The sequence below is a fragment of the Eptesicus fuscus genome, chromosome 8 (genome assembly GCF_027574615.1).
Source record: "Eptesicus fuscus isolate TK198812 chromosome 8, DD_ASM_mEF_20220401, whole genome shotgun sequence".
Taxonomy (NCBI): domain Eukaryota; kingdom Metazoa; phylum Chordata; class Mammalia; order Chiroptera; family Vespertilionidae; genus Eptesicus; species Eptesicus fuscus.
In genome coordinates, this window is record NC_072480.1 from 56,760,632 (window position 1) to 56,832,720 (window position 72,089).

The 72,089-nt window shown below is 39.0% G+C and overlaps 1 protein-coding gene and 1 non-coding gene across 2 annotated transcripts; one reads left to right on the forward strand and one right to left on the reverse strand.

Moving 5' to 3' along the window:
* Nucleotides 1-8,399: 8,399 nt before the first annotated feature.
* LOC114227739 (U6 spliceosomal RNA) lies at nucleotides 8,400-8,505 on the reverse strand. The gene has a single exon (XR_003613807.2). It is a non-coding gene; the product is annotated as a U6 spliceosomal RNA (small nuclear RNA).
* A 9,533-nt stretch (nucleotides 8,506-18,038) lies between these two features.
* LOC129149971 (eukaryotic translation initiation factor 1-like) lies at nucleotides 18,039-18,822 on the forward strand. Its single transcript, XM_054719931.1, has 2 exons — nucleotides 18,039-18,127; nucleotides 18,570-18,822. Exons 1-2 carry the CDS (start codon nucleotides 18,039-18,041, stop codon nucleotides 18,820-18,822), a joined length of 342 nt encoding a protein of 113 aa, XP_054575906.1.
* The last annotated feature ends 53,267 nt before the right edge of the window (nucleotides 18,823-72,089 follow it).

Below are 72,089 nucleotides of genomic sequence, written 5' to 3' on the forward strand. Positions count from 1 at the left end.
AAGGCGGGTGCCAGCGGGGCTCTCCTCCAATCACCCTGCTGGTCGCCCCACAGAGGGAGGTGACTGGCAGCAGCAGCAGCAGCAGTAGCAGGGGGCAGGGTCAGTAAGCGGGAGACTCCAGGCCAGCCAAGGTGAGTGCCAGCAGAGGCCCCTCCGATTGCCCCTCCAGTTGCCCCACAGATTGGCCCTGATGGCCAGCCAGGCCTAGGGATCCTACCCATGCATGGATTTCATGCATCAGGCCTCTAGTAATATTATAATCAGGATTGAGGCATATTAGATTTTATTCTTCACAGCTATGATAATTATGGACTGACTTGAGAGCCATCTGGTTCTTCACATACTAGTACAGTTGTAGCCAGGCTCTGTAGAAAACTAATCTGTGAATCAATGCTTTTCTGCAGTTTGGGATTTCAATTCAGTATTAGGTAGCCCCAGGTTTTCAGCATGATTACATTTATCTATATTTAAAGTACAAAGGAATCAACATACTGGAAAGTAATTGCTCTGTTGCCATAGGGAAAGAGATTAAGAAAACTGTCAGTTTAGGGAAGAAACTGCCTTGGTAGTAATCCTTTATATTATCTACTCTAAGCCATAAATGATTCCCTAACCTAATAGATAATTATTTCATGAACTGTTAGGTCAGAGGACATTAGCAAGATTATTAAAAAATACAACTCTTAGAAACTTTCTATATTCCTAAGGTCAGATTATTCCTTTTAAAAGTTTGTATTTGACAGCACTGAATGCAAGCAGATGCTAATGCACACAGCAGGGAGAACAATTACTAAAACCATTCATTTACTAGTGATCTCCAAGGCCCCTTCTAAATTTAAAATTCCATGTCTATGTCCAAATTAGAGTCATTTTTATTTAAATTGATAAAGCTAATCATATGTTTTAATTAAGAGACATTGCCTTGTTAAATGACTGTGTGTGAGATCAGGGAATTATGTTAATAGGAACCCCAAATTTGTCTGGAAAACCAGGGTCATGGAGCAGGCAAGACTTAGACAAGTGATAGGATCTCACAAAGCAAGTTTGCTGGCAGAGCCTACACTATGTCCTTTGTCAATTGGGCAGGGGAAATAGACAAATTTACAGAAAAGTCCAGGTGGGAACAAGAATCAGCAGAAGTAAACATGGTGTAAATAGATAAGACCAACTTAGGTTTCATGGAAAGGAAGACAAAGCAAGGTCTGCGGGTGTAAGTCTAATCTTATATTTTTCTATTAGGTGTCTCAGATTTTTCCACTTTGGTTTTGCTTCTAAGATGAGTTTCCTTAACATCCTATATAATAAAAGTCTAATATGCAAATTGTCCCCTCGGGAGGTCCTTGGACCAGGAGTTCAACTGCTTGCTATGATGTGCCCTGACCACCAGGGGGCGGCACAGAATATGGTAAGCATCAGTGACATGGCACTGGCAGCGGGAGGCAGTAGAGGTGCTGCTGGCCCCAATGGGCCCCAACGAGAGCGGGACCGTGGCGGGATGGTGGAGTAGGTGAGTGGGCAGCGCCAGGTCAAGGCAGGTGTGAGCTGGGGCCTGATCGCCCTGCTGATCACCCTGCAGAGGCGGGATGGTGGAGCAGGTGAGGGGGCGGCACCAGGCCATGGCGGGTGCCAGGCCGAGCTGTGGGGCTGCGAGGCTGGGGCCGCAAGCTGGGGCTGAGAGGTTGGGGGTGCGAGCTGGGGCCCCGATCTCCGCAGGCCACCCCGAGGGACCCCACCCGTGCACGAATTTGTGCACTGGGCCTCTAGTTATTTATGTTAGACTGTGAAAATGATTTTAGATCCATTTTGCTATTTCATAAATTCTTAATAATTGTGTATGTAAATAATTCTAGGTAATATGAACAAATTATAAACACATAATGAAAGCTGGATTTGGGGGTATGGTGAATGTTAAAATTCCCTGTGGAATGACTATAGTTGATAATAATGTAGTGACTTTCCTGTCTGCTTTATTATTATTTTCACTTCTAGGATCCAGACTCCACTCTGGGGCTAAGATAGAGTCCCAATAATTAGGTATTTGGCCAGAAATGAAAGAAAAATGATTAGCTTTAATGAGTAAATGATGAGTTTTATTCATTTTTTTGGGTTATCATATTTTCTCCTTACTTATAAAAGGCCACCATTTCTTAAATCCCACTTGTAATATAAAAAGCTCCAATGACCATTCCTGGTCAAGATAGCCTCCTATAACTCTTCATTCTGTGGTAGCAGAAAATAATTTTCTTTCCATCCTTCTAAATTCTTCTGGTATATATTATGCTAAGTGAAATAAATCAGTCAGAAAAAGCTAAGAACCATATGATTTCAGTCATATGTGGGATATAAAACTGAAACCCATGAACACAAACAACAGTGTGATGGTTGCCAGAGAGAAGGGGTTGAGGCATTCCTAGAGCATCCAGCTTAGGAGATCAAGAAGACTGCACCACTGGGTCCCCTAGGACACCCACTACAGATGGAAACCCCACCAAGACTTGGAGCCATATCAGTTCTAATACATAGGGAAAAAAAAAAAAAAACACCACAAGGAGACATAAAATTGGGATACAAAGAACCAATGAAAGAACAGGAGGAATCTCCAGAAAAAGAATTAAGTGAAATGAAGGCAAACAATTTATCTAAATAGAGTTTAAAGTAATAGTTATAAGGATATTCAACAGCATGAAAAAAGACATAGAAGCCATAAAATAAAGTTGGAAATGAAGAATACCATACATTAATAAAGAATACACTAGGAGGAATAAATAGTAGGTTGGATGAAGTAGAGGACTGAATCAGTGATTTAGTAGATAAGATATAAAAACCACCTAGTCAGAGCAACAAAAAGAGAAAATGATTTAAAAAGATGAGGATAGTTTAAGGGAATTTTGGACATCATAAAACAAAACAACATCCATATAATAGAGGTACCAGAAAGAGAAGAAACTGAGTAAGGGATAGAATACCTGTTTGAAGAAATAATGACAAAAGAAACAAACAAACAAAAAGAAAAAACTTCACTAAACTGGTAAAGGAAAGTCACACAAGTTTAGGAAGCACAGAGAGTCCTGATCAAGATGAACCCAAAGAGAATCACACCAAGACACATCATTATTAAAATGGCAAAGGTTAAGGACAAAGAGAATATTAAAGGCAGAAAGAGACAGTGTTACCTACAAGAGAGTTCCCACAAGGCTGTCAGCTGATTTCTCAACAGAAAAACTATAGTTCAGAAAGGAATAGCATGATGTATTCAGAGTAATAAAAAGCAAGGACCTGCATCCAAAACTACGCTATCCAGCAAGGCTATCATTACCACTAAAATAGCATTTCAAGAAATGTTAAAGGGACTACTGTAATAAGAATAAATAGAGAGAGGAGGGTGGGTGGAGATGGGCAAAGGAGGTGGAAAATGGAAACATCTGTAAAAGTGTCAACAATAAAATAAAGTTAAAAAATACTCAATGCTGGGAAGGATACAAGTAAAAAAAGAAAAGGAAGAAGAAAATACATATGCTGTGTCTATCTTCTCTACCTCTATTTGCGCAGTGCCTGGCAATGGCAGACGTTTAATAATTCATTAAAGAATGAATGAAAACAGATTAAACAAAATAATCATTGAAGACCTTCCCCAAATTGGGCTACTTTGACATGTCAATTATATTGAGCTGAAAGCAACTGAGACCCTGAGGGCACAAGAGAAACTTTTACCTTGCACTTAAGAATTTAAATTTGGGGTGTTGCCCATAATAAGAGTTGTCATAAAAAATAACGTTTTATGACCTATCTATATGGTAGGGAAAACTTCAGTGACTGAACATCATCCTGTGAATGACCCACTGCTCCCGTGAAGCTTCAAGGCATCTTACTTCATTCCTTAGCTCAGGATGTCATAGATACCCCATTTTACCTTTCTGTCTCTGAATCTCTCATGTATGTGTGGTTCTCGTATAATGCATGTCATTACATTTGATTATTTTCTCATGTTTCTAATAATTAAATTGGCATAGTCTTATGTCAATTTAACTATTAGAACACCTAAATGAACCTAGAAGAATTTATAATTTTCTTCTATTGCACGCAACACCAAATAGTATCCATTTGCTTTCATAGCATGAAAATTATTGGTGATTTACACAAAAGCAATTTCACTGTGGGAGTTGTACCGAGGCATAAAAGGCGAATAAAAGGAAAATAAATTAAATAGTTCACATATATTTCCAGGAAGTGGCTGATATTTTAGATGAGTTGGAAGGAGAAATTGTATCAATTGATTAAAATGAAAGTGCCCTCTGCTCATTGACAGTTACCCACTGGCTTGAATAATTAAAGGCTGGCATGCTTGCAACCTTGTAAACAATGAGATCAGCAAGAAGTACTGCAGTAATGTTTTGTTAAATTTCTTTGAAAACACCACGTATCAACCACAGATTTTTCTGATTCCCAGCTGGAGTAAAATGAGAATTATAAAATCATCATTTATAATAATAATGCATTTGATAATGCTCAAATAATTTCCTATAGTCCAAAAAATCACTGTGACACCCTAAGACATCAATATAAAGTAGTCATATTCAGATAAAAAATACCCAAGGTTTTCATCCCCAAAAGACACAGAACAATTTGACAGCCTCCCAGACAGCCAATACAATAAAGAAACTTTTGAAGGTTAAGTTTGACTTGCTTTTTTCCCCTAAGAAGCTCATATTCAAGGTAGCCCCAAGATTCCCCCAAGCTAATCCTGTCACAGGAGTCAAGGGAATAGCAAAAAGGTATAATTGATATTTCTTTTCAGTTACAATTCTTTCAAGTACAAAGAAAAGAAATCTTAAAAGTAGTTTGTGCAGTAAATATTGTTCTCTTTTAGAAAATAAATAAATAAATTCTTGCCCTGGCAATTGTGGCTCTGTTTCTCTCTCACATTTCTCTCTCTCTCTCACCTCTCTCTCTCTCTCTCTCTCTCTCTCTCTCTCTCTCTCTCAAAGAAAAAAAAAATTTTTTAAATTTTATTTGTATAACTTGTTCTTTCTCAAGTGAATTTTAATGCATAGATATTACCCTCTTTATTAGCATAAGTCACTTATAAGTGTAAAATCTAAATAGAATAAGGTAATTTAAAAATAAAATATTAATTCATTTTAAATTGTGTCTCTTTGTCTCTCTGTGGATCTGGACTAGATCGACAATACCTTTTAAGTATATCCAATCATATGATAGATGACCCTTTTACTTCTTTAAAAGTTTTTTTGAACAATAGATTAAAATAATATATTAAGGTATTTAAATTTTATTCAACATTCACTATCTCAAAGGAAGAATTAAAATGCAACAGATTACAAAGTACATTGGAATGAGCATAATAGCTTTACTCAGTAAAGAATCCATGGTTTGCATAATGAATATTTTTAACAATTTATTGAGTGAAAATAAAATGAATTGTGCTATCATTTAATAATGCATAAATGTGACAATGAGATTTCTACTTCTTATTTTTAACACTCAAAAGCTGAGGGCTGGAGCAAGGAGAAAGGGCCATTCAAAGACTTGGAAGTTCTGATGTTTAGGACACTCAATATTCAAGTTTGCCAATTGTATCTATCAGTTGTCTTTATACTTTGTCTCATTAAGATGTCTTTACTTTAATATACAACTGTGGATTAATATCTATTTTTATCAGTATGTATTTTAACCAACATACTAGATTCTTTAGTGGCTTCAGCCATGAAAAATTAGTTTTATTGAAAATTATGAGAATAATTTCACTAACTATAAGGATTCTTAACCTAAAAAGTGGGCAATATATGATTCTGTGTATGCTTATCATATGAAATAACTTTTGGAGATATTAAAAAAGAGATAAGAGGCCCACAGTGGAGTCACTTGTGCTAATCTCCAGTTCAGCAAACCAATCAATACCTAACCTAAATGCAGTTTTAGCCTCTCCCAGGAATGTAACCTTTAACCAGTCCAATCTGGAATTGCTTGGTCAGTGCTATGGAGGTCATCTGCCTGATAGACCCCTTGCTTCCCCCATAGAAGAGTGACCTTGTCTGAAACAATATACTGGTTCCTAGAAATTACGTTTTCCCACCCCATTCTGTCTGTAAAAGCCCTTCATTTTGTGCAGCTCTTGGGAGCTTCTTTCTGTTTGCTAAATGGGATGCTGCCAGATTCATGAATCATTGAATAAAGCCGATTTGATCTTTAAATTTACTTAGTTGAATTTTGTTTTTTAACAGCCCAATTTGCCAACCTGTAGAGAAAAAGAGTTCTTAGAAAAATTCTTTAGAGAATTTTTTTGGAATGGAAGAATTTTTTCCCCTATATAGTTTTAAAAATCAGTCTCTGGTTCTTTACTAGTATATCTGGTACAGAACAATTTTGTTAGGGAAAATATGCTGAGTCGAAGAAAAAAATGTTACTGTGAAGGTAATACATATAGAATAGATATAGTAGTCATCCAAAACCTATAGGGTTGTGCCTTAGTGTGTCATCAGTTTTCTCTCTCATGGCATATTTTTGTGGCTATCCATGTCTCTCTACCAACAACATTCTTTTACTTAAGAATAATATCTTTTCTGCATAACTGACATGAACACATTCCAGTATGTATTTTTAATTCTTTTTCTCATGACCATTCATCTGATAACCTTATATAATTTATTTTCTCAGATTTAATTAGTTCAAATTTTATTGAGAGTAATTTGTTTGTTAACCTTTTATTTAAAAAACACTTGACCAGGCCAGCTGGTATGACTCAGTGGATTGAGGGTTGTCTCATGCACTAAGAGGTGCCCTGGTTTGATTCCCAGTCGGGAAACATGCCTGGGTTGTGGGCCCGATTCCCAGTAGGCAGCACGCAGGAGGCAGCTGATCCATGTTTCTCTCTCTCTCCTCCTCCCTTCCTATATCGCTAAAATAAATAAAAACATATTAAAAAATAAAAATAAATTAAAAACACTTGACCAGATATGGGATTCATTGTCCTTGGGTAAAGTATTTGCTCTGGATTAATCAGCTGTATCTAAGGTGATGTAGGGAATAAGTGGTAAATAATATGGCCACCAAGTGAATTATACACAAGATAGACTAGCATGATTTTATGAATAGGCATCTGAATAAACTTATCTATTATAAGAAGAAGAAATGGACTTATCAGATACATTTTTGTTTGGATAAAATAAATGGCAATAGTAAAAAACCACACAAATGCTTTGAATGAATGAACTGTTTCTATTATAAAAGAACTCTGTATTATTTTCTTACTGTAATCAAATTTAAAATATTTAACATTTATATTTTGTATATAAAATTTTGAAGTATAAGTTACTTCAGTAACTCCATTACCCTTCGTTATTATGGAATAATGATAGTTTTACTAATTGTTTTTAATACTTTATAATCACAAAATGGATGCTAAAGGTTATTTTGGCACAGACAAAATCAAATGCAAACCCTTAATTAAAAACATTTTTAGATTTCACAAATGACACTTTAAGAAATATATAATCATATTTGGATGTAATAAGTGATTTTCTACAATAAAATAATGTATCCATTCTTATAATGTGTTTTTTGACATTTCTTTAATTGCAGATCACTTAAATATTAATATGAATTTTTGAACATATTGTTTTATATAGTATTTTATTACTCAAATGATTATGCTGCATATATTTTTTTCAAACTGGCATTCCAATATATTGTACATTTTTCTGATATTTCTAAAATTACCATTTTCCTTCTCACCTTTTCCTTTTACCTCAACACCTTTACAGTGCTGTTTTCTCAAAAGGAATTCTCAATCTTCAATAAACATCTAAGCATAAAAATTGTTTTAATTCATTATAAAATGTTGTATATAATTTTGTGTCACTAAATGTGGACATATATAGAAAAATTAGATGCAGTAGGTGAAAATAATTGAAGAGCAAAATAAGTTGTTATGATCAATGCATCCCTTATTTCACACTATAGATTACTATAATTTACTTGTAAAATGTATGGTGTTTTTGCAATATTAATATGTACTTTATCATCTCTAAATTTTTTTATTCCCTTAGAGTTGAAAATCTCTAGTAGAGCACAAATGAGTTGGTGGAGCATAAATAATATCCGAATACTACACTGTCATAGCATATTAAAATATAATTATTATTTTAAATCTACTTCATGAGAATAAAGCAAAATGCTGGGAATGTAGTGTTAATTCAGAAAACAATGTAGGCCACTTTTAGCACCTAAGACTTAAAATTTGAACTTTAAAAGTGACTTTGAAATTACAAACTCTAAAAATTTTTAACATATTTTTAGTAAAGTTGCCTATTATCCAGCATTGAATATCTTGCAGAAACTCTTTCAGATTTATAATGAAACAATTTTCAAGCCACATGATTTACAAAGTATACATAAGGTGCTTTAAAAATGTGTGTCATACTTTGAAAGGAACCAGCTAATCTTCTCTGACTCATTCCAATTTTTACATATATGTTACCATACAACCACAACTTTTAAATAAGTTTTTTTCTTTTTAGTTTCAGCCACCATTAGATACTTAATTGTATAACATATGTCATTTTATAGGCAACAATATCATTTAAGTCAATAGTAACATAATAATTACCATTTTACAGTAAATGTTTATTGTTTAAGCCACCCAGTCTACTGTATTTTAGTATAGCAGCCTGAACTAAGATAGGTTTTGGTACTGAGAAGCAGGACACCACTGTTACAAAAACATATAAACGTGGAAGTGGCTTTAGAAATGTGTAATAGAGACTGGGAGAGTTTTGAGGAACACGATACAAAAAGTCTATGAACTGTTAAAAGTGATCTTGGTGAGAGTTCAGTAACAAAAGGTAACTTACAGAAACAAACAGTAACAAAAGGTAACTTTCAGTAACAAAAGGTAACTTTCATCTTCAGAGCGAATACATAAATAATCATGTATAGAATTTGGTGAAAATATGCATGATAAAGGCCATGCTCAGGAGGTTTCAGGATGAAATGAGGAATAGGTTATTGGACACTAGAGAAAAGGTGACGCTTGTTATAAAGTGACGAAGAACCCGGCTGAATTGTGTCCATGTTCTACTGTTTTGTGGAAGGTAGAACTTGGGAATTATAAAATTAGATATTTAGTTGAGAAGATTTCTAAACAAAGTGTTGAAGGAGTGGCTTATTTCCTCCTAACTGCTTATAAGTGAAGAAGAGAGAAATACATTGAAGAAAAAATTGGTAAGCAATAAGTAAAAAAGAAACTAGAACTTAAAGATTTAAAAAAATTCTCAGCCTATCCATATTGCAAAAAAATGAGAGCATGCTCTGAAGAGAACATGGAGGGTGTGACAGACCAAGCATTTTGATGAGGAGTTTGGAGTGGGTATAAACTGTGGACCTAATTAGCCATCTAATAGAAACCAGGAATGGAGATGAGATTAGACCAGCAGAAATACTGCCAGGTGGGCCTGAAGAGAGAAAATGGGATGGAATGAGGGAAGGCTGTTGGAAGGACTTCTTTGATTCTATAGGACACGAACATAAAATTGTTCTGCAGAATGTGTGTTATGCTTCTAGGAAAGGGGAGAATGGCCCTGACGGTGATTCAGATGTCATTAGGACCACCACATGAGGCCAGTGGGCCTGAGACTGAAGCATGGAAATGGAGATGCCTGTAGTCACGGGAATGCAACCCCCGCTCAGATGAATATTATCTTTTATATCAATATTGATAAGATATTATTTCCCTGGCAACAGTGTTCAAAATCTACTTTTTCACCTTTTCACATAGAATTACAGAATTAAGACTTACTTTATAAATATTAAATATTCCAAAACACTTTATATTATTGTGAAGAGAGGGATTACTCTAGGTCAGTGGTCGGCAAACTCATTAGTCAACAGAGCCAAATATCAACAGTACAACGATTGAAATTTCTTTTGAGAGCCAAATTTTTTAAACTTAAACTTCTTCTAACGCCACTTCTTCAAAATAGACTCGCCCAGGCCGTGGTATTTTGTGGAAGAGCCACACTCAAAGGGCCAAAGAGCCGCATGTGGCTCACGAGCCGCAGTTTGCCGACCACGGCTCTAAGTGAACAAAAACTTGGCAGAGAATGAAAATCTTTTTATTCTAGTTCTATCTTTATCATTAATTATCTATGTGATTTTCAGCTGAGCCCTGTCATTCTCTCTGTCTCACAATTTTTATGAGGACAATAATACTTAATTTCCATATTTCCCAGGGTTGTTGTGAGCAAAATAACTCTGGTAATGCAGTAATTTGGAAATATGGTGAATGACAAAATATAAGATCTATTATTGTTGGTGTAATTTTAGTAGTTAAAATAGATTTGATTATTTGAGTAATGATAGCCATACTTAAATATAGCTGCTTCTCTGCTGGATATGCAATTAAATTTGTTGTGAGTGCATTTTTGCCTTTTTGGTACTTTAGTGTTTGTTTAATGTCTTAAAAAATATTTAGAGCAGAAAATGTGTTTGAATTATGTAATAAGTTAAGTTCAAAGGTAAAGGTGTTTAGCCTCAGGAAAACCTACTTATAATTGTTTGTCTCCCACCTACTAATGTCACTTAAGGTGCAAAGAATGAGTTGTGAGTTTAATTTTACATTAATCACCTTGACATTTAAAGAGAAAGAAAACTTTTTATGGGATTGCAAATGAGCACTTAAGATATTGAAATATCTCCTTGAAAGGAAAAAAAAAAATGCTCTTCTTTGTCTTTTAAAAATGCCAACGTTTTTCTCCATAGTAATGTGTAAGAGTATCCTATCTGAATTTAGGGAAAAGAAGCCAGTTCTTGATTCTTAAATTATAACTGCTGTTTACCATAAACTAAGCCAATTTTTTATCTTGTGAGAGAGATACGTATGAAGTACTAGTAACTTTCAAAATGCGTGCTTTGGGAATGAGGAAATTATGCTTTGGCGAAAGAGTAGACAAATCAACCATTTTTAAAGTGGCATTTATTCATTTTCATAGGATTATTAATTTTGTGGGTGTCTGACAGATAGATCCTCTTCAAATAGTGGTTCATGTGTGAGCCATAGAGGAGGTTTGAGTAGGAGGATGACACTGATGTGAAGAGAGGTATTGAAAGAAGCCTGGAAACCATGTGTACAACTATAGACTGAATATCTCACTATTCCAGTGCACGCTGATTTGCTGATATATACACTCAAGCTTTTTGTCATTATCAATATTCTTAATCTGTTAGTAGTACAATTACAACTGCTATAAGTTGAATATCTACATATTTTTTTTAGAAAAGTTTAAGGACCGTTATATTAAACAATGAGGCTTTTAGCCTGAGGTGGCTCTAATGCTATGCCAGCCCCTGCAAGCAAACCAAAATCTAAGCCTGTAAATGCCTCAAGCTTACAAATTGAAGCCTAAGAACAACCAATTACAAACAGTCAATTAGGCTTTAAGCTATAGAGCCAATTAATAATTTTCTTACTTTGCTTCCACCTTTTCTTTATAAAGGTCTCTCTTCCATGTTTCTGTCAGTGGAGTACTCCTAACCACTTCCAGCTTGGTGGAACTAATGCTAATATGAAGAATTGAGAGGTTACAGAGCTTGGGGAGGGAATTGTCAATACAAATTTGCAAACAAAATACATTCAGATAAAATGATCATTCTTGGCACATATTAGGAAGGTTACTCACTTGAGTACCCAAATCAGTGTTATACATGCTTAGTTTTAAAAAGAGGAATCATTTACATATTTGATATGTTCATGTTATGCCCAGAGTTCAGGGTCCCCAATAATCAACCACCAGGGAGCCTTATCTCCGATGCAAAAGCAAAGAGTCTTTATTCAAACCCGGGTTTGGCTCCCGGCCTCTTTCTGGCATAGCAGTGAGACCAAAGAGAGCGAACCCCGGGAGAGCGATAGGTTATAAAGGGTTGGTCATTTGGGTGGGCTTAGGGAAGTGACGTGGGTTACAGAGATTGCCTAATTTGGACTGAGTCTACTCCTCTACATTCCTATTGGCAGGTTTATGCAACTGTTACATCATCGCGGTTTTCTAAGAAAAAGGAGTCATATACATAGTTACACAGGATGGAGGGTACAGTACATTTTGTGCTGTCCTGCTCTGCCCTTTCATTCACAGGTTTGATGATGAAACTGAAAGGAGTTTTAGGGATAAAATAGGCAGGTTTAGGGAGTTTTAGGAATAAAGAGGGTCCATGGGGGAGGAAGGCACAGGTGAGGGCTTGGAGCTGCCAAAAGGCATCCATTCACAGAGAAAAAAAAGGGGGGGGGGTTCTATAGGATAAGGGGAGACGATGACATCCATTCACAGAAGATAGGGAAAAGCCACATTGTATGGGGAGAAAGAGGAGACAAACTTTCACAGAGGAGAGAGAAATGCTGACAAATGGGAGAGAGAGGAAAACAGATTTTCACAGGAGATAGAGAATTCTACCACGTAAGGGGGAGAGAGCGTGGGGGGCACCACTTGGAGTTTAGGCTTCTGAGCTGATACTCTGCAAAAGAGTGACCAATAAGAAGAGAGCATCAAAAGACAAAGAACTGTGGCCTTTATAAACCTTAGAAAAAATGGGGCTTAGTGGGTTACCCCCTTGGGACCCCCTCTCCATGTGGGAGTCTGTATTTGCTTCCAATAAATTTCCATCCTTTTCTTCTACCACCTTTTGTCTATGGCTTCATTCTTCGAATCCATCTGTACAAGAACCCGGGAAAGAAATCACCCTTGCATCCTGCTCAGGAAACCCAAACCAGTATTATGAAGAGAAATTAGTATACTCTTTCCTTGTACAGGTCCACGTCCTGATCTTCTCCAGAGTCCTGAGGCATTCATCTGTGGGGAGGAGGAAAAAAGAGACCCAGAGGGTTGAAGGTCAGGGCATAAGGATTGTTGAAAGGAGTCTATTCTTTAACCTCTGTCATCCAAAGCAGGGCTTTAGAGTGTGCATCAGAAAAGTCCTTGAATACGAGACTTTGTGAAGAAAAACACATTTTTTTTTTCTGACTTCCTCAGGACATATCAAAAGGCAGCCCCCAGGGGAAAAAAACCATGGAGATGTTTCCCACTAGAGAAGATCTCTCTTCTGGCCCCGAATAGGCCATGCGGCAGCAGAAGGTGAAAGGTGGTGCGTGGGTAGACTAAATAGCCATCTCAGATGGTGGATAAAGAAAATGTGAAGCCGAAACCAGTTTGGCTCAGTGGATAGAGCGTCAGTCTGCAGACTGAAAGGTCCCAGGTTCCATTCCGGTCAAGGGCATCTACATTGGTTGTGGGCACATCCCCGGTAGGGGGTGTACAGGAGGCAGCTGGTCGATGTTTCTCTCTCATCGATGTTTCTAGCTCTCTATCCCTCTCCCTTCCTCTCTGTAAAAAATCAATAAAATATATTGGGGGAAAAAAAAGAAAAAGAAAATGAGAATTTATTTAAGGAAAGGGTATAGAGGGTGGGATATCCAAAAGGCTGCACAGAACCCAGCCAAGGGGACATTGGGGCGATGATGGCAGCACCCAGGAGCTGGAGTCACTTCCTTATATGCCATCAATGGCAGGAAACTCTTGTCATCAGTGGGTTTGGGGGCTGAGGTGCTGGGTTTGTAATGCGGATGGAATGCAGTTATGCGATCAGGTGTCTTTAGGACAGTTTCCATTCCTTGTATAGTCTGACTCCTGGCGTCCAGCAAGTTTTTCCTGGTCTTTTGTTTCCCTGCGGTGGGAAGCTTACAAATGGCCATTAAGGATTATATTGCCCTATAGTCCTAACAGGAGGTACATGAGAAAGTCCAGAAATGATGATGTTGGTCACACCCGCAAAGGACCTAGAATCCAATAGATAGCAGCTCTTCACACAAAAATGCCAATGAGACTCTGTCATACTTTAGTTTTCAGGAATCAGGACTCAGACCTGTTTAGCCATTACACTGCAGAAACCAGGGAAGACCCAAAGGATACCACAAGTATCTGAGGAATTATTTTCCACTTTGATAAAGAAACAGTAAGCCTTCATTACAAAGTCTTAGGCCAGTGAAAGCCTCTTTTGAGTAAGATTAGATTTTTTCCAGATAGCAGGTACCACATTTAACAGTATTTTGTATCACTATTTTAGGCCACTTCCACCATTGGTTTTGGTCTTATTCCTGATTATAGTGGTACTAGAGGCCCAGTACATGAAATTTGTTCATGGGGCGGGGAGGGGGGTCCCCTCAGCCCGGCCTGCACCATCTCCAATCTGGGACCCCTTGGGGGATGTCCGGCTGCCAGTTTAGGCCCAATCCCAAAGATCAGGCCTAAACAGGCAGTCAGACATCCCACTCACAATCCTGGACTGCTGGCTCCTAATTGCTCACCAGCCTGACTGCCTGGTCACCCCTAACTGCCCCTCCCCTGCTGGCCTGATCACCCCTACCTGTCCCCCCGGCCGGCCTGGTTGCCCCTCATGGCCCGCCCTTCTGGCCTGGTCACCCCATGAAGCCTGCTTGTTCAGTTGTTTGGTCGTCCCTCACTAACCCCCCTGTCAACCTGGTCGTAGGCAGCCATCTTGTGAGGGCATGAGGATTAATTTGCATATTACCTCTTTATTATATAGGATTGTATCATAATGAAACCAAACGTGGGGTGTTTGAGTCTGAGTTCTTTGTCTTGTGAAATCGAAGAAAGAAGTTGTGGACAAAAACAATTAGGGAGAGCAAGGTTTATTGAGAGAAGCCAGTCCAGGAAATGTGCACCTGGGGTTTCAGGAGCAGGTCAGTGTCCAGAGCTTCCTTTCCATGTCACAGTCAAGAGTTATTCAGTATCTAAGTGAAGTAAAGTCTATTAGTCCATGTGTGGCGGTCCATATGGTCATAAGTCACATGGGTGCAGGGGGCACATATCCTGCCATCAACCTAAGAATCTAGCATGTCAGAGAGAGCAAGAAGAAATGCACTTTTTTAATTTAGGGAATGAAGACAGCCTTGTTAGCTCCTAATTGATCTTTTCAAAGAATTCTGCCTTAGCAACATCCTTGGATTGGTTTATATGCCTTACTGCCTCTGTCCTCGCAATATCCATACATTTTACAGTTCATGCCTCTCCCATGTGTCCTTCCTTCCCCACCCAGTTAGGGTGCCTTAGTATAACGACACCTAGCTGGGTTCTCCAATTTTATTTCTTCCTATGGTCCCAGTTCCTGACTACATAGCTTTCCTCTGTCTCCTCAATAATTAATATTTGCACTTATTAACATTCACCCAAAATTGCAATATCATAATGAGTTGATCAAAACATTTAAATTCAATGAAGTAATGATGGAAGGATAATTTTTAACTTTTCATATACCAACACTAATACTGAAACACTTTCTTACCTACTAAGTGCTATACTTAATTGTGGTACACAAGCTCTTTATTTTAATGAAAAGTTTCATTATCAGTTAATGTCTTGGTTATTTTACAATGTTTGCATACAAAGAAACACTGGAAAAATATGAGTCCTGATCAAATTAATGTCAGAGTTACTATATATAAAGTTTCATCTATCCAGAGGAGAACAAAAAAATGTGTCTCTAAAAGATGAATTCTCCCCATTTTATCAACAGCATGGACAGTAGAGTATGTTCTACCATACATTAATATCTGCTGATTACAGAGTTCTTAGCCTTCCGACTTGAGGGATGGACCTCATCTGCTCAAATGCAGGCTTTGATTAGAAGGAAGATAAGGGAAAACCATTTTCTTGGTTCTTTCTTGCCCATTCTTAACTGACATACTCATTTAAATTCCATTCATTTTTCTCTCTTAAGTGCTTATACCTTCCATCCCCACAACATATTGTCACCTTTCTTTCAGTCTCTGCAGTAACTCAGACCCAGTGAAAAGAATGCACGAAAGCATTGTTTCAAAACTAATTAGAAAAAGATAAAAAGCAAAAAGGTTTCATGGAAGAATAAGCCAGAAAGGACTTGGGTAAGAGAGAGGGCTCAGGGGAGTCCTGATTGGAAAAGCTGGGGAAGGGTGGAAACAGCCTGCTCTATTTTAGCATATGAAAAAGTTCTCGACTGATGGGAGAGCCCAGAGATTTTTGAATCAGAATTCGTGAGTTTTCATTCCAGCTCTGACACTTAGCTGTGTGTCACCTCCACTGGACTTGTGACCTCTCATTAAGGAGAGATAATGTTTATCTTTTAGGTTTGAGGATTACCTCAGATAATTAGTATAATAGAAATTTATGTTTTTGTAAGTTATCATTAAGTTAGAAAAATAATGGCTCAATATTTTTATTAGATGCTAATTTACTCAGGTCAGTACTTTTGGGAATAATTATGCAATTGGCCACTGTTTCATTTTATTCCAGATAAATGTTTTCCTATATCTGTTCTTCTCCCCTGAGTTCATGAAAAACGATGACTATTTAAGTCAGTTCACTTAACGTTAGTTACTGAGTGCATTGAGCTAAGAAATTTGAATGCATTATTTTCCTTTGCAATGCTTACAATAACCTTATAAGGATGTTATTTTCTCTACATAGGAAATTATGACCTAGAGAAGTGAATCAGGGTAATAGGTTTATACATTATACTAGTTTGTTTTCCTCCATATATTTCTTGTCCCTCATTCAACTGTAGCTAGAGTATTTTATGCCCAGTGTTCCAGGAACAGTAAGATACCACTGAACTTTACAATTTTTGATAACAAATTCCAATTTCTTTCTCAAACTATAGTCCAATGAGTAACTAATAGTAGTTAATTTTATTTTAATTTCTTACTATACAACAGAAAGTTTGAAAATATCTTACATTATTTCATCTAATCCTCTGAAAAATACTAGGAGATACGTGTTATGCATATACACATTTTATAGATCCTTACACAGATCTGAAATAAGGTATTTTTCCCAGGACACATCAATATTAAGAAGGAGAATGAGGCTTCAAAGCTCTCTAAGCTTCACCCCAAGGGAAGACTACAGGAATTCTTTTGCTTTATACTGTTCTGCCTTTTAGATGACCTCAATTAAAGAGGAAGTGTTTTTTAGAAAAGTAGTAGGTTTGAAAATCCAAGGATATAATGCACCTGGGACTTAAAAATGGGGTTAGACACTGGAGAAATTGCAAGGGCCCAGAGTTCCCCTAAGCCCACCACCATCAAACCAGAGTAGAAAGAGCTGTTAATGTGGTACATCTAGAGCAGCAATTTTCAACTGTTTGCCAAAGTAATTACTAAAATTCTGCAGCACACCAAAAAAAATATATATTTTTTGCCGATCTGACAAAAAACAGGCATACTTTTTAAATCATTAAAACTGAATGGCTATTGCTGTGCTGGATCTTGTCATTTTTTAATTTGATAATCTAAGGAAAAAGAGGTCAGTGCCCCTGACTAAATAGTCAGGTGTTGCATGTTTTAAAACGCTTGCAGCACACTGGTTAAAAATCGTTGATCTAGACAAATGGCCAAAATGCAGCTTGTTAATCTAATGCCATATCCGTGTGCCCAAGCATTACCGGTAAAGTCAGATGATTTTTCTTGGTCCATAGAAAAGCACAGAGATGGAGCATTAACAACCCTGCTGAATTTCTCAGAGCTCCAGATCTCAAAATCAGCCCGATTTTCTCAGGGCCTCTAAGGTGGGGAGGAAGGGAAGAGGAAATAATGGAACTATCCAAGAGCTGACCAAACCTAAGATTCCCCCCAGCAGTGATTATATGGACAGAAATCAGAGAACACAGTGGGATATCCATAAAGATGTTTTTGTGTGTTTTTTTCATGAAAGTATCGTAGGTTAAGGTTCAGGGCTCCTAATTTGTGTGAGTTCCTCCAAGGACATGGAATGTGTTGAAATTGCCATATTAGATTCCAATATTCTATTTAATTGAAGATAAATTATAAAAAGCATAATGTAGCCCCAGTGACTGAGCCGCCGCCAAAGACTCAGCAACCTCCCCTTGGAGGCCGCCTTGCTTCCTGATGCTCTGGCCCCCTGCCCACCTTCTCCTACCACAGCCTTCCACAGGCCGTTTCCACCGAGAAAAAGGAATCGTATTATATGTCCTCTATCCAGAACCCCCACTCTTTCAACCCCTTTGCTGATGCAAGAAAGGGTGATGATTTACTTCCCACTGGCACTGAGGATTATCCTATCTAATAAAGAGGGAATATGCTAATTAACCCTCATGCCGTTGCAAAGATGGCGGTGCCCACAGCCAATAAGGAGGGAATATACTAATTGACTGCCCTGCCCTCAAAGATGGCAGTGCCCACAGCCACATGATGGTGGTGCCCAGTCCCCTCAGCCCCACTGCGCACCTGCCTCCGGAGTCCCCAAGTCCCCTCAGCTCCCCAGTCGCCCAGGGCCAGCCCAAGGTGCAGGCAAGCCTCGGATGGTGGCTGCCCAGCCACCCAGGGCCGCCCGAGGCTCAGGTAATCAGGGCCAGCCAAGGCTTGCGCTGCCGACAGTGGCAGCAGCTGAGGTGTGATGGGGCGTCACCTTTCCCTGATCGCCAGGTCACCTCCCACCCCTGAGGGCTCCCGGACTGTGAGAGGGGGCAGGCCAGGCTGAGGTGCACCGGGCCTCTAGTATCCATATAAGAATTCAACAGAGAAACAGCAGGAAGACCCTTACCACTGTCCAAGGGATCGCCGATGTTTACGATAAAAAGAAACTATTGAAGGCCTTTAAGAAGAAATTTGCCTGCAATGGTAGTGTAATTGAGCATCCGGAATGTGGAGAAGTAATTCAGCCGCAGGGTGACCAGTGCAAGAACATATGCCAGTTCCTCGTACAGATTGGACTGTCTAAGGACGACCAGCTGAAGGTTCGTGGGTGTTAAGTGCTTTTGGCTCACTGAAGTTTAAGTGAGGATTTCTTTGCAATGAGTAGAATTTCTCTTCTGTCCCTTGTCACAAGTTTAAAAGCCTCACAGCTTGTATAATGTAACCACTTGGGGTCTGCTTTTAACTTGACTAGTATAACTCCTTCATGCAATAAACTGAAAAGAGCCATGCTGTCTAGTCTTGAAGTCCCTCATTTAAACAGAGGTCAAGCAGTGGGCGCCTGGCAGTGTCCAGCCTGAAACAGAGCAATAACGTGATGTTTTCAGCCAAGCCCATGTCTGGCCAGAAGCTCCTCAAAAGAGTCCCCTGCCCTCCAAGAATGTCACAACCTGAATAGCCTTCCCTGAAGCTGAGAGGAGAGGGGTAAGGCAGCAGTGGCATGTGTACCACTAGAGGGAGCCTTCTGTAGTCAAAGACCTACAGCCTGCCAGGTGGATGGAGCTTAGAGCAGCCTGCCACCTTCCCTCCAGGGAGGTGTAAGGGCTTCGGGCTTGCCACCAAGGTCTTTTTGACCAGACACATCTTAGCTAATTGTTGTCCAGACACCATAATTTGAGGCCAACCTTCTATCAGAGTTAAATTTTTGACAAGGGATCAAATTTCAAACTGAAGTGTCAGTCATGTAGCTAGCTATAGAGCTTGCAATTTACTGGCAACAGCTGCCCAATGCCATGTGAAGTAAAAAAAAAAAAAAAAAAAAAAAAGATTTTTGGTGTGTTTTTTTCCTCACCTTCAGTTTTAATGTTATGTTATGTCTTTAAACCTTTATTTAAATAAAACTTGTTTTAAGGGAAAAAAGCATAATGTACACATTTAACGTATAGAGTTCAATGAATTTTAATAAATTTATAACCTCATGTAACCACCAATCATATCAAGATATAGAACATTTCCATCACCCCAGAAAGTTCTCTTGTGCCCCTATTGTTTATATCCTACACTCAAGATGCATACATAGCTCAAGAAAAAGTAAAGGGTCTGGGAGGGAGTTTGTATGCAAGTTTGGCCCAGATTTATTACTTCTTTTATGTTATTTTTTCCAGTACATTTTTTATTGAGGTATAATTGGTACAACATTGTATTAGTTTCAAATATATAACATAATGATTCAATATTTGTATATTTTGAAATGATCACCATAATAATTCTAGTTAACATCTGTCCCCTTATGTCATTATGAAATGTTATTTTTCCTTGTGATGAGAATTTTTAAGATTTACTGTCTTAGCAACTTTCAAATATGCAATACAGTATTATTAACTACTAGAGGCCCATGCACAGGTGGGGCCCCTTGGCATGGTCTGCGGGGATCGGCCGAAATCAGCAGTCCTAGATCCCTCAAGGGATGTAGTCGTGCTGAAGCAGCAGGCATCAGGGGAGGAGCCCGAGCCCGGGCCCTGCACTGCTCCAGCTCATCCCAGCCCTGCTGCGCCTACTGCCTCCACCGCTCAGTAGGCTCACTGCCGCTCTGCTGCAGTCTCTGTGTGCCCGCCCTAGGGCGATACTGTCATGCCCATGACCGAGAAGCAGCCAAGGGCTTGTGCCCAGTCAGTCCCAATGCCTATCCGGGTCCCAATCCTGTCCAGGTCCAAATGGGGGAGGGGCGCGCAGGGGGAGTGTCCGGGGGAGAGGCTGGCATGCCACAGCAGTGCTCCCCAGCCATGAGCCCGGCATCTGGCACCCATTGGTCAGCTGAGTGGCACTCCCACTGTGGGAGCACACTGACCACCAGGGGGAAGCTTCTGCATTTAACATCTGCCCCCAGGTGGTCAGTGCATGTCATAGCTACTGGTTGACAGGTTGCTTAGGCTTTTATATATATAGATAGTTACCATGCTGTATATTACAACTCCAGGACTCTTTTATTTTATAACTGGAAGTTCGTAGGTTTTGACTCTCTTCACGCACTTCCTCCACCTCCAGATCCCCCTGTTCTGGCAACCAACTACCAATCCTTTCAGAAATTCAAGTATAAGTGAGAATAGCAATAGCTTGAAAGCTGAGAGAACTGAGTAGAGATATTGATAGATACTGAGTATTAAGGAGACAAAATCACATGGTATTTGTCTTTCTCGTCAGACTTATGTCACTTAGTATAATAGCCTCAAGGTTCATCCATCACTAATGGCAAGATTTCATTATTTTATAGCCGAAAATGTCAGTAAAGTAATACTTTGCTGACATTTTCTTAGTTTTGCCCAATGGCCTCTTCTGTTCCAAAATCCCATCTAGGATGATGCATTACATTAGTCATTATATTCTTAGAATCCCGTTGGCTGTGACCATTTCTCATATTTTCCTTGGTTTTTATAATCTTAATAGTTTTGAGGGCAATTGGTTAGGCATTTTATAGAATGTCTTACAATTAGAATTTGATGATTTTTCTCATGATTAGGTTGATATTATGGGTTTTGAGGGTCCAGAAAAACCACAGAGGTAAACTTGCATTTTTATCACTTTATGTCAGTGCAATTGCTATCAAGATGACTTATTACTGTTAAGGTTGATCATCACCTAATCAAGGTAAGTGTTTTCAGGTTTCTCCACTGTAAAGCTATCCTTTCCCCCTACTCCGACCCCATTGAAGGAAGTCACTATACAGAGCCCACTCTAGGTATAAAGAACAATGTTCCACATCCTTGAGGGAAAAGTATCTTCAGAAACTATTTTGAGCTCTGCCTGTGATATTTGTATCTTAGAATCTACTTTTTAAAATTTACTTAGTGATTTATTTATATCCATGGACATTTATTTTATACTGTAGCTTTAATCCAATAGTTTATTTATTTATTTATTTATTTATTGTTCAAGTTGTTCTAGGTTTGACCATTGGAAGGTCTTTCAGTTAGCTCCTGTGTCTCTTTGACATACCCCATTCCCACATTAAAAACCAGAAGATATTCTGTGAAAGTTTCTAGTCACCTCTATCAGCACCTTGTAACTCTGGGAATGTACTCAATGGTATAGTGTATATAATTATTAATGTCATAATAAAGATAGAGGGATAAGAAACACACCTTTTGGAATTTATCAGAACCCCTTTTTTTTTTTTAATAGGTCACAGCCCTTTAGTAAAACTATAAAAAGTGACTTTGTATTCATGTGAAATCATATATTCTTATCTCAATTATCAATAGTAAATAACAACACTCAATCAAGAGGGAAACAAATTAACTCATTTCCTCTCCAATAATTATATTTTAAAAAATATTGTGTCATTTGAAGAGGGAATTAAAATGTAGCCAAAATTTTAGACCAAAAAAAAAAAAGGATTATAAAAGTATGAGTTATTATTTCTGTGGAGTTTGATAGTTATAGTGTTGATCTGCTTTTTGTTGTAAATTTCTGCAATGTATTTTCTTATTTGAATTAGATATTTGCTTTTGTACCTACTTTTGTATTATTTCCATTAAATCTTTTCCACCCACTATCAAATGTATAACTTTCAGTAGATATAAAACCTGGCTCCACTTTTGGGTAACTGCTCAGTCTGTGTGCATAGCTGATAGCTGGAGACCATCTCTCCCCGGCCCCTTAGGAAGATACCACATAGGCCTCCTGTGATCAGGTGCAATTGTAGAGCAAAGGTGGCAAAGAACTTGAACTAACACAGGAATATATATTTCTATTTTTGCTTCTAACATCTCATGGAATGAATCTTGTAAGAGAAATGAAGTGCAGCTACAGGTAATTAAACATACACTTATTGTTTGGCCTGAGATAAGTACTCACTATGGAGGTTACATACATTCCTTCAGCCCACAAATCTGGTAAACAGTGGAGCCAGATTTTCAATGGGCCTTTCGGGTTTAAAATAGAACCTTAAATATGTAAATGATAAAAGTGTGCCAGCATCATTAGAAATGTCTGTGTATCCATAAAGGCCCTTTGAGTATAAGGGTATATACATATGAGCATTAGGAGTCCTGTGAGTGAAGATACTTTTGAGAAATAATGAAGCGATATCCTTGATCTCATCAAGCTTCTTTTTTGTTTGATGTAACAAATACTTACGTGATGCTTACTCTACTCAAGTTACCATCCGCAGGTTTTTACAAATGTTAGTGACATAGCCTCCATTGCAATCTGATGAGATGAGGATTATTTTATTCCCCTTACAGTGTGTCAGGGGCTGTGAAGGGTTGGAAGATTTTACCTTGTTTCCTAGCTAATTAGTTATCCTACAACAGTTTCATAGATGCAGACAGAAAACACAACACAGGTTAGAGACAGAGGACTTCATATCTAATGGTATAGCAGCAGCATGAACTTCATGTGCACATCAGTTTCCCTTACCCCCCAATTCCCATGGGAGAGATGCTCAAACAGGACCAGGTTTGTGCACACAGTGGGTTTGTGTTACAAGTAAGAAACTCCAAGCTTCGTAAAACTTCACTCTATAAAGCGGACTGCTCACAAACCTGCCCAACTTCTGACTTGGAGCCAGTCATTATCTATACTTACTCTAACAGGAAACAAATCTGCCTCTGTTCTTTCAAGACTCTTCGCAACCCAAACACCCTTGAAAAGTTAGGCCAGGAGAAAATCTGTTACCAGAAATGTGGAAGCTTCATGGAAAATTGTCCCCCAACATCCACATGAACAACTCGGGGTTCAGTCATTTGTCCATCATCACTCTGTATTTGTAATTTGTAATTACAAAGCTGACAAGTCAGGGTCTAGAGTCATGTTTTTAATCACTACTGGATTTTACTTCTCTGTATTACTTCTCTAAGTGTGGAGAGAAACATCTCTAAATGTTAGCTGATTAGTAAACTTCTGTCTCTCTGTTAGGTTTTAGGCAATATAGGGCTGCTTCTGTTCCGAGCGGGTGGTAAACTGAATCTCCTTTGTAAATCCTTAGGAATCTCTTCCCTAAACACCTCTAGAATACTTTTTAAGTTATTACTATTCCTTTAGGCCCCATCAGGAATGGCAGCATCAGACTTACCTTCCCCTCTACCTAGGAGCACAGTCTCTCTGAGTCTTTCTCACACAAATAATGCTGGTTCTGCAAATAACACAAAGTGACAGAATCATCAGATGTTCCACTGAAAGGGAACTCTTGTGTAATTTTACAAATTACTAATGGGGAACATAGGGCCAAAATAGTTAAATGAAACCCCCTATAGTCATACATTTAGGTAGGAAAGCCAGCATGAGACAACATCCGCTTTCGGATTTCCATTCTGTGTGCGTTCCGCCATGTCCTGTGCTAGGATGAACCTCACACTTCCGATTTTGTGCTAGAGTTCTCTGTCCCCGGGTTGTAATTTCACTAGTCTTCTTGTGGAGCACTAAGGAGATCCGCAAGCAGAAATGGACACTTGATAGACTTGTTTGTAACATAAGGACAATGATTATAAAAGTCCAAATGTAAGGCACATACATTTTTTTAATTCCTAATTTTCAACTGGACTCAAATTACTCATCAAGACAAAGAACATTTCCCAGGACCAGTAAAGCAATTACAGAAACAAATACTTTCCTATTCAGTAAAATGAAAATAGACCCAGGTAGAAGACCTATTTATATCTATCTCCCCTGAGGCTTTTAAAATTTTTTTCTGGAATGACTTTCAAGCAGAAATGAAATTTGGGGACTGGATGACTCAATTATGTAAATGCATTAATTGTAAATGGAACAGATTCTATTTTATATGTTTTCTTTTTCTTTGTGCTTTCCCTTATGACTAGGAGAATTGCTTTTTAGATACATGTGTTTTCCAGGGTTCTGAGAAGGTAAATGCTCTATAAATGTGCAACACTTGGAAATACAGTTTGATTTACTGTGTCCTCTATCGCTCCTCCAGGTCTGGTTATTTTGTAATGGGAAATGCAATTTTAGTATCAGTGAGATGCATTACTGAAAGTGTCCACAGGCCTTTCATCTAATGTGAAAGCACTACATTATGACGGCCTCATAAGCAGGTAATTAGGCTTAAGCTGAGGCTGGAGGAAGTTTAAAAGCTGATATCCTTCCTCTGCAGGACTACAACCAATACTGTTTTTGTGGGTTTTTTTTAAACCAAGTGTGCTCTTTTTTAAAACCAAGTGTGTTGGTAAAATAATATTATTTGCACTATCACTTTTTAATTAAGATACTTTCATATAATGTATATGGATAAAATAAGGTAGAACAATAATGCTACTGTACGATTATTTTGAGGTTATATTGTTTATACAAAAAAATAAAGGACTAGAAAAGTGCTTCTGAAATTCAGAAAATTTGAAAAAAAACACAAAAACTTGGACTCATTTCAAACATGATAGTCAAGTAGAGAAAATAGGTATATGCGGATGTCCATCTTCCTGCTTTGCTCTTCATTCAATGAGCCAGGTTCTCATTTCTCTGTTCCTAAATGGAAATGTCCTCTCAGATTCTTAATCGATTGTAATGATATAGCCAATTCCAATTCAAGACTAGCCATTGTAGGACATTTTTATTTTAAAGGAGGAATAAAATTTTTAAATCGAATGGATTAAGGTTCAATATTTGACAGTCCAGCAAGCCAATATTTGAAGAAACTTGGGAGATTTTTATTTTTTTTATTTTTAGTATCTCAAAAACCCTGATATATCTATCCATGTGAAGTTAAAAGCTTTCACTCACAACACCCCCCCAAAAGACTGATAATGTTGGAAATTTAACATTTTTACTTCAATTTTTTATATACTGTCAATACCCTGTAAAAATACAGTGTTAGTGTATTTTTGACAGTTGTTTGTTTGTTGTTACCTTTAGTACCATCAGTTCTCAGAAGCTGTCAACCACAGTTCTCACCTTAGCACCATCAGTTCTCAGAAGCTGTCATACATTTCCTGTACTGCTTAGGGCTATTTGTTAAGGCGAGAAGCCAATGAGAGATTTATAAGGTGGAAGTAAAGCAGAAGCCGGATTTTCAGAGCAGTGGGCCTGCCACTGGTGGGGCAGGTGACCCGAGCACTTCTTACCATGAGTTTGCAGCCTTCCCGAGATGCGGGGCTTCCTTCCCCCACTCCAGGACTTCATGTGATGCTGGTGGTATCTGATTCCTAGCGGTCGCCATTCTAATCCTCATAACTTCAGCTCCTTCACATTGGTGGAAACCCGAATTTCTACATGAAACTCCTAATTCTCATGATGGTTGTAGTAGTTTGGTGTTCCCAAACAAACCTAGCCTGATGCAGCTTTCAGAGAAAAAAATTTAACGTTCTTTTTAGTACAGAAAACTCCTTTTATACTCATAGGGGATAGTGAAGAATGAGGCATATTTTCCTCAAAGCATAAGTAATTTTCCAAACGTAATTAGTTTTCCATGCGATTTTGATTTGTTATATGGGGCAAAATTTATAGCTCTCATATTTAGATGTTTAATTTTATTTTTCATTAACATCTAAAACTGAGGGGGATTAGATATGTTAAAATCCTATCTAATAAAAGAGTAATGCAAATTGACCGTCACTGCAACATACAAGATGGCTGCCCCCATGTGGACACAAGATGGCCACCACAAGATGGCCAGCAGGGGAGGGCAGTTGGGAGGGACCAGGCCTGAAAGGGAGGGCAGTTGGGGGCGATCAAGCCTGCAGGGGAGGGCAGTTAAGGGTGACCAGGCTGGCAGAGGAGGGAAGTTGGGGGTGACCGGGCTGGCAGGGAAGGGCAGTTTAGGGGTGACCAGGCCTGCAGGGGAGAGCAGTTGTGGGGGGACCAGGCCTGCAGGGGAGGGCATTTAGGGGTGACCAGGCCTGCAGAGGAGGGCAGTTAGGGGTGACCAGGCCTGCAGGGGAGGGCAGTTAGGGGCAATCAGGCTGGCAGGGGAACAGTTAGCCATCAATCAGGCTGGCAGGGGAGTTGGTTAGGGGCAATCAGGAAGGCAGGCACGTGAGCAGTTGGGAGCCAGCAGTCCTGGATTGTGAGAAGGATGTCCGGCTGCCCGTTTAGGCCCGATCCTACTGGGATCGGGCCTAAACGGGCAGCCAGACATCCCTCGAGGGGTCCCAGATTGGAGAGGGTGAAGGCTGGGCTGAGGGACACACCCCCCATGCACGAATTTCATGCACCAGGCCTCTAGTATATAGATAATTCCATAAGTATTGTAGGTTGTGTTTTTTTTTTTTAATTTCACAGAGCATTAGGATTTTATTTTAGATTTTAATCTATAAAATTTGATTAGTTCTATAAACACTTCACATAAAAAGTTGTTCTAATTTATTTGCATGATTTTTAGATGTTTTCTAATATATTTCCATAGAAAATACAGAATAGAAGATATTTACCTAATTCCTAAGTATTTCCTAATGCAGTTCTATATATTACATAAAGATTATTGAATATACCAATATCTTCTATTTCTTATGAAGCCATCCTTACCTCACTAAATGCTCTCAAACAAGAATTCTAATTTTAAACAAGATCTTCTCTTTTCATTGTGCTGGAAGTCAATGGTACATAAAGAAATCGTTAAATCAGTGACTAATACTATTCTCATCGGTCAGGTTGAAGAGAAGCATGACCAAGAGAAAGCTAAATATGCTTATTTACTTGATCAAATGCTAATTTCAAAGTTTTCTCACACAAATTTTATACTTTTAAAATGTTACCATACCTCACAGTACATATGAAAATAAAACAAGTTGAGAACTGCATTTTTTGAAACCTGAGATTTTATCACAGAAAGCTGTGCCATTTTCAAAGGCCATTTCATAGTACATTTATATGAAACAAACCACGTATCAAGGATTTTCCTGATATAGCAATAACATGTGTCAAGCTAATGCTTCAAAAAGGAAGTCAGTGTTGTATTCAACCTGACCTTCCTTTTGTTTCAATAAAGAATCATAACGCATTGTTCAATAACTCAATCCCCTGTGCTACAACTCACCATGAAGCACACTAAATAAGTTGTCCTGGTGGGATGGCACATTATAAAAGTTTAGGACATAAAATTCAGAGCATCTGCATGGTGTTGAGAACTAAGAGCTCTGACATCAAACAACTCTTTGTGATCTTTATCTAAAACTTCTTTACACAACAGTGGTTTACTAATAGAGGGTTTGCTGAAAGGGAAGTGTATGCATCTTAAAATAAATCAATGTATTCTTTAGCATGTACATTTAAAAAAACCTTCTGTGATAAAGAATAAATTTAAAGACTTTATCAAAAACTTTAAAGTTCAATTTTACTTTTTAAAGTTTTAGGAGTCAAATTTTAAAAGTTCAAGGAATTACATTGTTAACACTCTAAGCTACCAGTTACTCTTGCTAATTACTATGCCTTTGACACTTGCACGGTCAAATAGATACTTATTTGAAACTGGCTCTCTAGATATCACTATAACATATTTTATAGAAGAACATAATTCAGAAAAACTGTTTATCAATAACATGTTTTTAAAAATGCATACATGTTTCTTTCATTTGTACCTTGAGTTCTCAAAAGCAACTTGTTTTCAATTATTCAGAATATTTGGTGTTTCAGCAAAATCACTCAGTAAACTTGAATAAGTCTTTAACCTTCATAAACCCAACACTCTAAGGAATTGTCTTGTTTTAGGACAAGTTTACTCTTGTTAAAAAACAAATTTTACACTTACAGCATTTTAGGGAACCTGCTGTTATGAAGTTTGATTTGGGAAAACAAAATGTTGTTGATACCTCATTTACTTTAACGCTTTTTTTCATACTTTTTAGATTGGATGGGAGATGATTTATCATAGATGTCATAGATGTCATAATTGATTTTGGAGATTTTCCTCCTCAGGAAACTTTGAGGTAGCAAAGTTGGTTTTAATTTTATTTTATCTGCAAATGTGAGGAGAATTTTCAATATAACTTTTCTGGAAAGAAGCATTGTCTACATAGAAATAACAATTTGTAAGATAATTATAGTTTTAAAAAGCTATTCTTTTTAATTTTGAGTCATAGTATGATAAATAAATATCACTATTAAACTTTTATAAACATAATCTATACTAGAGGCCCAGTGCACTGGGGGTGGTGTCCCTCAGCCCAGCCTGCACCCTCTCTAATCTGGGATATCCCTCTCACAATCTGGGACTGCTGGCTCCCAACTGCTTGCCTGCCTGCCAGCCTGATCACCCCCTAACCACTCCCCTGATAGACTGATCAATGCCTAACTACTCCCCTGCTGGTCCAATTGCCCCCAACTGCCCTCCCCTGCAGGCCTGGGACCCCCCCAACTGCCCTTCCCTGCAGGACTGGTCGCCCCAATTGCCCTACGCTGCCAGCCCGGTCACCCCTAACTGCCCTCTCCTGCTGGCCTGATTGCCCACAACTACCCTCCCTGCCAGCCTTCTTTTGGTGGCTATTTTTGACCACATGGGGTCAGCCATCTTTGACCACTTGGGTGGTCATCTTGTGTGAGGGTGTGAGGCTCAATTTGCATATTACCTCTTTATTATATAGAATATATAAAACTCTAATATGCAAATAGACCTAACAGTGGAACAACCAAACAACTGAACAACCGGTCGTTATGACGTGAGCTAACCACCAGGGGGTTCATGCGGAACATGGCGGACATCGTCAGCGGCGGGATGGTGGAGCAGGTGAATGGGGGCACCAGACCAAGGCAGGGCACCGGTCCCTGTCATCGAGGCTAGCCTCTGGTGGTTACTGAAAATTCTTTGCTCTCACACGTCGTGGTCCCAACTGGTGCTCACACCTTCTGCCGATGCCGGCCCTGCTCACACCTGCAGCCGGCGCCCGGGACCAGCCCCAATCACTTGGTGCCATCAGTGGGTGCGAGTGGTGGCTGCTGCCCTGATCACCCCTCAGGAGCAAGAGGAGGTGGAGAAGCCCTGAGGGGCAATCGAGGCTGGCAGCTGTCACTCACACCTGCTGATGGTACAGGCCCTGCTTGCACCCACTGCTGGTGCCAGCCCCAATCACTCCACACTGTCAGCAGGTGTGAGTGGGGCTGGCACTGTCAACGTGTGGGAGCGGCAGTGGTGGGAGTGGGGCTGCTGAGAGACAGGGGACCAGGGGCTGCAGTGGGAGGGGCTGGGCAGGGGTACAGAGGATGGCCTGAGACCCGCCCCTATGCCCACCATAACCTCACGGCCCACAGTTCCTTTCAAGGTGCACAAACCCTAGTTCATGCACTGGACCCTAGTTTTGCATAAAAAAGGATATGATGTTCACATAAATTACTTAGCTAACATATTGACTTTTGATATTCATATTAGCTGCCAATCTATTTCACTATTAAAATATTTGAAAGTTCTTTAAGATGGCTTTATTATTATAGCTTATCACTATAATAACCAGCATTAAATATTGTACTATGTTACTCATAATATGCCCTTTTCTTGCTTTTTCAAACAAAAAGTACATAAGTTAATTTTTCACAACAAGTTATATCTGTAATTCTTACCTTTTTTAAAAGTCAATATTTTGCTCTTCAGGCCATGATCTTATAACCGATGTTGTGCTACTGATGACATATGACAGTAGTCTTTGTGCTAACATAATATTGATCACATACAAGTTCAGAGATGTCAGAAAAGACAATGAAGTTGGTATTTCCCTAGTTTCTCTTTGAGAGGTAATGGGTAGAATAGCAGATAAATGATAAATATTGCTGATGACCTTGGCCAGAATCAAACGTGGGGCAGTTATTAATTCATATAACCCTTTCACAAGTGATCATAGGTTTTGCTTCCATCTATGCAAAAGATACAATGGTAAACAAAACACTCAACATGTGTCCTCACTCTGGGCCTGGGGAAGGAGAGGTAAGCAATAAATATTGAAAAAGGAAATACATAAGTTGGTCATATAGTAATAAAAGCTGCTAAGAGAGGTAAAGGAAGGGGCCCTATTTTAAAAACCATAGTCAGGAATAGCTCTGAGGAAATAACCATTAATAGACACATCTTTCTTCATCAGCAATTCATCACTGTGTCTCCCCTGTACCTCAGCCTTAGTTTTGCTGAAGAATGTCTAACTATATCTTTGGGAAAATCCCTGAAAGCTTCCAAAGAGATTTTTATGTACCTACCCTCAAAAATTCAATGAAAATTAGTCCAGCCATTTCATATGAAACTAGAGGGCTAGTGCATGAAATTTGTGATGGGGGAGAGGCTGTCTCTCAGCCCAGCCTACACCCTCTCCAATCTGGGATCCCTCTCAAATCCAGGACTGCTGGCTCCCAACTGCCCTCCCCTGCAGGCCTGGTCCCCCTCAAGTGCCCTCCCCTGCAGGGCTGGTTTGCCCCCAACTGTCCTCTACTGCAGACCTGGTACCCCCCCCCCAACTGCTCTCCACTGCAGGCCTGGTCCCCCTCAACTGCCCTCCACTGTAGGCATGGTTCCAAAAACCCCAAACTGCCCTCCTCTGCAGGCCTGGTCCCCCCAACTGCTCTCCCCTGCAGGCCTGGTCTCCCCCCAACTTCCCACTCCTTCTGACCTGCTCTCCCCCAACTGCCCTCCTCTGCTGGCCTGATCACTCCTAACTGCCCTCCCTACTGGCCTGATCAATCACAACTGTCCTCCCTTACAGGCCTGGTCCCTCCAAACTGCCCTCCACTGCAGTCCTGGTCCTCCCCAACTGCCCACTCCTTCTGACCTGCTCTCCCCCAACTGCCCTCCCTGATGGTCTGATCAATCACAACTGTCCTCCCTTGCAGGCCTGCTTCTCTCCCCTGCAGGCCTGGATCCCCCCCCCAACTGCCCTACCCTGCAGTCCTGGTCCCCCACAACTGCCCTCTCCTTCTGACCTGGTCTCCCCCAACTGCCCTCCTCTCCTGGCCCTGTCACCCCTAACTGCCCTTCCTGCTGGCCTGATCGCCCACAACTGCCCTCCCTTGCTGGATGGTCCCCCCCTAACTGCCCTCCCTGCTGGCCTGGTCCCCCACAACTGCCCTCCTCTGCTGGCCTGGTCCCCCCCAACTGCCCTCCTCTGCTGGCCCGGTCACCCCTAACTGCCCTCCCTGCTGACCTGATTGCCCACAACTGCTCTCCCTTGCAGGCCTGGTCCCCTCCCAACTGCCCTCCCCTGCAGTCCTGGTCTCCCCCAACTGCCCTCCCCTGCTGGCCTGCCCCCCCCCCAAGTGTCCTCCACTCCAGGCCTGGTCCCCCCCACCCCCCACAACTGCCCTCCCCTGCAGTCCTGCTACCCTCAACTTCCCTCCCCTGCTGACCTGTTCTCCCCAAACTTCCCTCCTCTGCCGGCCTGGTCACCCCTAACTGCCCTCCCAGCTTGACTGATCACCCACAAATGCCCTCCCCTGCAGGCCTGGTCCCCCCCAACTGTCCTCCGCTACAGGCCTGGGTCCTCCACAACTGCCCTCCCTTGCTGGCCTGATATCCCCCAACTGCCTTCCTCTGCCGGCCTGGTCACCCCTAACTTCCCACAACTGCCCTCCCCTGCAGGCCATCTTGTGGCAGCCATCTTATGGTGGCCATCTTGTATCCACATGGGGGCAACCATCTTTGACCACATGGGGGCAGCCATCTTGTGTCTTGGTTTGACGGTCAATTTGAATATTACTCTTTTATTAGATAGGATGTAGTAACAGACTATGTTTATGGATTTTTAAGGCTGATTAATTAACTATTTTCTATATTGTGTTTTACATGTCCATTTAAGTGATCAAACTATTGACTTTTTGTATGTTTGAATCTTCCACTTAGGCAACTTTATTAATCTAAGGAAGCAAGTTACAACCTGTCCATTTAAACAATAATTATTATGGTGTAACTATTTGGGCTTTTAAGGGAATAGAATTATTGTGAAAATATTGGTAATGATGCTGCATTTCCTCCCATTCCATAAAAAGCTTATGCAGTGTTGGGTTAAAACTGGACTAGCAATGCATTTCATTGACTGTGGACAGAAGAGGGTTTCCAGATTTCCAAAATCATGAAAAGAGTTGATATTCCTTCTGTATTTCCAATATCCTTTCCCTCATAGAGTCCTCCTCTAACTTGATCTTCTTCTACCAACTCCACATTCAATCCATCAACAAGTCCAGTTATCTTACTCCAAAACACATCATAAATCATTCCAGCTCCATTATAATTCACCTGAGTTTGAGCCACCATCACCTCTCTCCTGGACTTCTAAAATACTATAATGAGTAGATGGTGACTTATTTTCTTTAGTTGGGACTTGTGGGATTCAAGGCTAAGTTTGTAAATCAAGGAAGTCTGGAAGATATACTCAGAAGACCAGTGTGTAACAAGTGTAACCGTTCCTCTTATTACACTCCTTCTGTCATCACACCTATAGCCCAGGCTGGACTTCGTGTGGTCTGGTGAGTTGAGGGCCTATGGCGTGGAGAGAGCACACACCCACAGAAGAACCAGCAGTTGATTTTGGAGGCCTGTGTGTTCTAGAATAGCAGCAGCAGCTCTGAAGAAGGTCAGCAATTATTTGGACAGGTTTGTAAAGGCATGCAAGCATTGTTCACTAACGTGTTTAAATTTGGGGGAAAAACCAATAGAACATACTCTAGTCTTCATATTATTTGAAAAGTTGAAACTCTCAGACTGATTGGAAATTAAATTGTTTATTTCTGTAGTTGAAGACTACTGAAATTGGGCACAGATTCATTATGCAATATTCTGAATTTAACATCACTTTTAAGAGCATTCTGGGGATATTTACACACTTCTAGTTATTGATAGAAATAGGCCACAATGAGAAATATTTATTTAAATGGCAGACTAAAGAAATTAGAGTGGTCTATCAGTGCATCTTCAATCTCCACCATGAGTCTTTTTCTTTAACAATTATGTCCCAGATGAAATGCCACCAGGCTCATTTTGGAGCCCTCTTGATTAAGCTAAGATATAAGTCAGAAAGGCACTTGGATTGACTTCTTTAATACCACTGAGCTGAATAGCTTCAATTGGTCTCTTAGAGACCTATCAGCTAAATGAACTGCCTTAGCATCCTTGTCATGGGGCAACAGAGTCTAAAGTTTAAACTCAATTACAGAAGTTAGGCTTCAGATATATATAAAATCCTAAAGAATTGAATACTTTTTTTCTTTTAGATATTTAAGAAATTTGATTTGATTGTTTTAGTTTGGTCTATGATTTATGGTTAAATTCACTCCAGAAAAGTAATGCTCACTTAAAAACAAAAAACAGAAAACCCCACTATGTTAGCATTTAACTGGAACACTTAATTAGAGGGGAAAATAATAAACAATAGTTACCTCTGCTATAGATTTTCAACTAGGATGAAAATCACAGTTTTAAAGATTGTAAAGTTAAATTTCAGTTGGTGAGTAAGCACTTCTCTTCAGACAATTATGTCAATGACTCACTGTTTTATAACCCTGAAATAGGAATATCTTCTTTAACTTCATAAAACAGAAAACATTTCTATCTTTTATAAGGTACATGAAAGTAATAGGATTTGCTTTTAAGTAAGCCATTTGTATTAGATAGCACTGGTGCAATAAATGATCTCATTTGATAAACACGTAGTCATTTTCTTCCCTATGAACTCAAAAAAGTCTTCAAAGCCAGGCCAAAGCATTCAATATTTAAAGTTTATGTTTAAAGAATCCATACTTAAATTATCTTTGAAGCTCAGGTATATAGAATTTTTAGTAGGACAAGATGTTATAAATTACCTAGTAAAGATTTTATGTGCTTATAATAACATTACTTCAATCTTGTGAAAAGCTGAATCTCACCTTTAATGAAAGGAAAATCAGGCTGTATGTAAAAAGTTCTACTTCATTTTAACTAAAGGGAAAAAGGAGCCATGCAAGTTTAGAAAAAAACAATCCCTCAATATCTTCATCTATTCTAAATTAGGCAATCTGATTTTGTAGTAAAACAATAAAAAACAACAACAACAAAGAAAACCAGATGAAGAGTAGCAAAGCTTCTCAAAGCCTTTTCAGAGACTGTTGTCTAGTAAAAAAAATTATTGCTGGAACAGCTGCAGGAAAGTCTGGCACAAAGATGGGGCTATGGTTATAATATGCTCTATTGCTTACTAAAACAGAAGGAATCACAGTGGCACAAATGTACGAAGGATAAGAGGGTAAAGCGCCTACACAACAGTCAATAACATAAAATGTCAATTCTTAACTCTATTCAAACAACCATGCATGATTTCTCCTGAAATTACTACTCCAGGCTTGATGGTTTCTTCATTTGATTTCTTATTGCCACCTCTACCCGGTGTTAAACCAGGGGTGAAAAATGGTTGCCTTGGAGCATCATAAAGCGGAACCCCTTGCTAACAGTCTCTGTAACTACAGAGCGAGAACACTGATTAGCTGTGCAGTGTTACTGCCAGGGAACTCAACTGACAAACAATTTCTCTTCTATTATCCCAGGTGATTAGAGGAAGCAAAAAGCAATGTAATTCTCAGAGTGATTTGTTATTTGAAATATACATAAAACTTAGTGTGGCCTTAAAGTTTATGGAAATATAAATACTCTTTTGGGAAGCAAACACAAGATAGTCTTTAACAGAAAAACCAAGATTTATTTTGACCTTTAGCTAAAAGCTATTTCCCAAAAGCAATATTTTTGGAATGGAAAAGAAAATAATGATGATACTCTTGAGTATTAGTTTTTACTTCTGTTTAACTCTACTATAATATCTACCGCTGTGTAAAAAGTTACCCCAAAACTTCAAGGTTTAAAACAACAAACATTTTTTTTAAAATCTTATGGTTTTTGTGTTGGGAATCTGGACAGTATGTCTGGGTTCCTTTGGCTCAGGGTCACTCAGGAGGTTTCAGTCAAGCTGTTCGGTGGGAGAGTAGGTGCCTCAGGGTTAGTCTGCAGCTGAATAATATTCTTCCAAGCTCAGGCACATGATTCATGGTAGGCCTTGACTGCTTACCACATAAGCCTATCCACAGGCTGCCTGAGAGGTCTCACAACATAGTGGCTAGTGATGAGAGAGAGAGTGAGAGAAATAGAGACAGGGACAGAGAGAGAAAGAAAGACAAGAGAAGAGAGAGAGAGAGAGAGAGAGAGAGAGAGAGAGAGAGAGAGAGAGAGCCAGGTACAAAACACTCCTGACAAAAGCCAAGTCTTTTGAAAACCTAATCTTGACAGTGAAATTCCTTCACTTGTGCTGTGTTCTGTTAGAAGTTTGTCAATAAGTTCAGTTGCACTCAAAGAGAGGGAACTGTACAAGGGTAAGAACACCAAGAGACCAGGATGTTTGGAAGCCATCATAGAAACTGTTTACATCTATGCTTCTTTGCTTTTTCTCTTTTCACATTTACTACTTTTATTTTAGAAAGAAGCAAGTCTTATTAAATCTAATGACAAACATTTAAACAAAATCTTCTATTAAAAAATATGTTTTATTGATTTCAGATCAAGGGAGAGAGATAGAAATATCAATGATAAGAGAGATTCCTTTATCAGCTGCCTCCTGCACTCCCCCTACTGGGGATGGAGTCCACAACCTGAGCATCTATCCCAGGATATAAAGTACAGTATAGGGAATATAGTCAATAATATTGTATTAACTATGTACAGTTTCAGGTGGGTACTTGAAATATTGGGGGGGGGGATTCATTTTGAAAAGTATATGATTGTCTAATCACTATGCTGTAAACCTGAAACTAATCTATACTAATAAAAGAGTGATATGCTAATTAGACCAGGAGACCTTCCGGAGACCTTCCAGATGTCCTTCTGGAGGGGCAGTTGGGGGCGAGCAGGCCGGCAGGGGGGGCTCAGGTGGGGGTGAGCAGGCCGGCAGAGGTGGGCAGTTGAGAGTGAGCAGGCTGGTGGGGGGGGGCAGGGGGGGTGAGCAGGATGGCAGAGGGACGAATGTCGTGCACTGAGCCTCTAGTATTTAATATAAACTTTAATTTAAAAAATGACAGTAAAAATTATGCCATTATGCATAGCTTGGTATATCTCTGCTATCTATATATATATAAAAGCCAAATGATCAGAACGCCCAGAGCAACCAGTGTGTGCTATGACACACACTGCAGCCAGCCAACAAGCCCGATGGAAGTGGGGCTGGCCAGCCTACCTCCCGCGGCCTCTCCCCCCAGCCAGCCAGGTCCCAAATTGGCTCCCCAAACCCCAATTGGGGGCAGGGTCGGCCAGCTGGCCAACCTCCCATCACCCTACCCCCCGGCTGGCCCCTATTGGCCCCAATTGGTGCAGACCAGCTGGACCCCACCAGTGCACAAATTCGTCCACTGGACTTCCAGTTAAAAATATGATTCTTTGTTATAAATGATAATGCATATGCATGCATGCAAAACTGTATTATTTGTTCAAGTGCTATAAATTTAATGAATGGGGTGGGCAAAGAAGCTTTACAGTTGTGAATAGATGAAATACTCTTTATTCCTGTATTATTATTTATTAACTCGAGGCCCAGTGCACAAAATTCATGCACAGGTAGCGTCCCTAGGCCTTCCTTCAGAGCCGATTAGGACCTTCCTTCCGCCGGCTGCTGGCTGATGGCCGGAGCCTACCTTCATTCTGCACTGCCCCCTGCTGGTCAGCGCACATCATAGCAAGCAGTCGAACTCCTGTTCAGTTGTACTCCTGAGGGGACAATTTGCATATTAGCCTTTTATTATATAGGACTAGAGACCCAGTGCATGATTGAATCATGCATGTGTAGGGTCCCCTACATGCTTTCACTTTCGATCGTGGGGGAGCTGGGTGCCTGTCCGCTGGTGCACCAGGCCTTTCAGAAGCCTCCGGCTCTGGTGCCGGAGCAGACAGGCACCCAGCTCCCCCGCTTTTGATGGTCCGTGGTGGGACGTGAGCTCGCTGCCCCAGAGGCCCCTTCTGTGCCGCAGCACAGCCATGGCGCAGACACTGAGCTCACGCCGCCTCTGGCAACGCGAGCTCAGCATCCCGCTGGCCCAATCAGCTACCCCGGCCACCCTGAGTCCCACCCCCTGCGCCTCTCGCTGGCCCAATCGTGGGCATAGTGGAGTGATGGTAATTTACATATTACCATTTTATTGGGTAGGAGGATTATTGTATTATTTATTTGTATTACAACTGTAAACTTACTTTTGCTACCCCTGTATGTGAAATAATTTAGCCTTATTCTTTAAGTTAATTTGTTCTAGCCTTTGTAATTCTCTTTTTCTCAATTATTTGTTATACATTTTAAATAATATTTTCTAAGAGTAAATGATTTAAAACCTCATTGCAATTAGGGAAAAACATATTGTCTTCTCAAGTTACAGATAACTGTTCCATATGCTCTAAGAAGATTTTTTACAGACTGTACCTCCCAGTTTATGATTAAAAGATCTTAATCTACAAGCTTGCCATCTATTATCTATCTCAAATATTAAGACCTCTTTACATTTACATGCCAGTTGGTTTTCCAGAGCTAGTTTCTGCTTTTCTTGAAGAAAGGATTAAAATAAAATTTCAGTGTACATTTTGATAAATATACAAATTGTGATGCAGTGTTATTTATTGGTTCCTCCATGAGGAAGTAGTATGCCTCTATATCCAAACAAACTTTATCCTTACAGTCAAACCTCATTTCTCAAAAAATCTCCTATCTCAAACAATTCAGTTCTCAACCAAGTTGTTCACAGAAAAAATATCTTGGATGTCAACCAATCTTAGGTTTTCCAACCTGACAACCCTTTCATGCAGATACCTCAGCATGACTAAGAGTGTCTCTTGGGCAACAAACAAAGGAGAGAATGCTTGTGTTGCTGGTGAAATCAATGATTAGCACAATTTTAAAACATAAAGAGGCCATCAAGAGTGCTAATGTTGCTAAGGGTATGAAAGCAGCAATGATCACAGGCAACTGAAGAGGTAGAAACACTGTTGATGATTTGGATAAAGAAAAAGCAGTGAGTCAGTGACAGCATTTTGGAGGCAGTGATATATGAACAAGGGAAGATGCTGCATATTGATCTGAAAGACACCCTTAGAGCGAATGCTGAAAATGATTCCTTTAAGGCTAGTAGGGGGCGGGTCCATAAATTTAAGAAAATAAGTAATTATTTATAGATTAAGTAATATATTAGACATATTCCATAAAAAATAAAGGTTAAATCAGGGAATCATTTTGGGGTCTGGAATTGATTAATTCAATTTATATTATTTCTAATGGGGAAAATTGATTCTGTTTTTTAACAAATAGCTTCTTGAACAGCCTTCTGGGATGAATTAAGTTTGAGGTCCCACTGTATCTGTTTCCTAAAGCAAATAAATCCTGCCACAACCAATAATTCAGACTACTTGCACTATAAGTTATCAAGTATAGATAAAATCATAACCTCTACTATTCAGTTTCTATTATAAAGGTTTTGGAAAGATGTCAAGTTTGCTGAACATTGTCTGAAGGGTATGCAGTGTGGAATCCCTTGTCACGTCCCGCGCGATTCAGGGTTCCGGTTCAGGTCCTGTTTCTGGAGAAGGCCGCAATCAAAATGAAGAGAAGCTAGAAAAGAATCAATTTGGGAAAATGGGGGGCCAGGCGGGAGTCCACCTCTAGGGGGAGGACTGCTCACTGCTCTGGCCTTTGCCATCCCTTTTATTGGGGTTCTGAGATACACCCACATCCTTTAAGCAGGAAATTCCAATAATAGACAAATCAGCAAAAATTTACATATGATTAACAGGTGAGAGTTGCTTTAACTACCAATGTCTCAACTAAACAATGAGAGACTAGCTCTGACCATTCAGAGCGATTAAGGTTGACCAAAGCATTCCGGATTCCCTTTTCACATTTAACTTCCAATGTCTCAATGTTCGGTTTCTGGCAATGCAGACTCTATTATTACCTTTATTCTTACATTTTGAACTATCAGGTTAAGACATTATAACCCATCTCCTAACACTGCCACCACCACTCTCTTAATCTACACTAATAAAAGAGAAACATGCAAATTGACTGTCACTTTGCAACTCCTACCAGCCAATCATGAGTGAGTATGCAAATTAACCTGAAAAAGATGGTAGGGTCCCTCCCCTCAGCTGCTCCGGGCCTCTGGGTAGCACTCATGCAGGTGTGGAGTAGCCGGGTGGGACGAGACACCTGCTATGAGGGGGAGGGCGAAGGCCTGGGTCCCAGGTGCCAGAGGAAAACCAGTGCTGGAATCCAGGGGAAGGAAGGCCTATTACACGAATCTCTTCATGCAACGAGCCTCTAGTAAATATATACATATATACATACATATATACATATGTATGTATATATGTATGTGTATATATATATATATAATGAAACTGAAAACCATGAGCAAATAACTGCTGCTTTTCATGACTTCAACCCAGCCTTACTCTTCTAAATACTACAAGTATTCTACTAATCATACTGCCTCCCAGGTCAAGCTAAACAATGCTTTATTTAGAAACATAAGAGTTCATAAGAACTATACACAATGCTGCATTAGGTTAGCTCTTTGTAAATAATAATCTAGTCATGAGCATCGTCATTATCTTCATCTTTATAAATTACTTTAGACTCCTATTGATAAAAGGAAATCATGTTTACTGAATGCTGCATTACCTACACTTTCCTAAGCAGAGACAAGTTTGGAGCACCACTAGGAAAAAAATATTCAGACACCACTTACTTGAAACAAGCTGTACATTTAAGCTAAAATGTAAAGAATAACTCAGAAAATGTAAATTCAAAAATATGTAGTTGCACAATGTTGAAGTTTGTTTATAAAGTTTATCATAGAATCATGGAATCCCATGTATAAGGGACCTTATGTGACATGTCATATAAACACACTTAATTTATATGAATGAGTTTTGATAAATATATAGTAAAGAGATAACACGAGGATGAAAGAATAAGAGTATCAGCATATCAGGAATAGCAAGAAAGATGAATAGGCACGAGTTCATTTTCTTGTAATAGTGCTGTAAAACATTACATTTTATAGATTTTGGTTAATTGAGTGAAAAAATTTACCAATCTGGTGAGAACAGATGAAATTAGAAGCATCATTTACTATCAGAAATCTCAGAATTTATGGATAGTCACCAACTGGTTTAGGATTGACTTTCCCAAATGTTTTCTATTTCATTTTATTGAGTGGTTTAATAATAAAAAATAAATCTCCATAATATTTTTCTGGAATTAATGCAAAATATATATACATATCCACCAATTGTGTTATGTTAGTTTTAAAGAGAGACCTAAAATAAATGGAGTGGTAAAAAGAATATGGCCCCATATTAGAGACAAGATACCAAAAGCCCCTTATTAAAAACAGGCAAAGCGGGGCTAAAAGATATATCCTGCATAAAGACTTGGTCAATCCTATACAATAAAAGCCTAATATGCTAAGTGTCTGGTCGACCAATTGGTCATTCAACCAATCAAAGCGTAATATGCTAATGATATGCTAAGGCCTCTCAACCTCTCACTATAATGTGCACTGACCACCAGGGGACAGACAGTCGACCAGCCGACCAGTCGCTATGACATGCACTGACCACCAGGAGGCAGAAGCTCCAACTGGTAGGTTAGCTTGCTGCTGGGGTCTGGCCAATCAGGATTGAGCAAGACGGGCCAGGCATGCTCCAGAGCCCTCCCACGGTACCTCCCCTGCTGGCCAACCTCCTGCATCCCTACATGGCCCTGATCATGCACCAGTGGGATCCCTCAGCCTGGCCTGCACCCTCTCACAATCTGGGACGTCTTGAGGAATATTGGAGAATGGGTTTCAGCCGAATCCCACAGGCCAGGCTGAGGTACCCCCACTGGTGCACAAATTCATGCACCAGGCCTCTAGTATCATGATAAACTTGCACAGTAAAACACTGTTTTGCTTTAACAACTTAGAATATTTCTACTGATCAATATACTCCTTTTAATATATTAATAATAATGTGAGTTGGTTAGGGAATTACATCTGATTTCAAAGTCAGGGCATTATATCTATATTCAAAAACATGAGATTTACCCATTAACTAGATCACTGGCATGGTGCACAAACATTTCTTTCTCATCATTAAATTATTTAAATTGGTGGATTGTCCTCTTAGTACCTGAGTTCTCATGAACAAGTTAATTTTAACTATTATTTCAAATGATTCATTCCATAGCACCTTAATAGCAAAATTTATGTCTACTTTTCTCATTTTAAAAAATTGAGTCTGGTCATTTTCATATTTTAATAGTTTTATTGTGTTCAGATTTAATTTATTTTAAGAGAAATTTTGCAAGTCAACAGAGAATAAAAAATGCTGGTCCTCTATGTTCAAGTACTTTGAATATCTGTGTTTGGTAACTTATTTACTGCTTTTACATATATATTTACTTGTTTTATTTCCCAGATAAGGACTGAATTCTTCAAAGAGCTGAATGTAGGACAAAAGGTCATTTCATTCTTCTCCCTCCTATTAACCCAGCTAAAATTTTCCATATTCCCCTAAACTGTAAATCAAAATCCAAACAAGGTTCTCTATCAGAAACTAAACACTGCATTTTTATTAGGTTGCCAAATACTTGTCAAATCTATGAGTTCCTAAACCACTTTCCCTGATTCACTATCATTTATAAAGGGAAAAATATGCGCTGTTTTCCTGAATATCTTTGAAAATACATTGTTGCTTGAGGAAGAGTATTTTTTATATGCTGACATTTATTTCTTCTTTTGCCATTTTGTATTTATAACTTGTCTCCTCTTATTTTTATCGTCTCACTAATCTTTTCCTTTAGCAGATCCTTTGTATTTTATTAGAAATACCTAGCTTTTTTAGAGAAGTACTTTTTTATATATCTCTGTGGAACAAAATTGGCCCCCATTGTCCTTTCAACATCTCAGCTTTTAGGGGACGAAATGGAGGCCTTGTAAGAATTTACCTGGCTATTCCTGAAGAAGCCTTGCTTTCCCACCTGTATCTCATTTTGTCTTTTTTTCCTCCATCTCTACACGTTAAAATGATACTTATTTTCAGGTACAGCTCAAATCCCACTTTATGAAAAGCCTTTTTTGATCCATGTTATCAGAATCAATTTCCCCGTATGTTGAACACCATAGAACCCTGAATCTTTCTTTCCTAAGAGGTATTATGCTTGTTTATAGTAAGGCTAGCTAATTATTATTAGATGTTGATTAGTTTCCATACATGATTCTTTATTCATTTTTTAATCTTCTATAACCTTTAAAAATTGCCAAAAAAGGAGAAAAGTATTTTAAAGATGAGGAAACTGAGTCGCAGAGCATTTGCAAATAGTAGAACTTGGGTTCCAATCCAGGAAAACAGATTCCAGAGCCTTTGCTGTTAACTTTATGTTGAACATCCCATCTAATAAAATAGTAATATGCAAATTAACCACCACTGAGCGAGCAGCCGCAGCCATCTTGGCTGGAGTTAATTTGCATAACTTCTCCTGATTGGCTGGTGGGTGTGGCTTGTGGGCGTGGCTGGTGGATGTAGGGGAGTGATGGTTATTACTAACAGGAGAAAGCAGTTATATAAGTAGAAGAGGCACCCTCTAAGTGAGGGAGTAGCTCAATTGTTCCTCCCTTATTCATAGATCAAAGTGAAAGCTTGTGACACCTCAGACTTCTCTGTATGGTGCTGGCCTGAGACCACACATAGTACCAAAATGGTAGGCAGAAGTGATTGTAAAAGACAGGAGAAGAAATGGATAACAGAGAGTATGACAACATTATCAGTTACATTCTTGAGATGTGTAGCCCTATTAAAATTCATTGGATATCACCCAGGCGGACAGATATCATCCAGACATAAGATAAGGGCTGCATTGCTCATACTGACTCTAGCCTGGCTTTTTATCACCATCCTGAATGAATAATAAACTTTAATGCACCCATGATATTGAGCTCCAAGAATAAAAAATGACAACAAATACTCAAGAAATTGCCTTGGGAGATGTTACCAAATAAATACAAATAAATGCAACTCTATGAAGGGAGTAATATGAACTCATCCACATTCCCTTTATTAGTGAAAGGGAGATTTGGTTGTATGTACAAGAAACCCCAAAATAACTAGTAAATTACCTGGCAATCATCAGGAAACATGTGACTCCTTCCAACTCACTTCTCTGCCATTCCAAAGGTGGTAGCCCCTGATCTCATGATTTCAAGACCACACCCAGTAATAACAAAGACTATCTGCCTTCTGAGCTTCCATAGCAAAATACCATAACAATGCCATGGCTTAAACAACAGAAATTTATTTCACATGGTTCTGGGAGGCTGAAAGGCTGAGGTCAGGAGGCCAACAAGGTCAGGACTTGCAGACAACCATCTTCTCACTGTGTTTTTATACGTGGAAAGAAAGTGAGAGCAAGCTTTCTGGTGCTTACTCTTATATGGACAGTAATCCCATCATGAATACCCCACTCTTATGACCTCATTAAAATATAATTATCTCCCAAAGGCCCTTATCTCCAAATATTAACACATTGGGGATTAGGGATTAAACATATGAAATTCAGCCACAGCAGGAATGCAGTCCCTGAGTGACTACAGTTTTAGGGCAAAAATAATCAAGATATAGAGAATGGAGTATTGGAGGACATCCTAGAATCTCAGGAGCTGAAAAACGAGCCATACTGATTCTGGAAGCATTGGCTTCCAAACACCATATGGATGAAGTCCTAACGGTTACAACTATCTCCTATTCCAAGACTTTTTAATCTGGTATCAGTGTCCCTTAGCACAGGAATTAGCAAATGATGGCCTATGGCCAAATCTGGCACATTGCTTACTTTTATAAATATAGTTTTATTGGAATACAGTCATGCCCATTTGTTAGGTTATTGGCTGTGGCCACTTTTGTACTGTAGCAGTAGAGTTGAGTAGTGCAACTAAGACCCTATGACCCACAAAGCCAAGAATATTATCTGTTCCTTTAAAGAAGGATTTGCCTACCCATGCCCTAAAGCATCCATAAACATGTTTTATACATTTGTAATCTCTGTGAAATGGCCAACAGAATGAAATATGCATGGGTATTTACTGTGGAGTGGGGCCAAAATTTTTATCCACTTCTCAGCATATATGTGACCCTCTGAAAACGTTCATAACCTCTCTATAAATCTTGAGGGAAAATTGGGTAAGAGACTCACTTACTTGTTCTTACATGCTGATGCGTCCATAAAAAGACAACTTGTGTGGGAATTAACCAAGTGTTTGGAATCATGTAGACTAGTGCCATAAAAGTTACTTACAAAAAAATATCTACTTGCAATGCCATGTGAGACAGTAATAGACTTAATAGAGTCATTTTGCACCTTTGAAAAATTATTTATAAATATTGACATTTTGAGATTATTAACTAAACCTGCAAGAAAACTCATTAGCAGCTTTAATTCTGTAAGCATATTCAGTTGCTTTTGGGTCACTTCATTAGTTTAGGTAGCCTTTGAAAAAAGTACCTTGATATCATAAAACAGTACATTTCTTTGCAGTTACAATTATTGTATATAGTTCCTACCTAAGACTGTTGTCTATCCTCCATTCTTTTCTTTTAAAGAAAAAGATAAAGCCTTATTCACTGGACTTTTTGTTTGAATTTAGACAGATTCCTTTTTCTATCAGCTGGATTCATAAGGCTATTTTTTTCTTTACAGGTAGATTAAACTATGGAAATGAGAGCAGCCAATACTGCCACTTCTTAGAAAATTGTGTCCTGTATCCTGATTACTTCAAAATATCATCAATTGTCTTTGTTCTATGAAGGCATGTAGCATGAAACATTAAAGTTCAAGAAGAAAAGGAAAGGCAAGGTCAAGATTAAGTTTTTTCAATTACATAAGCCTTATTAAGTTTATTTTAGGCTAGCATGAAGAAAGGCATTAATGGGTCAGAAAGATTATATATTTTTCTGCTAAGCATCTAAAGATCATTTACATAAAACTTGCATTAAAATTTATCACTTCTGAGTTGGTAGCCCAATCTTTCATTTTTATACAACAATCTCTTAACACCTTGGATTTGCATATATTTTTAAAAATATTTTTAAATGGTTTTACATCTATTAAATCACAGCCACCCTATAAGCATGGCAACTTTCCTACTTTTATGGATTAAAAATTTGAGGTTAAGAGAAGTTAGGTCTCCTTGAAAGAGAAAACCTGACTTGAGGAATCAAAATCTGCAGTTCCACGCTCTTTTCCTAAATTGCACTCTTATCATAAAAAGCCTCTATTTTTTTATACAGAAAAACAAGGAATGCTCATATATTGAACATATACATACATTTATCAGCATTTGGAAACAGAAAATATAATTCTTGATCACTGGTTCAACCTATACTCAAAGAAAAAGTTTGATTCACTGAAAGAGAAGACATTGACTTTCAAGTTCCTTTCAAGTTAACATTAAATTGCTATAGCTTTTAAACAAACGTACCAGTGAATGGTTAAAGTCAGTGGTGCTTGGGCAAGCTAAATAACAATCTCAGGTAAATAAAGAAAAATTTAATTTATTTAAAAAATAAAAGGATGGGGATGGGGAGCACTGAGCCAAAGGGTATTGGGTCCATGATGGCAGAAAAAAACACAGGACCGTGAAACAAAGAAAGACATAGAAGAATCAACAGGAGAGCCTGGGCTGGGCTGCTTTGGCTCACTGAGAAGTCAGAGAAAGGAGGGCCTTGGAGACAGGTCCAGGGGGTTATCCTGGGACCAGCTGCCATTGCCCATTGCTCCCCTGGTTGCAAGTTTCATGGGGTCACTTATAGGGAAGAAAAGGAAAAGGACTGGTGCTCTGGGATGCTCCCCTGAGGGAGTGCGTGTGCTGGATCCTTTGTCCTGAGTGTACCTATCTCTGTCTTACTGGTAGAAATCTTAGAGGAGGTCTCAGGGGAGATTTTCAAAAGAATATTCACCAGCTTTCTTGGTTTGCTCTTTCAGGGTCCTGGTTTCCATTGATTGGTCAGCACCAGAGCAGGAGTCATTAGTCAATGTAGCTGGTCCTAAGGCAGCCATGGCATCACTTGTCTTGTTTGCTACTTTTTTGGGTCTGGAGCTGAAATACAACTGAGGCCTAGATGTTATCGTTCCCCCCTTTAGGGAGGAAAAGGTCAGGGAGTCTACACCACCTGACCAGTGATATGAAAGATCAGGGGTCCAAACTGCATGACCAGTGATATGCTAGGGGAGGACAGGTTGTTAGCCTGGGGGTGAGCTTCTTGTCTTTCCAGTTTTGTTCCTTGCTAGGCCTCTGGGGCTTTCTACCCTGGCCAGTTTCGCTACCCGGCCCCTCGCCCTTGCTCTGCTCATGTCTGTCTAACAACCAGTATATAGTATATTGGTCATTATTATTATATGAATATTTTGATGTTATGGACATTCTAAATTTAATATTTATTTCTTCTTAGCTTTTATTTACCTTTAGTGAGCATCTTACTTCATTCTATGTCTTCTGTCTTCCCAAGTATTACCATTGATGGTGAAAAGAATGAAGGAAAGAAGGTGAAAGCTGCCAAAAAAAAAAAGTTTCTGTCACAGAATCACAAGGATGAATATTTAAATCAGATCAATGTAAACAGAACATTTGCATTACAATGACTATCTTTATTTAAATTCTACTTTTCATTTAAATTTACTTTGTTTATATGGGACAGAGCACCAATATATGTAGTTGGACAATAAGGTCAATTATATAATTAAGAGCCTCTGAAGAGTAAAGAAACTAGATGCTGCTTTTAATAATATTAACAATTTCAGCTCAGTTTGAATATAAATCAACAATCATAACTAGTCAGCTTCATTCTATTTTCTCCTAGCATTTTAGTTTTTATAATCACTGTTTGTTCCTAGTAAGCCAATAAGCAAAAATAATTCAGCTATTTGGTTTTCTGAGCAATTCAAAGATGTGTCAACTAATTAAGCTATTTGAAAATACAATTGTAATTAAAACAATGTGTACTGAGGAGGTAATGTCTTAGTATTTATGGTTTATAGGACACCTGTAAAGTTACTGTAAATCCATAGCACAATAGGACTCAGCATAATAAAAATGTTAGAATTTATAGAATGTCATCAAAATCTGTGGTCCACTTCTATAGAAAAACATGAATAATTCACAATGCTATATATGGAATTAGATTTTGCTGCCCTGATTCCATTTAAATAAACGTGTTTATGAGTCACCAATTTCATTTTCTTCTACTTAAACATGGCAACCTTTCACTTATGAGCTGGAAAGCAATCAACTCTAGGTAGGAATGAGATAAAGGAAAATACATTTAAATATTTACTGTAAACATTTATGATGGCATGCCCATTAATGATTCCAAACACATTTTTGTTTAGAGAAAAAGGATGCATAAAGTCCATTCACTCCACAAATATTTATTGAGAAGTTGCCATGTGCCTATTCAAGCACATTAAATGGTTCCAATGAAAATTAAACAATAAAATATATGAACAACAGATGGGCAATAAAATATCTAATGCATTTCATTTTAATTTCTCATAATTTTAAAAAGATTCATTAAGTCAGATAATGATAATTGCCAATATGTAGTGATTCTTCCAAATTTCTACCTGTTATTTCTTATATAGTCCATATAGTTATCAGCAAATAGTCATTATGATGATTTGATGATACATATCTCAAATATGGAGAAGGTAACCATAAAAACAATGTTAAAAGCCAAAAAGAGATAGCTTGCTGCTGATTATATCTAACGTGTTTCCATTCTCATACTTTTTGATGTCATTTAAAATCCATCTCAATCACTTCCACCCCTAATTCCCTTGATATCTCAATTTATTCTGGGGCTTATATCAAGAGCACTCTACATAGAGCTCTGCACCGCACTTGTACATCTGTCATAGAATCCATATCACTTTGTCTTGTGTGTTTTCATGGCTATTGTCTTCCCTCGTGATGATATCAAAATATGCCTTTATCCCTTAGATTCTTACAGTGCTTGAGCAGTATTGAGTACATTATGAACGTTCAATAAATAACTGGGAAATGAGCCAGTCACACCATTCCGTTTACAAAACCTACGATGACTCTCCACTGCCAACTGCAACAGCCTGGCTCCAGACAAGCTCTCCAGCTTCTTCACAGTCACTCCACTTCACACTCTCTCAAATCCATTAACAGTGAACAGCTTAATTGTCTTGCACTTTTTCACTTTGCTTTGCTCAAGCTGTGTTAATCCATCCTAAATATATGCCCTCCTATAATTCAGTTGTCATCTCTTTTCTCTAACATGTCCCAAACATTTCTGTTCCTTTGTATCTGCATAGTACTTTATATTTATCTCTATCTTTTAAGATCAAATGGAATTTAGAATAATATCTGATTTGCTATGAGCACCATGGTTTCAGGGAAAGAGTTTACCTTTCTCTCCTAAATTAGGTTATTGATTGCAAAAGACCCATCATCTAAAGTAATTCTCAGGTCTAACATTTACATGTCTCTGCTCAGTCAAGCAGAGCAAAGAGCACAAGACTTTTATTCAGATGGTAACTTTCCTCACTAGTTTTGTGTGTGTGTTTTTTTAATGTGGTTTCCCCCCTTAATTGGTACATTTATGAAAAATATAGACTTAATGTGCTTAAATTTGTGTGGTTGTGTGCTGGCTTCCATAAAAACTAATCAGGAGTTGTGACTTGGATAAGTTGCATAATTTAACTTTCAGAGTTACCTCATTTGCAAATGGTCTATACACCACAGAGTTATGGTTAAAGTTGTATACCTTAAATATGTACAATTTTATTTGTCAATTATCTATATATATAAAAGGCTAATATGCTAGGTGTCCCTACCACAGTCTGACCAGTCACTATGACACACACTGACCACCAGGGAGAAGATGATCAATGCAGGAGCTTCCAAGCTGCAGTGACTTAACAACAGTGGTTCCTGGGTGATGCACCCCGAAACCAGAGAGGAGGGAGCCCAATTCCTCATGGGGACATGTGATTCCACCTTTGGCCGTGGGTTATGTTGTTGCTGGGGCACTGTCATCCCCGTATCTGGTTTACTTCACACTTGCATTTGCGTTCCACACTCTGTACCACAACAACTTTGCAGAGTGCCCTCTCACACTCCTGGACCCCTCAGGGGATGTCAGAGAGCCAGTTTGGCCCGATCCCTGCAAGCCAGGACGAGGGACCCCACCTGCCAGAGGGACCCTGCTCACTCTGCAGATGCCAAGGAGGGACCATGGAAAGTTGACTCCAGGGTGTGTCTGACCCATCTCGCCCAGTCCTGCCCCGCCCCACTGGCCACCTTCTAATTAATTTCCTTTCAATGTGCACGAATCTGTGCACCAGGTCACTAGTATTTTAATAAAACTGGAAAAAATAATGTCCTGACTTTAGTATTGATAATAATGAAGCAAGTATACAACACATTTTAGGTCTTATTACACAAAAAGTGATGCCTTTGGAGCTGCTACAGATCTCATCTCTCCTTTTCAGTGTATAATGGTAAACATGGTTAAGAGTCAGATTACCTAGGCATAGACCACAGTTCTGCCAATAAAGTTTTGGGCAATTTATTTAACTTATTTTGGCCTTAAAATTATATACACATACACACACACACACTTGAGGCCCGGTGCATGAAATTCGTACATGGGAGGGGTCCCTCAGCCCAGCCTGCACCCTCTCCAATCCAGGACCCCTCGGGGGATGTCTGACTGCCTCTCACAATCCGGGACCGCTGGCTCCTAACCACTCGCCTGCCTGCCTAATCGCACCTAACGCCTCTGCCTGCCTGCCAATCACTCCTAACCACCTCTGCCTGCCTGCCTGATCACCCTTAACTGCTCCCCTACTGGCCTGATCACCCCTAACTGCTCCCCTGCTTGCCTGATTGCCCCTAACTGCCTCTGTATTGCCCCACATCTGGGACCCAGGATTCCCTCCCTCTGGCTGGCCGCAGGCACCCAGGACCCAGGCCAGCTTCTCCCAGGCCGGCCGCAGCTGCAGAGGACCATCGGCCGCAGCTGCAGAGGACCATGGGCAGGCAGCTTTGCCTGGGCAGCAGCCACAGGCACCCAGGACTATGGGGCAGGTGGCTTGTCCCTCTCCTGGGCTGCAGGTGCAGGCACAGCCGCTGGCACCCGGGACTGCGGGGGAGGAGACTTATTCCTCTCCTGCGTCGCTGGCACCCAGGACCACAGGGTGGGAGGCTTGTCCCTTTCCTGGGCCGCAGGCGCAGGCATAGCTGCTGGCACCTGGGACCATGTGGCGGGCGGCTTGTCCCTCTTCCGTGCTGCAGCCCCAGCCGTTGGTGCCCCGGACCATGGGGTGGGCAGCTTGTCCCTCTCCCGGGCCACAGGCACAGGCACAGGAGCAGCAGCTGGCACCCAGGACCACAGAGCAGGTGGCTTGTCCCTTTCCTGGGCCACAGCCTGGCTGGTCCCTATTCCTCTCTCCCCAGTGTTGAGTGTCTAAGCCATTACGGTGTGATGGCATGAGGGAGTGACAACCATTTGCATATTAGCTCTTTATTACATAGGATATATATATATATATATATATATATATATATACACACACACATATATATATATATATATATATATATATATATATATATTTCAGAGAGGAAGGAAGAGGGAGAGAGATAGAAACATCAATGATGAGAGAATCATCGATGCGCTGCCTCCTGCACACCCCGCACTGGGGATCGAGCCCACAACCCGGGCATGTGCTCTGACTGGGAATCAAATTGTGACCTGGTTCATAGGTCAATGCTCAACCACTGAGTCATGCTGGCCCTGGGTGGGTCTTAAATTTTTATAGGATTATTGTAAGGATTAAAGAAGCTAATATGTATAAAGTACTTAGACAGTTTCTGATATACGTACAGTAAATTTGAGATATATATTAGCTATTATTATTCTTATATTTACTTTAAAATAGAATCACCTTATTAAGAACACTATATTGCAATTTTATAAAACAGTATTCAAAATTTTAAAAAAAATCTTAAAGAGGGATAGTTTTGAAACTGGGAAAGACAGTATGGAGATCACAGAGTAAAATGTTAGTTTTATTACTGAGATTCAATGCCACCATAATATAGTATGTATCATGCATGTAAAACAGTTTTATGTATTATGTTTATTTTTACCTATTGTGAATAAACTTTCTTGAGGTGTCAGGAAAAACACCTTAGACAGTCATATTTTATTGAGACCAAAAAAAGAAAAACATAATTTCTTTTCCTCTCAGTTTCCATATGTCAGCATCAGAGAAGAAATTACATGCCAGCTTCTTGGATTAATCACTCTTTCTTAAGGAATGTGATAAGCTGATTGTCCATATCTGACCATGGTGCTTAATTCTTTTATTTATAGTCCTTTGAGAACCACGTAATAGAGGAAATCGGTGCTTTTAACAAAGGAAAGAAAGGGGGATTTTATTTAGGCCAAAGCAGTAGTTGCCTATTACATCTACTTTCTAGAACAGGGAACAACTTGGAATGGAGAAAACAATACCAACCTGATGATGAAGGCAGTAAGAATCTGTTTGTTCTTACCACCTTTCATAAAAGGCACACAGTTTCTTCATGCAGAGACAAAGTGGTTACTGCTCAACAGACATTTGTTCAGGATTAACATGCAGTAATTTCTGAGAGCACGTGGTGGTAGAAGTTACACCAAGGAGAGACTAATGAGCAACTGAAGTGATGGTGATTAGAGCAAGGCAATAAAATACTTAAGAAAACTTTGGAAGGCTTCACTATTTGATTGTTTGCCAATCATGTTTGTTTCATTCCAGTGAAATGCAAGTATAAGTATGCAACTCCACATTGTTTGGCTATGTCTTATAAATCAGATTTTCTGTAGAAGAAAATTCAGCCCTGGCTGGTGTAGCTCAGTAGTTAGAGCATAGCCCCAGCACTGAAGGGCTGCAGGTTCGATCCCTGGCCTGGTTGGGGCACATATGGGAGGGAACCAAGCACTGTGTCTTTCTCACATTAATCTCTCTCTCTCTCTCTCTCTCTCTTCTCTCTCTCTTTCTCTCTATCTCTCTATCTCTCTCTCTTTCTTCTTCTTCTTTTCTTCTTCTTCTTCTTTCCACTCTCTCTGAAAAATCAATGGAAAAAAATATCCTCAGGAGAGAATTAATAAACAAACAAACAAAAAAATTCACATAAATAGTCTTTGGCAAATTAGAGAGCATTGAATCTAAAGAACACCCAAGCGAAGGTTAAAGTATGCCACATGAAGAAGGAAGAAAGGTATCAAACAGATTTTGCATCAATATAAAGAAACTAATCCCAAGAGAAATGTTTTAACAGCACAGTGGGCATTTTTTTTTAATACATGTTGTATATAATGTACCATTACACTTCTTAAGACAGGCACTCAATAAATGTTTGTTGATAAAAAGAGTATATTTAGTTTGGCTCACAATATAGACAGAGTCATTGAAACATAGAATCTGATAACAGTAATATAGATCGGGGGTATGTCTATAGAAATCCTGCTTCAACTCAACTGCTGTGGAAAGTAATTTATTCTGCGGGAGCGTATCACAGTAAACCAAAGGAAGTCTGATGTAACCTAGGTTGCAATTCTCTGTGAACATTTATTTGCTATATTATTTACCCCTGATTAGAAAAATAACAATAAAAACTCCCCATTTTTTTCATCAAGGACTCAAGTTGACAGCTCTCCCAGTGGGAATGGCTATGATGGTATTAGAATTAAAACTGTTACTATGGATAGTGTGGCTATGTTTTATTTTAGAAAACACCAAAGTCAAGACTATAAGAAAGGAAATATACTAATTTTATCAACCGTTCCCAGGGATCAAATAACAAGGAACTAGTATAGGTGCCAAAGGTTGTTGGTAGTTGACTAGTGGTTTTGGCTGCTGCTATTAGGCAGTTGCAGCCATCTGTTCCCAAAATCGTTCTTTAAAAAGATATATAAAACAATTAACTAGCTGGGATTCGATAGACTAAGCCAAGACTATGCAATTCAGTTGAATTTGGTGCAAAATAAGGTTCAGTTTAGATAACAGAGGGAATAAAATGAAATTTGTCAGAAGCTGTTGGAGATCAAAACAAACAATAATTCAGTGGTGGAAAATTTCGGAAAAGAGGGGTGGTATTCTTTGACAAGAAAAACGATGTGGGTGGTGAAAAGATGATGATAAAACCAGAACAGGGAAGGGCAATAAAAAGGACAAGGTTAAAAATGTAAACAAGACAGTTTCTGCAGTATTCATAATGCTTTCAGAACACATTGCAATAAATAAGTCTTTATAAGCAGGTTCAGTAATGTCACTCATGAGTCATACTTCATACTAAATAGGGAGACAGAGCCATTGAAAACAAGCTACTAAAAAGCAGCCAATTTGCAAGCAGAGTGTGATGATTAATAGAATGTAAGTCTGTGGGACAGAGTGTACATGGAGGCTGATAGTAATTTTATTTAATGTCATACACCACTTTGAAAAATGGAACACAAGCTGAATTATGAAGAGAAACCTTGAAGATACAAGAATAAATATCTTGAAACAATTCTCTCTCTTAAAAGAGAGAATAGCTGTACAAGGGATGCACAGATAGTAGAGAAGGCACTATTGGGAAAAGGCCTGGAAGGCAGCCAATTGGACTGTAAACTTCAACATACCAAGAATGAAGTCTTTGCACTTAACCAGTGGAATTGACAGTTGGTTTACCAGGTTTCTCAGCCACTTTGATATCTATAGAAATGGGATCACTGTAGCTCTCCTTGAAATCAATTAATAAATTGTGTTTAGAGGAGTTCTTACCATAAAAGAATCTGTTTCCTTGAAAGCAAAGCAAAACAAACACAAAAAACGAAGAACGTACAGTATTTTCTCCAATGTTCAAAGAGTAGAGGCTCTGGTTGGACCCTATATTATCAATAAAGTTAGGAAGAATGGAAATAAGATTTCTTTCTATATGTTTATCTGGTTCCTTATATTTGGCACCATTTGAAATACTTCTTGGTAAATTGTACCATTGTCTTTTCCCCTTATCAGCTCAGGAAAGTCTCTAGCTACTTTCCTGAATAGAGTCTAATAAACATATTTTTTTTTTTTTGTTTCTATCTATCTTCTTTTTTAAAAACATTGTAATGGCTATGTTTTTTATTGATAGTGGCTGGTGCACTTACTTGGTAAATCAACTCTTGCCTTCTTTTAAATGTCTATGTCAGTTTAAACAACTGAAAACATTTTAAGAGTAGCAGCAGCCTTTATGAATTTCTGCTTATTCTACATCTAGACCCACATACCACATGTTAATCTAAGAATACACTAAACTGGAAAAAAATTGGTTAGTGTGGGTCAAAATTATAAGTACAATTTTAAAATTACACTTAAATCTTAAGTAAGTTAACAGTGTGTTAAGATCAAATCGGTTGGGTGGCATATTATAATAATGACTTTAGAACATTTATTTTGCATATTTTTTCCACTTAAGACCCTTTTGATCCATTAGGATAATTAATCTTTAAAGTTAATGCAATCACCTTGCTTCTGGTAACAGTCACCCTTTTAGACACTGAACCAAATTAGACAATGAAACAAATTGTTTTCACTTAAAATGTTTTACCTCTCTTTCTCTGAACATGTGACTGTGTTTTTAAACCAAGAGAAAGGAAAAATACAGCAAATTGCTACAGAATAAATTCACCATTAAATACTTTAGGATCATTTTGAATAACAATCTGAGATTTCTCTGTCAATTCCATGTCGGGTGTGAATATATTTTGTACAGTTTCTTTATTTCTTCATTTCTATTAATATTGTTCTCTCATTTTAGCCTGAACATATTGCAACAATTTTACAAAACATGATTTGTTTCCTGAGTTAAGAGCCTGACAACCCAAGAAGATTTAAGAAATATTTAAAATTTCATGGCTTTGGTGGTTAAGAAGAATCTTTTCTTTGTCCTGAGTGTATATAGTAGTAGTTAATCATTCTGTCTGTTGTGAAAACAAAAAAGTGCTACTGAGCAGAAATAGTCAAGTTATTTCTTTGTTCAATTCTCTTACTACTGTTAAAGATTATTAATAATAATTTGATAATTCTTTTACTCTATTAAATGATATTATTTTTTTAGCAAGACTATTTCAATATCCATGGTTTATTTCCTTATCTTGATGTATTAGAGATGATATGACCAAATACATTACATAAACAAAATAATAAAAAATCTGATTTATATTTGAAATATTTTATCATTAACAGGCATCAGAGTTAAAGTTTAATGTAAATTAAACTTTAGCTTTGAAGCTAGCAGAGACACTTAATAAAATCAATTCACTGGCTCTGGTTTTGAAACATCCAAAGTTATCTACTTTTCTCCATTTTCACGGCTACCACCCTAGACTAAGCCAGCCCACCTTGAAACCTTTAGCTATTACTTAGACAAATTGCATCCATAACAGAATAAAAAACACACACCACAATTATCACTATGACTTATAAGGAAGTGCTACATCTTTTGGGCTCTGTCTACCTCTGATTTTATTTCCTATCACTTTTACCTTCCCTACTATATCAAGCAAGCATGTCTTCTTTCCGTTCATCCAGCAGCCTGCCTTCTTCCAGTCCAGGGTCTTTGTCCTCGCTCTTCCCTCACCTTACAATGTTCTTCACCCTCAGTTTCTGCCGGCCTCCTTTCATCTTTCAAGTGTCAACTCCAAAATCACTTCTCATAAAAAATTTTAAAAAATCACCTTCTCAGAGGGCATTTTGCTGACATCTTTCATCTAATGTTGCCAGTTGCCAAATCATTCTCTGTCATGTTATATCAATAGTATTCAATAGTCTCTAAAATTATATTATTTGCTCATTACATGATTTGTTCATTACTTGGCATCTCCCCCAGGAGAAGAGGGGCTTGGTCTTTCTCTTTTGCTCTTATATCCCAAGTTGCTAGTACAGACAGTGCTGACACAGAGGAAGTGCTCAGGAAGCATTTGTTTAATGGATGAATCATTTAGCATAGCAAATCGAACTGGGATACAGTGATATTCAGAAGAAACTGTCCAAATAATTATATAAAAATTTAAAAGCACACAGAGAACATTTTAAAAAAGAGAGGGAGAATGAAGACCTCAGGTGCAAGATAGCAGCCTCTCAACGTCTCATGAAAATGCATAAAGAGAATAATGAAAAATGTCACCAAGGTGGGAGACAGTGTTTCATGGGGTGTTTACATTTCTGCACTTTTTATGGTAGCTTTTCTTTCTGGAGTATCTTTTCAAGGAGATTTGTATAGCAACATCCTTGAAAGATAGAGGAAATATGTTCTTTTGGGACAAAGGACAGATTTGTTTGCTATCCAGAACAATAAAAATGTCTTCCTGTAAGTAAACACACACACACACACACACACACACACACACACACACACACACACAAACACACACACAAAAAAACTGGACAACTTTCCTATAAGCTCCCTTTATAAGGCTGGAGATTGCACAACCTCAGAGATCTCAACTGTGACACAAACACACGGTATGCAGCATCTGCCTAGGCTTCTGCATTGCCCCATGGACTTTCAGAGGAAAGGGAATTTTTGCAAACCTGGAGCTCAAGTTGCCTGCAGGGCCATGAGTTATAATCTCCATTGTCTCTGACAAAGGAGTATTGTGTCTTCTGCCAGCATGTATAAAACTGTGCAGGCAAACTTGTTAGTTTGCAAGTTGGATAAATTTTCAGACCCCTCACAATTCTTTTTTTTTTTTAATTAAATATATTTTATTGATTTTTTACAGAGAGGAAGGGAGAGAGATAGAGAGTCAGAAACATCGATGTGAGAGAAACATCGATCAGCTGCCTCCTGCACAGATGTGCCTGCAACCAAGGTACATGCCCTTGACCGGAATCGAACTTGGGACCCTTCAGTCCACAGGCTGACACTCTGTCCACTGAGCCAAACCAGTTTCAGCCCCTCACAATTCTTAACACAATGAATCTATTAGCTGATGTACAGAAAAAGAAAAAGTGACCCTATATTTAAACCCAATGAAAATTACCAATTGCCAATAAAAAATACCATTGACCATATCTATAATAATAAAAGCATAATATGCTAATTAGTCTGGACGTCCTTCTGGACAAAGCCAGGGCTGCAAGGAAAGCCCGGGTCCCGCGTGCCAAAAGGAAGCCGCTGCTGGCAGTTGGAGGGAAGGAAGGCCTACTCTTGCATGAATTTCACGCACCGGGCCTCTAATATAATATATATATATTCATGCACCAGGAGGTTGGGGTACCCTCAGCCCAGCCTGCACCCTTTCCAATCTGGGACCCCTTGGGGGATGTCTGACTGCCGGTTTAGGCCGGATCCTGAGGATCGGGCCTAAACCGGCAGTCAGACATCCCTCTCCCAATCCGGGACCACTGGCTCCTAACCACTTGCCTACCTGCCTGCCTGATCACCCCTAACTTCCCCCCCTGCTGGCCTGATCACCCCTAACTGTCCCCCCCACCAACCTGGTCGCCCCCTATTGCCCCCCCCCACCAGCCTGGTTGCCCCTAACTGCCCCCCTACCAGCCTGATTGCTCCCAACTGCCCCCTTCTGCCAGCCTGATCACCCCTAACCACCTCTGCCTGCTGGCCTGATCACCCCCCACTAACCCCCCTGCCAGCCTTGTCGCCCCATGCAGCCTACTGTTCGGTTGTTACTGTGAAGGCACTCTGACCAATTTTCATATTACCCTTTTATTAGTATAGATATAAAACCTTATCCTAAAATTGGTCTTCCTTTCATACAACAAATAGTCACTTAACAACCGCTCTGTGCCAGGCACTATTCTAGGTGCTGTTTATTCAGCAATGTGCAAAGCACTCAGAAATGTCTGCTCTCCAGCAGTTTAAATTCCACTGCAGTGATTGTACGTAGGGCAGAAGGGGAGTTAATAGGGGCCTCAGGTAATGAACAAATCCATGAAAAGCTTACAGATTTCGAGAGAATGATAACTGACAGGAAATACTGGGAGGATGCTGAGGTGCACCATCTGATGAAAGAACAGGTTTCCTAATGAGTGAATACATTGTATCAGCCAAGGTGCAGGATGGCATACCAATTCTCTTGCACTGGTTTCCTGTGGGTGCCATACCAAAACACCATGCATGACTGGGTGGCTTACACAACAGAAATGTATTTTACCACCAGTTTTGGAGGCTAGAAGTCCAAGGCGTCAGCAGGGTTGATTCCCTCTGAGGCCTTTCTCCTTCGCTTAAAGATGGACCGCCTTCTCTCCGTGTCCTCACCTGGTTTTCCTTCTGCGATCCTGCAGCCCTGATCTCTCTCTGTGTGTCCAACCTTCCTCTTCTTATAAGCACACCAGTCTCACTCGATTAGGGTCCACACCAAAGGCTTCATTTTAATTTCATCACCTCTTTAAAGGTCCTATTTTCAAATACAGTCACATTCTGAGGTATCAGGGGTTAAGGCTTCAATATATGAATTTGGAAAGGGCATAATTCAACCCAAGCATTTCTCTTAGAGTTAGAGACAGCTGGGGATTAAAACCGTGGTTTTATCTTCTTGCAACAAGATGTGATTTATGGTATGCTAAATTCACAGGCAGTACCTGGGTTTTGGAATTATTTATTGTGGACCCCTGGAGTTGCAGCTGGTCCAGGAGGAGTGCAGCTTGGCACCTATGCCTGGGGAGTGTTCCTGGCAGGTGTAACACAAGCAATGATGAAAGGAAAGAGCGATAGCTTCCCTCGGTCCCTGCCCACTTCAGCTTTGTCTCTTGTAACAGAGCACACCCCGGGCATGGAGTGGTCTGGCAGATGGCCTGGGATATTGCGAGATTTTCCCATGCAACTGCTCTTTATCTGTGTGTGCTTATGCTGCCTCCTTTGAGTCCTTCAAGTCTAAGTAAAATCACTGAAGGAAACATAATAAGCCTTTTCTGCTTTTTTTAAAAAAAATTCCAATCCTAAAACCAATTGGTATTAAATTAGAGGCCAAGTAGAATGCAAAAGGGAAGAGTAACTAGTCACAAAGAGTTTCAACACACACATAGTGAACATGTTTACCAAGTGTAGAAGGACGGTCTTCTCCGGGATGACAGAGGAAGCAGCATTAACAAAGCATGGAGGTATTAAACTAGAAGGTATTCACTGGGAACTGCATGGGATTCAGCATAGATAAAGCAGAAGTCAGGTGCACAAGTCAAGGGATTAAAGGGGAATAGAGGGCTTGAGATCACTGAGGGTTCTTTAAGTAATGCTAAGATTCAGTTTCTATCTGGTAGTCATGGGATGTCAACATCGTTGAAAGGCTTTAAGCTGAAGAATTTCATGATCAAATTTGCATTTTTGAAAATGAATTTCTGTGACCAGATTATAGACTATTTTAAGTGCTTTCTTCTTTAATACCCAGTGACGATCTCTCAAGACATCATTAAACCAAAGAGCTATAATCCAAAATACTTGTTTCATTGTGCCCTTTAGAAATGTAATGCTTGCAACTGTTCCAGTGCAGGCAACAAGGAAATGAACATGAAACAGTTTTAAAATGAGGTGTGCTTATCACATTAGGGCAGTGTGCCTTGGTTTTTGGTATGCCTCTGATCTGGGAAACATGCGGAGAGAAATGTTTTCATGAGCATATCAGAAGTGTGCAAAGCTGCTTATTAAAGCAGCCATATTTGGATGTATAAATATTTGTGATATGTTCATGCACTTAAGCCAGCAATATAGAAATAAAAACAAAGAGCTCAAAAATTTAAGTGGGGTTAAAGTTAAATTGCAAAATTAAGTTATTTCATGTAAAGTGACAACATTTACATACATTTGTTAAAACCCAAAGCAATGAAACAATGATAATGTAGATTTGCAGAAAAAAATATATACAAGCATGGTCTGACGAACTGCACACCAAATTCATCATGGTGGTTGCCTCTGAGAGAAAGGTGAGGAGTGAACTTTGAGACAGGAAAACCAAGGAGGCTACTATGTTGCTTCTCAACTCTTTTAAAATATGACAAAATATGAACATAATTAATTATTGGTGGGGAATACACACTTTTCATGCTTTTCCATAATTGTTTAAACTTTTCAAAATTATTTTTTTGAAGACAAAACTTTCTTACCTGCCTCATAACCTCTTATTGCGTGAATGGATTAGTCTCTTCATTCTTATGTCATCAACTAAGGCTCAAAGAGATGCAGTGCCTCACCCCAGCCTTTTCTCATAATTACTCCCAGGTGAAGTGGAGTTCAGTCCCAGCACTGATCCCAATGCGATCCCAATGTGAGTGCCCTTCTAGCCTGCCTGCAGCGCTTCAGAAGGCATCCTGGGAACGTCTACTGAATTTATTCAGAATGAGCGAAAGACATTTTGAGAAATTTCAAAGTGCTCCTCCTGCTCTTCCTACTCTACATGCTGTTTTGTTAAGAAAAGTTGAGGGACTGGCGCTCTGGAATTTAGGTGATAGCACATGATGCTGTGGATGAGGGCCCTGCCTGGCTTTGCACTTCACCTCTGCCACATTCTGGCTTTGTGGGCTTTGGAAACTCTTTACCATCTGCTTCAGTTGACTAGTCAGTAACCTGGGGAAAATCATAATACTTAGTTGAGAATAAGCTGGCTAATCCATAAAGTGTTTAGGTTTGGTCCAATCAGAACTATTACAATGTGGGGTCGTGGAAGAAAGTTTTGGTGTGTAAAATCTCCAGGCTGCTAAGGAGAAATTCTGGGATTAATCTCTGACTAGCTAGTGTATGTTCTCTGATAATAGCAGCCCACTTAAAGAGCCTCAGAAATGGGATGGAATGAGACACTGTAAATAGTTAGACTAGCACAAACACATTATATTGCTACAAAAACAGCGCACATTTAAATGAACGTGAGCTTCATTTTGCATACATTTTATTTATTATACTAGGGGCCTAGTGCACAAATTCGTGCACCTTGAAAGGAAATGTGGGCACAGGGGCAGGTCTTGGCTCATCCTACTCTCCTCCACCCGACCCCTCCCACAGAGGCCCCTGGTCGACTGTCTGCTGGCAGCCCCCTTCCCACCACTGCTGCTCCCACATGCTGACAGCATGGAGTGGTTGGGGCTGGCGCCAGCAGCGGGTGTGAGCAGGGCCGGCACCAGCAGCAGGTGCGAGTGCCCAGAGGGACCACAGTTCACAGGAGCAAAGAATTTTCAGTAACCAACAGAGGCTCATCCCGATGACAGCGACTAGTGCCCCACCTTGATCTGGCACCCCCACTCACCTGCTCCACCATCCCGACTTGGCTGATGCCCGCCATGTTCTGCACTCTGCTGCCTGCTGCCGATGCCCACCATGGTCCACTCGTGCCCCTGGTGGTCAGCGCATGTCATAGCAACCAGTTGTTCAGTTGTTCTGCTGTTCAGTCTATTTGCATATTAGGGTTTTATATAGAGAGATTTTTTTCATTTTTATGGTACATGTTTGTAAGTAATCAGGAAGATAAGACAGTCACCAGCACTCCCTCCCTCACCTCCAATAAAAGAAAAGCTCATTAAATATATTATCCAGTTGATTTTTTTAAATGTCTTAAGTCATTTCTGTAGTGTATATCATAGAATGCATCTTAAGGACACAAAAACAGATAAGATGACCATTCACTTCCATGCATAAATGTGGTGCCTGAAAAGCTAACTCTAGCCATCAAAAGCAAATCAAAATTTTGAAACCTTCTTAACGCTTTAGAGCACATTCTGCAAAAAGAAATAAATATGAATAGCTGGTAGCAAAGCTCCTCCAAAATCCCTTCATTAGAATTAGCATTAGAAATCCACATTTGGAAAAGAAATCAATGATATACTTTCAAAGATGGAATATATATATATATATGTACATATATGAGGCTTTACACATTGTTTTACTGCTGTTGTACAAACAGTGTCCCTTTTTATCTCACTCTGATCTTCAAAAGCAGGTGACCTTGTTTGGGTTTCAGTAGAAAAATCTCTCATGAATTTACATGGCCATGTTAGCTGCATAGTGTTGATTGCACAGATATAAAACCAAATAATGCCATAAAACAGCCCTCCAGGCACATTGCCTTTTTAAACCATTTGCATAAAGATGGACTACACATTGTTATGTGCATATAGTTAAACTCCCAAATTCAAAAGAAAAGTCCTACTTGGGCTTCCGAGGGCTTGAAAAGCAGAACCTATACAATAATCTCACAAAGCAACTTTAGAAGATGAAGCAAAAAGAAAGCATGTCAAACTTGTTGAACTTGAAGATTTACTTTGTTTGTTGCATATTTTTGCAACACTAAAGCAAACACTTGTCACCTAAAATATTCCTTTATGTAAGTAAGAAAGGTGAAAATATCATTGACACACTAGGATTGGTAAGAGAAGAATAAGTAAAAGCACTATAATTTATCAACTAATTCTTCAAGTAGATAATGGAAATAAAAATGAAGTTAAGCAATAAAATAATAAGGTATAAAATACTTGCTCATTAGTTCATTAAGAAAATAAAACTATTCCTATCTGTGTGACTTAGAGTTCTTTTAATATCTAAAGTCTTTTTTGTATGCATGCCATGTAAGTTCATATAATTCATGCTTCTGAATCATTGCTGAGTTAGTATTTTAATTATATTTATGTAATTAGAGTTCAATGTGTAATTCTAGTGAATATTTTAGGAGGGCTAAACTAAAGATGCCTATAAAAAATTCACATATGTTATACCATCGATTGACATTATAGAACAATGACCATGTAAATAATTCAGATTTTCTTTCTTCCAAACTGTTTTACTTCATACTCCTAGAGAATATACTAGATTGATTTTCTTTTACTTTGTACCAACCACAAAGAAAAAAATGTAAGAGAGTTGCCTCTTCTCCAACTTGTATGACCACGGACTGTTAAATTTCCATCTCAGGAAGGTTTTTCTTGTTTTTAAATAAGAAATTTGCTCTTTGATAATGGTGTTCAGACATTGATGTTAGTGACACTGTTAGTTCCTCAGAAGTATCTTGAAGATGGGTCACTCTGGAGATGAAAAGCTGAGTTCCTGCCACTTCAGGTCCCCAGCCCATATGTTTTTTGAAACACATATTTTATAATTAAAGCTATCCAGTACTAAAAATATTAATTACCAGTTTCTACATAGTTATAAGAATTTGTAAATCATTTTCTTTCGTTGATGAATTTGCAGGTGCGGTACTAACAATAATTAAAAAGCTAGTGTATATAATATATATAGCACTTTCTAAACACAAGGAACTTTTCCAAGGGCTGCAAAGTTAATTCACATAGATTTCATAGAAATATTTTCAAAATTAATTATATTAATCTATCTCTGGGTACTATATCTGAAAACATTCATTAATATTCATTAACATTTTATACAAATAATTTTCTTATACAAAGAATATGCAAATATATTAGGAAAATCAAGATCCTCAAAAAATTAAACTCATACTGCTAGATTTTATTAGTATTTAAATTTTAAAACATATTTATCAGTTACCAAATTAACAAATAAAAGAATTTTATAGTGCTCCATTCCAATGATAGGTGATGAAAAAAAAATTTAATTTCAGTGTGGAAGATGGTAAGTTTCTGGAGAATAATTTTCAATAAATATCAATAGCTTTAAAAATGTTATATATTGTAAAACTTCCAGGAATTTCTCTAAAGAAGATAATTATGTTTAAAACTATTCTAACTACATTTTTTAAAATTATAGTGTTAAATGTAATTCCAAACTAATTTGAAAAAATCTAAATAGAAAAATGGAAAAGTAAAGTCTGGAGCATTGAGTTTATGAAATAGTAAAGTTAAAATTATGTTTACTTAGAAATTTTTATTTTTTTTTGGAACAAATTATAGCTGCAGAAAAATGAAAAGACATTTTGTAAATAGTAAGAAGGTCTCAACTGCGTATACATATACATCCATACACATATACTAGGACATGAACAGAAAATAAAAGGTGACTCCAATGGTACTGTAAACCACTGGTCACTATATTGAAAACTATTTCTGATGCAAGTCACAGAAGCCATCTTCCCCATTCTTCTGTATATGTGTCATCTAAGAATGGCACCTCCAACCTGGGGTTGCCTAAACTGCTCTTGCTCTCTGGATGTGTAAGAGAATGATGTCTTTACCTGCTGTTACCCACCAACCCTGCAGTTCAAATCCTATAAGCTCTCATTGCTGCAGCACGGTCTCTCTCTCTCTCTCTCTCTCTCTCTCTCTCTCTCTCTCTCTCTCTTCCTTTTATTTTTAACAAAGTCCCAGTATTCAGTATTGAACAATATAATTTATGTAGTTAGAAGGATACATTTAAACTGGCAGAGAAAAGAAGACAGAAGAGGAATCTTCATACTCCTCTTCCTCGCTCCCTCACAGCAAAATGTGGATTCCTTCAGACCCTGCTGTGATCACCTTGCAAAGAAGTCTGGGGCTCCCTTCTTTGCTGCATCACCTTCTCCACCCTCTTTCCTCCCTCTCTCCTTATAAAAGCACAAAACCTACTTAAAATGAGTGTGTGTGTCTGTGTGTGTGTGTACCATGCCACATTAAATGCTTAGAGTGGCCTAGCTATGTGGCTCTTTATCCTAGTGCCTTAGTTCAGGTGGGTGATTTCCCATCCAAAAGGAGCTCTTGCACCAAGATGTGAACCTACGTAGCTGAAATGGATTATTTTACTCGATACATTTATTCTTGGATTAATACTTTACTCTTAATATCTTACCATCTACGTCCCCTCAGGCCATGTAATGGGGCCATGACAATAGCCCATTGCCCTTCCTTGTTTTCTAAACTCAGTACCTCACCTCATCACTTTCTGCAGTATACTTCACAATTTGATAAGCTCTTTAGAAACATACAGGAACCCCCAACCCTCCCCCGCTCCCCCGAAAAAAAGAAAATATACAGGGACCAAATAATGAGCTATTCAGGTAGAGCCTCCTTGCCCTACCTAAACTATAAAAGATTAAATAGCAGGAGCAGGATGGAGGGCCTCTGGGCCAGGGGCTCCAGCCCTGCCCACCACCTCGCCTTCAGAGTTCAGCTGGAACGCAAGAGAGAATATGGCTCTCAGAAGGGGTCTGAATCTTTTCTTATTTAAATAGAGAGGGCGTTGGAATGCCCAGTAAGTTTTCAGAAAATCCACAAGGAAAAAGTAACAGCTAAATGTTATGTTGAGGAGGAAGGTATCCAGATAAGAACTGGAACTAATCTAACAAGTGTCAGACTCAATCAAATCAGGCTCCCTAACGATATGCCTGACAAGGGGAAAACACCCCCACCCCTACTGCTGTAACGTATCTTTTCCTCCAATTCTATTCTCAGTAAGGGTGGGGAGAGATATAAGGAAAAAGGAAGCAACAATATCCTTGTGATATTGTACCATGTCAGTTGGTCTTAGATTTACAGTGTTTGTTTGCCGTTCTCACATGCCCAGATTCTTGCTAAGAAAACTGACTCTGAGCCAATTTCAAAAGTGTGGCTGTCTAGTACACCCCCTCTAAGACCTGGTTTCTCCCCCTTTTACATCATTGTGCCTCAGGGTGTGCCTGTGTCTAACAGGGAGGAGGGAAGAAAACACCCAATTCTAAGTGGAACATGTGTATTGAGTTTGTTAAAGTCTTGAGGCAATACCCCTTAAACATGATGGTCAGGACAGTCAATGTTTTTAATGTAGTACATTCCCCAGGAACAGTCTATGTTTGAAAACGGCCTGTCAAGGATTGAAAGGAAACATAATGATCATGAGCGATGCTTATCTGAGTTCAAAATTATAGATTTAAAAATAAACACAGGCATGATGAGAGTGAATCATCTACATTTTAAGGGGATTAGTATAAACTAAATGCTTCATAATGTAGATTTTCTGCCAAATTTTATCACAATGGCTGACCGCGTTTAGACTGGGCATTTCTGTTTAGAGTAATTCTGTCAATACAAACCAGAACACATTTACTGGTTCTCTCTTCACAATTGCAAGAAACCTTTCTTTGCTTGATTTTACAAATTTGTATGATATCAATTGCCAGTGTCCCTGAAGATTTATTTACCCAAAAAGGAAATGCTTTGCTTCATAACACCAATTTATATTATAATTACCAACTTAGCAGGACACTTGGTCAAATTGCCAATAAGATCAATAATTTAAACTATCGAGAAATGTGAAGTTAGAGATTTCTAAACCCACCAATTATTTACTGGTTGTTTATTTCAGTTTTATTAAAAACAATGAAAAGTTTAATTGGCATCAGACCAGGCAAAAAAAAAAATTATTTTCTTGAATATTCTGGCATCCATCAGTGACAACTTTATAGCATAGAATTCAATGTAAATAACTCCTGATTCTTTATGCTCACTCAAAACTAAGGATTGGAATAAGCAAGTGGAATTTGTGCAGGTAAGAAGTTTAGGTTTTTATATAACCATAAACTCATTCATGCATTGCTTGATTTTTCATTGAAGCTTTGTGTGATTCAAAGGGAGTCCACAAATATCTAAGACATGGCAATTTCCCTTAAGAAGTGCACGGTCAATTTAGGGAGACAAATTCAATATAAAGTTAATTATAATTCTACATGATAAGTTAATAACAAAAATGTGACCCTTGTGAGGTTGTGAAAGCATCCAGAATTCTAGAATGGTCAGAAAGGAAGATATTAGCCCAGAAGGATTGACAGAAATAAGAAAAAGTGGAAGAGGCACATTTCAAGAAAAAAGGAGGGCATAATCAATGGAGAACAGCTAAACCATGTCATCAAATATTGCAAAATGGGCACTTTCCACCAACAGAGGCTTAGGAAGGTGCCCAAGATCTCTATGATCCATCCACCAACTTTGTTTTTGTTTTGAGATTATTAAATAACTGTTAACTCTATGTCTACTCTACGTGAATAACTCTGTTTATATCTGTATAGTATACTGAAGAACATTAGACTGAGGACAATGAATCGTAAATGCTAGTGTAGTTTTTATAACCCTAGGCATGTATCTACTCATGAAAATATGTTGGTCACCATAAGTGAATCCTATGTCTTCTGTTATTCTCTATTTTATCTATTTAACCTATTAAGTGGGGAATTTAATTATCAGTATTAGAGTAACATTGTAAAAAGATAGGTGGACATTTTGCACACAAAATTTTCAACCCTCTTGGGAAAACAAGTCATTATATAAGTGATAGTTTCTCTGAGAATAATATTGCAAAGTTATCTGTTAGAGATAATTCAGATAGTCTTCTAGTCTTCAATCTGCTTCATGTAGACAATCTCTCCTTTCAACTTTCAGGATAATTTATGGGTTTGACCAAGGCCGTGTGCTTGTGAACCTACTATTTTGATTATCTTTAAGAATGTTGTCTCACTTATGAAACATGAAATTTCACCTCCATGTGCGAGAATACCACACTTAAATACCTTATTATCATGGGAATGTTTATTCATACTTGCTCAAACAGATTAGTATTTGCACACCAATAAACTCACTTGGTTGCAACCAATTTGAATGTCGTTGTAAACAGAGAAAGGTGAAGGGGTACAGGACCAAGGTAGAAATAAAAAAGTGTTGAGTTGTTAGCAAAATCTAAATCAAATATTTATTTATTTATTTTTACGGCACTGGATTGGAATCACTAAACTCTTACTTTATAGTCCAGTCACACTCACTACATGAGATTGCCCAAGGGAAAATTCTCTCATCAGTCTGACCCATAGACCCACACTTTCTGAACTCTTTCTAAATACCCTTTAGTGTGATATCCAACAATGTTAGAGCAGAAGCAACAAGTTTATGCTATGTGATCAGGAATAAATAAAAATTTGTATTGAGATGTGCCAAGGACACATGGGTTGTCCAATATCCATCTCTAAATAAGATGTCCAAAATCTACTTTAAAACGGGGTGATGGGAAGCTGGCTTTTCAAGGCTGAGATCCAGGGAGCCAAAGAGGAGGAATACAGGACCCATGCCTCTCTCTGCTTTTATGTGTGATTGCTTTCTGAACTAGGGACTTATGTCTACTGATGACCTAGAGCTAAAAACAAATTCATTCCTTCACTATGCCAAATTCTGTTTCAGGTAACAATCACTAGGGTTTTTCAGTAAAACCATAAAAAAATAACCTCTTCACTAGACAGGAAGAAGAAAGTATAATAAAAGAAAATTTATTTAATTTTTTTCATTACTAACAAAGATAAATTAGGTTCAAGATCTGACAGAAACTCACTTCATTGTATAATCTGTAGGGCCAGAATTCTATCCTCATCTTTTAATTTGATTTAAAATTGGTTCACAATTATTTTATTTCTTTACTCATTGCTACTGTGCCTTATTTTCTAGTGCTCTCTTGCTCTTAAAAAAAATGACTCTTCTAGCAACTATGAATGTCAAAGTAGATTTCCCTCAGTTTTAAGTAGAGACACTGTGTTCTTTTTCTGTTTGTTTCAGCACTTTGCAGGAAAATCTAACAGTGTTAAAAATAAGAGGAACTATCACATTTTCAACTCATAAAAGAAGGGTTAGAGGTACTTTAAAAAAAGGTGCACCTTCAAAAATTATCAAAATTTCTGAATTATATTTGCTGTACACAACAGAGTTGAATGGCTCTTCTTGAACAATAGGTTATCTCAGCGTATTATTCCTCATTTGTAGTGCTATCAAAAGCATATAAGAGTTTTTTGTTTTCTATTGATTTGTTCCTCTTATCAAGTAAAGATTTATGTCTTGTTTTCCAAACAGTCTTGGAGTACAAACTGCTTCTTTGGTTCCAGGCATTGCAGTATAACCTTATGTAAACCAATACCTTGGTTTCTTCAAACTCATCACTAATATTGGTGCATTTTCATGTCTTCTTTTTATCCATTAAAGAAATTAAACAAATTAGCATATGTCCACAAGCCAGAGACTTAAAAAAAAACACAAATCCAAACCTTAATAAATTGGGCAACAAACCAAAATGGACCCCGGAAGCTCTTGATTTATAAATTGCAACAATATCATGTTCCAAGGTTTATTAGTAAATTGTGTAAAAGATTGAATGTCTTTGTATTAAAAACAAAGTTTTTCATAATGTTTATTTTATATGAAAACCTAAAAATATTAAATAAAATACCATCATAAATCAGCTTTACCAATGTGTACTAAAAAAACTCAATGATGTTGCAATTCGGGACATCAACCACATTCCTCGCCTCCTGTAAACTCAGCTGTGAAAGAAGTATGTTCCCTTCCTTCACTCAACTCTAATAGTAGAAACATTCATAGTAGCAGCAAGAATCTCAAAGCTCTAGCTGTAGCAGGCAGCCAAAGAAGTGAAGGGTTCATTGAATTCCCAGTCAAAGCAGAGGGGGCCCTGTGGTCAGTGCTCACAGGTCAAACATGGAGAATAAAGGAGAGTGTCTGGCCTGCTAAAGAAGGGAGGGGTACCCAGTGCAATACCATATGTAGTATTGCAAATATCTATACTAATAGAAGGGTAATATGCTAATTAAACTGGGAGACCTTCCGGACGTGCTTCTGGACAAAGCCATGGTGGCAGGGCCGAGGCAGAGGCAGTTAGGTGTGATCAGGCTGGCAGGGGAGGGCAGTTGGGGGCGATCAGGCCAGCAGGGAGGGGAGTTGGGGGTGATCAGGCCAGCAGGTAAAGTGGTTAGGGGCAATCAGGCAGGCAGGCAAGTGAGCGGTTAGGAGCCAGCAGTCCTGGATTAGGAGAGGGATGTCCAACTGCAGGTTTAGGCTGTCGGGCCTAAACCTGCAGTCGAACATCCCCCGAGGGGTCCCAGATTGGAGAGGGTGCAGGCTGGGCTGAGGGACATGCCCCCCATGCACAAATTTTGTGCACCGGGCCACTAGTTATATATATGTGTGTATTGGGGTTATCCAGAGAACTAATAGACTGTATGTGTTTGTTCATTTATAAAGAGATTTGTTATAAGCAATTGGCTCCTGTGATTATGGAGGCTGGCAAGTCCCAAGATCTATAGGGTAAATTAATAAACTGGAGACCCAGGAGAGCCAATGGTTTAGTTCCAGTCTGAGTCCAAAGGCCTGAGAAGCAGGAGAGTGATGGTGTTATTCTAGTCTGAAGTCCCATCAGTCTCATGATCCAGGAAGAGCCTCTGTTTCAGTTCCCATGCAAAGGCAGGAGAAAAGCCAATGTCCCAGTTTGAAGGCCATTAGATAGAAAGAAGACTTTCTCAGTGGAGGGTCTGACTTTTTGTTCTATTCAGGCCTTCAACTGATGGTATAATACCCCACCAACACTACTTCATTCAGTCTACTGATTTAAATGTTAATCTCATTAAAAATTCATCAAAGCACTCAGAATTCTATTTAGCCAAATATCCCATAACCCAGCCAAATTGGCACATTAAATTAACCAACACAATATGCCAAATATTAATAAATCAGAAACAGAGGAGCTAGCTGCACCCTTGTTCACTTTTCAAAGATACATCTGTTCTTTAGAGTTGTTGTTATTAAAACTCTATTCATCAACACATCACAGTAAAGACTTCAGGGTAGGGATGCACGAGGAATGGGGGAATAGAAGATAAAAGTAACAAAGTTTGCACAATATTGGCCATTAAACCTTAGTTATCCCAGAACAATGTTTTCTTGGATTGATATTACCTCTTGCTAAGCTATATAAATTGAGAAGAGTTTGGAGGCAGACTTTTATTGTACTTTTTCCAAGTGATTCTGGTAATGAAAGTACTATAGTTATAGGGCAAGCAAACATTTCACCTGGAAGCCATCAGATAATAAAGATCTCTGCTTTTATCTCCTACACTAGAGGCAAGGATTACTCATTTCCAAACCTATTATCAACTTGAAATGTGAGCTTGGAGAGCTCAAAAAAGAACCCATGCCTTCAAAAGAGAAATTTGGGTGCTGGTAAACTCATCACTTCCATTACTATCTGATATCAGCAAAAAGTTCCTAATGCAAATGTCAGGATGCGATCCTATACCCCCACAGTATCTGGTTTGTCATGAACCAGGGAGTGTTATTTTCTAAACTCTTGAACACCCAAAGAATAGGAAAGAAGCTGCCTAGAGAGACAGAAGAGCCCAGACCTGGGATCAGCAAACAGCAGCCACCTGTTGTTGTGCATACACTTTTAAATGGAACATAGCCATGCTCATTCCTTTTTGTGATTGTGTATGTCTGTTTGTGCATTACAATGACAGACTTGAGTAGTCATGGAAAACTCATACAACCAAAAAACTGGAAATATAGACCCTCTGAGAAAACAGAAGAAGTTTCAGAAGCAGATTGTTGACCAAATACCTTTTTAACATTTACTATACACTCTGTGCAAGGCATACAGAAATGAGGAAACAAAAATATAAAGATCCTTGACCTTTTAGAATTTACCTTCCAGAGTCAGCTCACAT

Bases quoted from the DNA above. Each gene is read 5' to 3' on its own strand.
- LOC129149971 (XM_054719931.1), top strand. From the start codon at position 18,039: ATGTCCTCTATCCAGAACCCCCACTCTTTCAACCCCTTTGCTGATGCA. The intron at 18,128-18,569 runs TCCTATCTAATA...CCGGGCCTCTAG, and splicing joins CCCACTGGCACTGAGGATTA to TATCCATATAAGAATTCAAC.